Genomic DNA, 72,089 nt, shown 5'->3' with positions numbered 1-72,089 from the left:
TCGGCACAATTTCAGCCTTAAATTGGAGTAGCCCCGCTAGCCTCTTACCATGACTGGACTAGTCCCACTAGCCTCTTAAGTCCCAATCCAATCCACTAGGAATTCATTTGGAAAACCTTGAGTTGGAAAAACAAGTAGGTTTTCAAAAATCCATTTTTATCATTACCAAGCATTTGAAATCATTCGGACTCTTTCAAGTCGAAACTTATTCTTAGTTCAGATTTTAAGGAAACAAAGTTCAAGGTGTGATTCAAAGATACGCAAGGAACAATTCATAAGAATTCTGTATCAGTGATAACAAAGTACTAAATTTGAAGGATTGACATTGGTTTAGGGATCAATAGGATGATCTAAGAAACAGAATATCATTAAACAGGGTTAACCAAGATAATCAAAAGGTTCAATATAATTCATGGCATAATAGGTAACTTGAACAGAAAGGTCAGATTATCAAAGAGTGAAATCAATAGGCTTATCAATAACAGGTTATCAAGAACACGAATACTTCAAATCAATATCAGGGTTTCATAAAACAAGGGTTTCATAAAACAAGGGTTTCATGCTTAAAGAGTTCAATACTCTACATGGTATGAACAACATTCTCTTTATAATCATTTATACAAGTAATCAGAGTTACTTGCCTGGATTTGCTTTCCTGAAGGTTGAACTACTGCCACCTAGTAAATCCTTTCCTTTCCCAGCCTGAATACCCTCATGCTCCGAATCTACAATATAACCAAAAATCTTAATTAGATTCCCAACTCTCGTTCCCGGAACGATCACTCTATACGATAACTCGATTATATCTTTGACTCGAGTATACGAATATAGCTTATACATATAAGCACATAGCACATAGCATATCCCTTTCTCGTAACTTTTATATCCTTATATACTTAAAAATCAAAGCGTATTCGCTTAATCTTAACTATTTCTTAAATCGCACTAACATAACTCCTTTACGACCGTTGCTATCACTTATAGCTCTTAATAGCAAATGATTTAATTTCCTTTTTCTTTTATTCCTTAAGTCGAAACATACATACAAAACACATCCACATATATTCAATTTCAATCTCACACATTCATGCACAACTTATGGAATTTACAAGATTCATTTATTCACTTTAACCTTATCCTTTTTAATCAAAAATCCGAATCATTAAGTGCCAAAATCAACTTCTTTTAATCATCAAAAATTCAAACACAACACTACTTAATCTTTGTCATGCAACCAACTCTCACTTAGCCATTAAATCACTTAAGTTCACCTTTTTACTCCTAAGAACCCCATTCGGGGTTTTCCATAAATCAACATACAAGAATGGATTTTTAACATGCAAGGCAATACATCAGATTTCCTACTTATTTTAGTTCTTAACTAGATCATTCCATTCACTTAAACACGAAATCATGCAACATCTTACTCATTCAACCAACATGCATTCATTTAATCAACAATTAACCCCTTTTTATCTCATTTTTCATTCGGCAAGAGCATGATCTACAACCCAAGGACTAATCAATAGCATGCACAACTTGATCTTCTTTAAAACTAACATGCATTCACTTTTTAGGCCATATAAACTTAGTGTTCATCAAAGTCAATTCACAAAAATCGAATTCCTCTTTTTAATTAACAAAAAGCCGAAGCAAAAATCCACATGCAAACCTTAATTTTTGATTTTCTAAGCAACAATCATTTGCACACATTCTTTTACTCCCTAACACAATCAATGGAATCATTTTATCAAGCACACACTCGATTTTCATCAAAGAAGCAAAACCCTTTTTCAAATCTTCAAGAAATCATAACTTGCAAAGCAAAAAATCAAATGATCACACCATGGAAAATCCACCGGCTCTCCTTTGGATCATGGTCGGTGGTGCTCGAACTTGAGATAGCCCATAACGGATCTCTTCTCGAGTTTATGACCTCCAAACATGCTTGAATTCACTCTCATGGTTATGCATCAAGAAATGGTTTTTCTTGAACACCACCATAGTGATTATCCAACAAAACTTTTACAATTACTTACATGCAAGTAGGAATCGAAGTGTATACCGAAAATAACAACTAATGGTAGTAATATCTTGGTGTTTGAGTGTGTTTTGGTGGTTGCATGCAAGTGAGAGAGGTGAGAGATGAGAGAGCCGAGAGAGAGTGAGAGAGAGGGTTCGAGAGAGAGTGAGGAAAGAAAAAGAAGAGAGAAAAGAGTGAGTGCACGGGAAAGAAAAAGAAAATGGGAGAGGAAGGGGTGATTTATACTCCTCCAAAGCAAGGGCAAAATGGTAATCTAATAATTCCTTTTTGACTCACACATTCTTTCTCTTTTTACTCAAATGCAACAAAATTCAAATATAAAATATATCTCTCTCGGAAAGTCGAGAATTACTGAAAATGACAATTTTAACACGTAGGTCTCGAAATTAGCTTTTTATCCATTACCCATAATAATAATTTGAGCGAACGGTTGATTTTATATGAATTTCGCAAACTTGCTTTAATAAATACATTTTCCACATAAAATCAATTTAAAAATGCAAAGATCAACAATCAAATTCACTCATCATTTTTAAAAAGTCTCTAGGACCATTACGAAGATAAAAGAACAAATCCCATGTTTTTATCTTTCTCGGATGATTTTATAAAAATGCGCGAAGGTTATTTAAACCTTTATTTAAATCACGTAATTCCTTTAAAATTCACAAAATTGACACAGAACACATAGTCATGCATACAGTCAAGCAATCACACATATACAGTCACAGAATGACTCAGGTCTGATCATAGAACTTATCCCTCTTTAATCTTTATCCTCTTTTACGTGTACCGGGTCACGTTCAGCCTGACGGCCCGTGTAACACCCCCAAATCCGGGGTCGGGGATCCGGGTTGTCACGAGTTCCATTACCTTTAATAACACCCAATCTTAATAAACAATCAACTACTCTGTACTGTGACCCCACAATAAACACACACACCACAAGTTATAGTCTCAGAGATAAATATCCAAAAATAATCCAAGTAATTTTATTCCACAATTATAAACCATTACACCTTAAAAGGGTTTCTGAATAAATTTACATTTTCTTTGCCATTATTACAATTCATAAATATACAATAGTTTGGTACATCAACAGTTGAAAGCCTAGCCTATTGGTAGATCCTACCTCAGCTATAGCGGCATCCACGCCTACAGGAAACTGCGGAATATTTCCTATCCGCCTGCGACTCGGGAGATTAGTCTTGTTCATCTTTTCTATCTGTTGTTGTGTGATGAAAGAAGAAAGCAAGGGTGAGCACCAAGCTCACCGAAATAATATGTATAATATTCAACAATATCTGAGCATTCTCATAGTACTCATGAAAGTCTTGGTCAAAAAGAAATGAACCAAGTTGGATAACTTAACGTGACCAAGTCGCAAAATATTCAGTATATATGTATATATACTTTTCAAAATCTTTGAATCCTCTCCCATGCATAATATACATAGAGTTCCAGTTTATAACTGTATAAAAATATCGTTGCAAGGTGATCTCATATATCTAACCTTGTATCAACGTTTATCTGAAAATCTTTGTCAGGCATAAGATAATCATTAACTAGATATAAGTTTAAAAGATGAAGTTATAAGATACTCCAATATACGTATATCTTTTCCAAATACTACTTGAACTACCGCCGTTCAAGTTATAATCAGTTTCAAAAGTTCATCACATAGATGAGACCACAAGATAAGACTTGAATAGATTCAATCTTTGAATTATCATTTGAAAGAATGAAGTTACGAGATACTTCATAAAGTCCCGATATATATATATATATCCATATATATATCTCATACTTTTCCTGAAAACCTCTGTCATGTAAAGTATGAACAAAGTTGCAATATCCAATGATTTGGAAAGGAAAAGAATTTTGGCATAAACCCGATATCTTGCTGATCAGGAAAAGATACCAATAAGTAACCTTTTCTACTAGTAGATGGATGAATCCCCCACCGGTCATCACCCTGGCCACATAAGGACCTTGTGCTGGACCGCCACCCGGCCTCTTATGCGTTGATGGACTGCCACCCAGCCACTTAAACTTTGATAGACCGTACCCCGGCCTGTCGCTTATGCCGACTCAATTAGATGGGCTTACTTTCCGAACGTTGGGTAAGTAATCAATTCATTTGTTTTCTCAAAACAGCAACCACGTTGCGAATGTAAAATGCACCACAGAGCTGGATCCCCCAGGTTTTGAGCGAGTATTTAAATCCCCTTTGAAAGGAAGATCTTAAATATAAAAAAAATGAGTTTTGGGGTCCACTCTAACTTTAAAAATCATTTTGAAGACTCGAAAACATTTTTAAGAATGTTTGGAGTACTGCTGATTTATTAAAATAAATCAGTCCCGATATATTAGAAAATATCTGAATATTATTATTTAAATAATATTCTCATAAAGATAATCCTTATAAAAATAATCGAAGTAGAAGTTTTAAAACTTATACTTGAAATGGATATTAAATAACCAAAGATATACTTATATGAAAGTATTATCTTTATTTGAATAATCGAAAATAAGTTTGATTATCGAAACATTATTCTTTAATAAAATAAAGAATATTATTAAATAATAAGCGGAGTCATAATACCTCGAATGAATACTATAAATAATATTCATTAAATAAAATAAACGGAGTCATACATCCTCCAATGAATATCCAAGTAATATTCAATAAATTATATAAAGGAGTCATAAGTCCTCGAATGAATATTCAAGATAATATTCATTAATAAAATAGAGTTATCAAATAAACCTTATTCGATTAATAGTTGTGAAAACTATAACCATATATATATATTTATATAAAATCTACTCGGGATCCTCGACTCCCGGTTTAGAAAATGTTTTCACCTTTTGATCCCCTCCACTAAGGGTAAACTCAATACCGCTTATCTCTAGCATAGGTATTATGCAATTGTAAGCATTTTAACCAACAGATATATAAATCAAGAATATGAAACAGGCATGCATATATACCATATCACATGCTACAATATATCGCAAGAATTTGCTAATAACAAATATGCAATTATCGCAAGATCATGCATATACACATATACATCACAACAACAGTATAACGGATAGAAAACTTGCCTGAGCGGCTGGGGGTTACAATCGGCTCGGGACGAGTCTGGTAACCTATAAACAACAAGTAAGTTGGAATTAAACCAAAGTCACTTGTAAATCTATACTTTAACCAACTTAGACTCTAACGCTCGTTTTGCGCTCACTGATTCTCTTAAGTCACTCGAGTACCCTCGGCTCCACCATTTTTAATAATTTAACCATTACGAGTTTCAAGGCGATTCTTTCGCGGGTGTCTTACCAACTTCCTAACACACTTACCATAATTGTTTCATACATTAATTAACCCTTTTTGGTCTTTAACCTATGTTTCAAAGTAAGGCGAGGGGAAAAGTTTTGTTCGCGAAACGCCGTTACTTGAAACGGTCGTTTCTCCTAAACCGTATATCGGAATTAAACGAACTACATATCAAAACGAAGCTCGTAACATGAGCTATATAAACATGGCAATGGTCATAATCTAGCAGGGAGTTCTCTGGTCCAAATGTTATGAACAAAAGCAGTCTAAAGTAAATCGGACATTACGACGGCTATGTTTACGCGATTTTCCAAATTTAAACCATTCAAAAACCATCACAATTCAACCTCAACCCATTCATACAACCAAAGTCCATCCTTATCACATCATAACAGCCCCAATCAATTCAATATTAACATTTATACTTATGCCTAAGCTTGAATTTAACTATACTTAAGTTCTTTTAACCAAAACAACAAGATTCACCATTCCATTTCACTACCACTCCAACCCAAACTCTAAACCACAAGCATTAAGCTACTATATCACCATAATAATCAAAATCATCTTATTATACAAATGAATCTAGGGTTTGGAGATGATATACCTTCCTTGAAGTGGTGTGAGTAGCTAGGAAGCCTTAAGAAGCCTTGAGAAGTCTTAGGGATGCTTGGATCTTAAAGGAAAATCAAGAAAAATAAAGTTAAAACCTTGAAATCACTATTCATTGTCTTCTTCATTGATTTATTGGAGAAGATAGAGAATGAATGGGATGCTTAAACTCATAATATAGCCATAACTATGCATAAGGATGACTAGGGAATTATCTTACCAATTTAGGAAGCCTTGAACTTGAATTTTGAAAATTCCTTTCTTTAAAAAGTGGAAAAGCCGAGAGCAAGTTCTTGGTTGAATGAGAGAAATGATTTTGTGTTTTGATGAAAATGATTTGTTTGGCTTGGTTGATTTGGTTTTGTTTTTGTTTTAGTTAATTACCTTTTTAGCCTTGAACTTTGTGTGGTTCTAATTCAACCACATCTCCTTCCTTCCCATGTCATGCTTATGTCATGCTATGATGTCATCTTTCCCTCTTTGTCCTCTTCTCATTGGTTGGGTGACATCATCCTCTCTAATCCCTTTGATTAACTTCCTAATTGTTTGCCTAATGACCGCTGATCTGTTATACGGTTCGCTTAACTTTCGTTTTCGTTTATCGTTTGAGGGATCATACCCGGGATCTTATTACTTAGGTTCCCTTAACCTTTCTCAATATATTATATTCCGTTTATGATCCTCTCTTATAATCCTTTAATTTAAATCCTTTTTATCCTGTTACCTTATACTCAATTCTTTCCATATCTAGTGGATTTCCGGGAAAAATCAAAGTGTTCGGAAATTGGATTCTGACGATCTTTACATACACTTATATACCATATAGAGTACTAATAAAATCTCAGAATATCCATAACGGAACCCCTACATAGTGTGACATGAAGAGTTTCTTATTCAGCATAGTCTGCAAAATCACTATTCATAAGGGTTTCAAAAATTCCAAAAATTGGGGTTATTACAGCCCGACGCTCAGCGTTTCGATTACGCTTCTCATTATCTTTACCAATCAACACGTCACTTACGACGAAATACTTTATTTATTCATTCACTTCATTCAATCACACATAATTCACATTTTATATTCTTTAATTCCATATTAGGACGGGTTCCGTTCTACCTGACGGCCCGACACCACAGCTTAACTTCTAAGCTGACTCTTTAAATTGGAATGTTTTTATCCACGCTCCTAAACTCTAGTATACAGATAAGACAAATAATCATCACTTAGTCACATAATTATAATCACATCACATAACACATACTTTATTCTCTTAATTACGTCATAAAATTCTCAGTCGTCACAATCTACCCTCCTTGAAAGGATTCTGTCCCCAGAATCTAATCTAAGCAAACAGATGGGGATACTTTTCTTTCATTTCGCTTTCTAATTCCCAAGTCGATTCTTCGACTAACGGATTTCTCCACAACACTCTAACTAAAGGTATAACTTTATTTCTAAGCGTCCTTTCTTTTCGATCCAAAATTCGCACTGGTTGTTCCACATAGGACAAATCTGGTTGGATTTCCACTGGTTCCAACTCGATCACATGGCTTGCAGCAGTATTATACTTCTTCAGGAGAGATACATGAAACACATTGTGCAGATGTTGCATTTGCGGCGGTAGCGCCAATTCATACGCCACTTTCCCAACTTGACGCAATACTTCAAATGGTCCAATGTACCTTGGACTCATCTTTCCTTTCTTTCCAAATCGAGTTAAACCTTTCCAAAGAGATATCTTCAACAAGAATTTGTCTCCAGTTTTGAATTGCACATCTTTCCGTTCTTGATTTGCGTACTTTGCCTGTCGGTCTTGAGCTGCAATTAATCTCTTTCGTATCATTTCAACCTTTTCTTTCGTTTGCTGAACTAGCTCTGGGCCAATTAACTTGCGCTCACCAACTTCATCCCAATAAGTAGGGGATCTACACTTTCTTCCATACAACGCTTCATAAGGCGGCATGCCAATACTCGCGTGATAACTATTGTTGTAGAAAAACTCAATTAAGGGCAAATGATCGTCCCAATTTCCTTCGAAATCTATTGCACAGGTTCGCAACATGTCTTCAATCGTCTGAATTGTCCTTTCACTTTGTCCGTCTATCTGCGGATGATATGTCGTACTCATTTTCAATTTCATTCCCAAATGATCATGGAATTGTCGCCAAAATCTCGAATTAAACCTTGGATCTCTATCAGACACGATAGATACAGGAACTCCATGACGCATCACGATCTCATCCAGATACAATTTGACCAACTTCTCTAATGAAAACCTTTCGTTTATCGGCAAGAAATGTGCTGACTTTGTCAACCGATCGATTACCACCCAAATCGCATCGTGATTTGACTTTGTTTTAAGTAATCCTACCATGAAATCCATTGCTATATGTTCCCATTTCCATTCGGGTATGTCCAGTGGCTGAAGTAATTCGCTTGGCCTTTGATGTTCCGCCTTAACTCTTTGGCACGTGAAACATTTACTTATCCATTCGGCAATTTCCTTTTTCATGTTTAGCCACCAATAGTTTTCTTTCAAATCCTGGTACATCTTCGTACTCCCAGGGTGAATTGAAAATCTTGAGTTATGCGCTTCTTGCAAAATCTCGTGCTTTAGTTCCACGACATTAAGTATCCAAATACATGAGTTAACACGGTATATCCCTTTTCCATCCTTTTGAGCTTTAATTTCTTCTCCCGTCAACTTATCCTTTTCGCGATTCATCACTTGCTCTTGACAGCATCAAATCTTTTCCAAAATTTCAGGTTGAAACAGCATTGCATACATAGCCTCACCTCCATATTCTGGAGTCTGCACCTCTATTTCCATCTTGTCAAAGTCCTTGATTAATTCTTTCGATGACATTAACATATTCAACCTTTCCTTTCGACTTAAAGCATCAGCTACCACATTTGCCTTTCCAGGATGATAGCTTATCGCACAATCATAATCTTTGATCATTTCCAACCACCTTCTTTGTCGCATATTCAATTCTTTCTGAGTAAAGATATACTTTAAGCTCTTATGGTCCATATAAATCTCGCACTTTTCCCCGTACAAATAATGCCTCCAAATCTTAAGGGCAAACACAATTGCTGCCAATTCCAAATCATGCGTTGGATACTTTTGCTCGTGCGGCTTGAGTTGCCTTGACGCATATGCTATTACCTTCCCATGTTGCATTAACACGCATCCAAGTCCTTTATATGAAGCATCACTGAATATCAAAAATTCCCCTTTATCATCTGGTAATACCAACACTGGGGCGGTTACTAATCTCTTCTTTAACTCTTGAAAACTTTCCTCACACTTTTCTGTCCAAACAAACTTCTCGTTCTTTCTCGACAACTTTGTCAATGGAACGACAATATTTGAGAAATCTTGCACAAATCTTCTATAGTATCCGGCTAATCCCAGAAAACTTCTAACCTCCGTCGGAATCTTGGGTCTTTCCCAATTCATTACAGCTTCTATCTTGGTTGGGTCCACTTTAATTCCTTCTTTATTAACTACATGACCAAGAAATTGCACTTTCTTTAGCCAAAATTCAAATTTTGAAAACTTCGGATACAGCTTTTCTTTTCACAGAATTTCCAAGGAAATCCTCAAATGCTCCTTATGATCTTCTTCCATTTTTGAGTAAATCAGTATATCGTCGATAAACACAATAACGAACTTATCCAAATATTTCTTGAATACTCTGTTCATAAGATCCATAAATACAGCTGGCGCATTTGTCAAGCCAAATGCCATTACCAAAAACTCATAGTGTCCGTATCTCATTCGGAACGCTGTCTTGGGTATATCTTCTGCTTTGATCTTTAACTGATGATACCCAGATCTTAAATCAATCTTTGAGAAACGCGAAGCTCCTTTCAACTGGTCAAACAAGTCATCGATCCGCGGTAGGGGATACTTATTCTTGATCGTCAACTTATTCAGCTCACGGTAATCGATGCACAATCGCATACTTCCATCCTTTTTCTTTACAAACAACACCGGTGCGCCCCACGGGGATACACTCGGTCGGATCACTCCTTTGTCCAACAACTCTTGCAACTGAGCTGCCAATTCCTTTATTTCGACCGGCGCCATTTGATAGGGAGCTTTCGACACTGGTTCCGTACCAGGAGCCAATCAATCGTAAACTCGATCTCTCAGTCTGGAGGTAGTCCAGGAAATTCATCAGGAAATACATCCGGAAAATCTCTTACTACCGGAATATCCTCGATCTTTACAGATTCTTTCTCCACGTCCACGACATGAGCCAAATAAACTTCGCATCCTTGACGTATTAATCTTCTTGCCTCAATAGCCGTTAGAAATTTCTTCTCTTGCCTCTTTCCTTTAAATATCACTTCCTCACCATCCTTGGTTCTTAACTTCACTTTCTTACTTTTACATTCTATTTGCGCCTCATGGTTTGACAACCAATCCATTCCTAGTATAACCTCAAATTCTCCTAACTTAAAAGGAATTAAGTCAGCAGAAAAGTGCCGACCTTCTATAGACACATCAAAATCAGGACAAATCTTATTAATAAAAACTTTCTCTTGATTTGCTACCTCTATAATCAAATTAGGCTCTAGAGGGTACGCAACACAATTTAACTTATCAAGAATACTTTCAGAGATAAAAGATCTAGTTGCTCCAGAATCCATCAAAACTTTTACTTCTACTGAGTTAATAACAAGCATACCTGTTACCCCGTCCACATCTTGCACCGCATCTTTCATTGTCATGTTAAAGGTTCTAGCTCTGGGTTGAGCTGATGGTGCTGGGAGAGACGACAGTCCAGCAATTCTGAGAACATTAGCCTTCTGCATAGGCTCTTTGCAATTTGTAGCCATATGGCCCACTTTGTCACACTTGAAACAAGCCAAATCAGGCTTCCTTACTCCATTTGAACATTCTGAAGAATAATTCCCCTTCTGGTTGCACTTAAAACATGTTACGTCCAGCTTATTACACCTCCCCGGGTGTCTCTTTCCACAGTTCCTGCATTCTTGCATCTGGGGCCTGCTATCCTTTTCCGGTTGTCCAGCTTTCTGGAAACGGTTCTTCTGAGCTCCATTCCTGGGTCTAAACTTCTGGAACTTTTGGTTCTGACCTCCACCATTCTTCCCAAACTTCCCAAACTTCCCTCTGAACTTTGAGCTTCCTTGCTCTTGCTCAGAGCTTTCAAACTTCCTCTTTCTTCCTTCATTTTCTCTTCGAGCAGCTTCCCGCTCACCTTCCACTATCATTGCTTTCTAAACTAAAGCAGCATAATTCTTAATCTCCAACATTGATATCTGACTCCTAATCCACGGCTTGAGTCCATATTGGAACCTCTTAGCCTTCTTCACTTCCGTATTCACGTACTCGGGTACAAACCTAGACAATTCCGAAAACTTCACCTCATATTCTGCTACCGATATTTCCCCTGTCTAAGATCCAGAAATTTCATCTCCAACTGATCTTGCATATAACTCGGCAAATACTTTTCCAGAAACATCTCGGTGAACTTCTCCCAAGACAAGTCTTTGCCTTCCAACAACGCCTTATAAGACTCCCACCAGAAACTTGCTTCATCTTTCAAATAATAACTTGCATACTGAGCTTTCTTATCATCCTTAACTTCTGCTAACTTAAAGGCTTTTTCCATCTCTCTCAACCACGACTGTGCTTTAATTGGGTTTGGCAAACCTAAGAACTCTGGAGGATGAACAGATTGAAAGTGCTTGAAATTTCCCACTTTAGGGGCCACAGGTTGTTGCAAAAGCTGAGCAAGTCTGCTCATCATAGTGGTTTCTGGGTTTATTTCTGGGTCTTGGGTGGGAATTTCTTCTTCTTGGTGGTCTGGTGAGTTGGCCATTTCTTACAAACCTGATTGAGCAATTATTTAGCAATACGATGGCATGGCATATATATAACAACAGTTTCTAGGAATTCTCTTTTGTTGGTTTTAAGTTTTACCCAATTTCGCACATGCAATCCTTATTACTACATAATTCCTCATATCAGTGTTATTTTATCATGGCAGGGAATAGGGTTTTATGATCTTTAAACATGGTTGTACGAAAACATGGTATTGAGAACAGTTTATAAGTTAATCAAGGTGCACAATGGAAATCAAGACAATAGAATTATTTAAACAAAGGTTACATAGAGAATATTCTGGATATTAAGGTTCTGAAACAAGGTACAATAAATAGCAGGGTTAAACAGAGGAAAAACTGGAAAACATCCCCCTATCTACCCCTAACTTCCAACAACTACTACTACTACTACTACTACACTGGTCTGAAATACAACAAGACAAATGAAAAAGGGATCCCGGCATCTGACCAAGTATCCCAAAGCCTACCGGTGCTGAAAAACAACGACAATCTACGGGCTCAACCAACAGTCCCGTCTAATCATCTAGAATCTCTCTCAACACAACCAATATCCAGCGAATGATCTTATGCAGCCTCCGGGCCTCAGCATCAGCATTACTAGTGGATGGTCCTTCATCCAATCTCCTTCTGGCAACCTGCTCCACCAACTGAATCCTAGCTCTCCACTCCTCCATCACCACTGAAGTCCTCTGCCTAGAGTCTCGAATCAACCTATCTACCAAAGCTCCCAACTCAGGAATGCGGGAGTACACAAAGTCTCGATCCTGGGCTAACTTGCCACTAACACTGAAAGGAACAGTCTTAGGCATCTCCGACTCTGGCTCAGGGGCAGGGGTCTCTGAGTCTGGCCTCAGGGGTGAAATCTGCATGGGGATCTCACTACTCTCAGAAGGGTCCTCCTCTCGGTCTGAAATAACATACACAGGCTCCTCTGGAGAGGGTGGAACAGGGTCCACAGGGGTACCAGTCAAACTAATCTCTGAGTCTGAGTCACTACCACTACTAGGATCCTGAGAGAAAACACAAAACAACAACCAAGAAACAATGTTAGGGTTAAATAAAGCTTCCAGCTAACTCACACCCTAACTCTAGTTTCTGCTTTACCAATCAACAATTTCCTTAGACTATACCTAATAGTTTTACTTAACTCTATATGAGTCAAACTCTCTCGCGATATAGATATATTCCCAAAATACCCCTTTTTAAATCCTAACTTGCCTCAGGGACTAGATCCTGTAGCTCTGATACCAACTTGTGACGCCCTCAATCTCGGGGTTTGGAAATGAGGACTCACACACCTCTAATCTATTAATTAAATATGCATAAACCCCGATTAACTATTAACAGGATCAACAGGATAAAGTATGAGACAAGATCACAACTACCAATCACAAATAATAACTTACAAACCCAAAATATTATTAAATAAAAAATATCGATTGCGGCTGGGAACCGACAGATAACCCATTGTATCTTTATACACTTCTTTCTAGGTGCGAGCTCACATATAAAAACCACTACCTGCTCTGCCAACCAGAAGCCCTCAACACGGTAGGGACCACCAGGTACGCTCTTACGAGCAGTGCGCCTAAGCCTGGCCATCTTCTTGCTTAACTGCCATGGTTAGATTAAGACAAAACAAATGAGTATAAAACTCAGCAAGTAACTGAATAGCAGTTTTACAATATCGAATCACAATAAGCTTTATCAAACTAGGGCATTATACTTTAATTAATCTAGGTGGCAGATTTCCATCTTTTTGGGTTAAGGAAAGGTTTCTGAAGAATAGTATGGGGCTTTCAAGAAACAAGGCTCGAAGCAGGACGAAAGCCGACATTCATCACAAATCATTATAGGATCAAAATAGATCTTTCGATAGAGGAAAGCAACAGTATTCCAAGATATAGAATCAATCATATGATCAACAATTTCAAGAATCAGGGTTCTCGAGCTTTAAGCTCCACAATGACATAATCAACTCTTTTCAAAGCAATATAAACCATTTTCATTTTCAAAAATCAATTTACTGAATAAAGTTTTAGTTCCCTTTTTAAATAATCACTTAGAACCCTTGATTGGATCACTTTATCTTTCCATTTCATTATATATGGGTGATCAGCCCGTATCGACCTCCATTCCGGTCTTTAAGGTACCAATCGGCATAATTTCAGCCTTAAATTGGACTAGCCCCGCTAGCCTTTTACCATGACTGGACTAGTCCCACTAGCCTCTTACGTCCCAATCCAATCCATCAGGAATTCATTTGGAAAACCTTGAGTTGGAAAAACAAGTAGGTTTTCAAATATCCATTTTTATCATTACCAAGCATTTGAAATCATTCGGACTCTTTCAAATCGAAACTCATTCTTAGTTCAGATTTTAAGAAAACAAAGTTTAAGGAGTGATTAAAAGATACGCAAGGAACAATTCATAAGAATTCTGTATCAGGGATAACAAAGTACAAAATTTGAAGGATTGACATTGGCTTAGGGATCAATAGGATGATCAAAGAAACAGAATATCATTAAACAGGGTTAACCAAGATAATCAAAAGGTTCAATATAATTCATGGCATAATAGGTAACTTGAACAGAAAGGTCATATTATCAAAGAGTGAAATCAATAGGCTTATCAATAACAGGTTATCAAGAACAAGGATACTTCAAATCAATATCAGGGTTTCATAAAACAAGGGTTTCATAAAACAAGGGTTTCATAAAACAAGGGTTTCATGCTTAAACAGTTCAATACTCTACATGGTATGAACAACATTTTCTTTATAATCATTTACACATGTAATCAAAGTTACTTGCCTGGATTTGCTTTCCTGAAGGTTGAACTACTGCCACCTAGTAAATCCTTTCCTTTTCTAGCCTGAATACCCTCACGCTCAGAATCTACAATATAACCAAAAATCTTAATTAGATTCCCAACTCTCGTTCCCAGAACAATCACTCTATACGATAACTCGATTATATCTTTGACTCGAGTATACGAATATAGCTTATACATATAAGCACATAGCACATAGCATATCCCTTTCCCGTAACTTTTATATCCTTATATACTTAACAATCAAAGTGTATTCTCTTAATCTTAAATATTTCTTTAATCGCACTAACATAACTCCTTTACGACCATTGTTATCACTTATAGCTCTTAATAGCAAACAATTTAATTTCCTTTTTCTTTTATTCCTTAAGTCGAACCATACATACAAAACACATCAACATATATTCAATTTCAATCTCACACATTCATGCACAACTTATGGAATTTACAAGATTCATTTATTCACTTTAACTTTATCCTTTTTAATCAAAAATCCGAATCATAAACACATTAAGGGCCGAAATCAACTTCTTTTAATCTTCAAAAATTCGAACACAACACTACGTAATCTTTGTCATGCAACCAACTCTCACTTAGCCATTAAATCACTGAAGTTCAACTTTTTACTCCTAAGAACCCCATTCGGGTTTTTCCATAAATCAACATACAAGAATGGATTTTTAACATGCAAGGCAATACATCACATTTCCTACTTATTTTAGTTCTTAACTAGATCATTCCATTCACTTAAACACCAAATCATGCAACACCTTACTCATTCAACCAATATGCATTCATTTAATCAACAATTAACCCTTTTTTATCTCATTTTTCATTCGGCAAGAGCATGATCTACAACCCAAGGACTAATCAATAGCATGCACAACTTGATCTTCTTTAAAACTAACATGCATTCACTTTTTAGGCCATATAAACTTAGTGTTCATCAAAATCAATTCATAAAAATCGAATTCCTCTTTTTAATTAACAAAAAGCCGAAGCTAAAATCCACATGCAAACCTCAATTTTTGATTTTCTAAGCAACAATCATTTGTACACATTCTTTTACTCCCTAACACAATCAATGGAATCATTTTATCAAGCACACACTCGATTTTCATCAAAGAAGCAAAACCCTTTTTCAAATCTTCAAGAAATCATAACATGCAAAGCAAAAAATCAAATGATCACACCATGGAAAATCCACCGGCTCTCCTTTTGATCATCCGGTGGTGGTCGAACTTGAGAGAGCCCATAACGGATCTCTTCTCGAGTTTATGACCTCCAACCATGCTTGAATTCACTCTCATGGTTATGCATCAAGAAATGGTTTTTCTTGAACACCACCATAGTGATCATCCAACAAAACTTTTACAATTACTTACATGCAAGTAGGAATCGAAGTTTATACCAAAAATAACAACTAATGGTAGCAATATCTTGGTGTTTGAGTGTGTTTTGGTGGTTGCATGCAAGTGAGAGAGGTGAGAGATGAGAGAGCCGGGAGAGAGTGAGAGAGAGGGTTCGAGAGAGAGTGAGGAAAGAAAAAGAAGAGAGAAAAGAGTGAGTGCACGGGAAAGAAAAAGAAAATGGGGGAGGAAGGGGTGATTTATACTCCACCAAAGCAAGGGCAAAATGGTTGTCTAATAATTCCTTTTTGACTCACACATTCTTTCTCTTTTTACTCAAATGTAACAAAATTCAAATATAAAATATATCTCTCTCGAAAAGTCGAGAATTACTGAAAATGACAATTTTAACACGTAGGTCTCGAAATTAGCTTTTTATCCATTACTCATAATAAGAATTTGAGCGAACGGTTGATTTTATATGAATTTCGCAAACTTGCTTTAATAAATACATTTTCCACATAAAATCAATTTAAAAATGCAAAGATCAACACTCAAATTCACTCATCATTTTTTAAAAGTCTCTAGGACCATTACAAAGATAACAGAACAAATCCCATATTTTTATCTTTCTCGGATGATTTTATAAAAATGCGCGAAGGTTATTTAAACCTTTATTTAAATCACGTAATTCCTTTAAAATTCACAAAATTAACACAGAACACATAGTCATGCATACAGTCAAGCAATCACACATATACAGTCATAGAACGACTCAGGTCTGATCATAGAACTTATCCCTCTTTAATCTTTATCCTCTTTTACGCGTACCGGGTCACGTTCAGCCTGACGGCCCGACGCTCAGCGTTTCGATTACGCTTCTCATTATCTTTACCAATCAACACGTCACTTTGGACGAAATACTTTATTTATTCATTCACTTCATTCAATCACACATAATTCACATTTTATATTCTTTAATTCCATATTAGGACAGGTTCCATTCTACCTGACGGCCCGACACCACAGCTTAACTTCTAAGCTGACTCTTTGAATTGGAACGTTATTATCCACGCTCCTAAACTCTACTATACAGATAAGACAAATAATCATCAATTAGTCACATAATTATAATCACATCACATAACACATACTTTATTCTCTTAATTACGTCACAAAATTCACAGTCGTCGCAGCAGCCATCTTTGTTTTATAGTTCGAACAATATGCAAGCACAGGAGGGAGTATTGCACACGCAGGAAAGGACCGCAGCGGAATGGCGTGTGCGCGTCACGCACGACACATGCTCCTGGTTTCAACCAATTCGAAGCACTGCCATTTCTTTGTACAAATGATTTTCATTTGTTTTCTTTACTCAATCTGTTACTACCCAGGAGCCCACCATGTGTGATTTACTATCTTCACAATTTGTTTTGCTTTCTCTAGCAACTAAAAATCGCCTGGTTTCTTTGTTTAAATTAGGGCTGTACAAACAAACCGCTCAACCGCATCCAACCGTTGAACCGCTCGCAACCGAACCGCATTTGCGGATAATCGCGAAACGCGGATTGATTGTGGATTTAAATTTTAAAAACCGCTCATTCACGGTTTGGATGCGGTTTTAAATTCTTGAAAATCGCAAAATCGCAACCGCAACCGCAAATCGCAACATATATTTATAATAAAATATATTTCAAAAAATGTAGTTGATATCATAAAAATTAATAAGTATACACATTTATCAACTAATCTTAGGTTAATGTTAAAAATTCGTTCATAAAATTCACAATCATTATAAGATATATAACCAAACAAATGAAAAATATAATCAACATGTAATTTTTGTTATCCTTTTCTTTTTTCTTTTCTCTCGCCTCCACATTTTTGTATGTTTTTAATATATTTACTCCACACGGAGCATTAGTTTATATTTTATTTTTGAATGTAATTTATCACGTAACTTAAACTTCAATTTATTAATATTTCGAAGTTTCTTCTTTGCAAATTATTAATTATTTTAAAATAAGTGGTTGAACCGCAAACCGATCCGCAATAACCGCAAATTCGCAACCGCAAATGACGCGGTTAACCGCAACCGCAAATACGGTTGCGGATGACAATTTTTTAAAACCGCTCTTCGCGGTTTGGGTCGACTTTTACCCCAAAACCGATCCGATCCAAACCGCGTACACCCCTAGTTTAAATAACAAACAAGTCTGCCACTTGTTTTATTTTCTATTGCAGAACACAAAAACAATTCATGTTCACTTTGCTTGTATCCAAGTTGCTAGCCATGCAACTCAATTCTATCATGTACAATCTGATCATTTTTGGCTTCTTTTTCTTTTACATTTGTACATTTCCTTTTGAATTCGAATTAAACACATAAATTTAGTTTATTTTATTAACTTAATTATTTTATAAAACAAACTTAAACATAATTTAAATAAATAAACTATTTTAGATTTATAAAATAAACTTATTTAAAGTTTATAAAATAAATCATTTTAAGTTTATTAAATAAATTATATTACAGTCCATTTAACAAATTTATTTAAGTTAACGATTAAACCTAGAACTAGGCCAATTCCTCGAGGTGTTTAGCTGTACCCTTCTGTATCCTCAAGTCATTTAATTTCCTAATCTCCGGAATTTTGTACCTTAAAATATTTTGCAGTCTCCGCGAGTACAAAAACCACTTAACAGTGTTTCTGAAAATACTATTGTGTTTCCTTTCACGGATCACTAATGTCTAGTGCACGGGTCTAGTTCATATACGACTAGTTCCGCTCTCAGGACTTCGTATTATACCCGTATAAACCACTGTTAAGTCTTTAACCAAATATAACCAACTACACTAGGAATCCTTGACGCCTTCATACTGATCATGATAACTACTTCGAATGAGTCCAACCTTATTCCTTCGATGCCTGAACGTATTAATGAACTTCATATGGATCACGGTTGACGTCTTCTTCATTTCAGCTAACAAAATCTTTTGTGTATATGCCCAATAAACAATTTGTACAGATCCTAGTGGAAAATAGATCATTTCAAAGTCCTTGTCCTATGTTGAGTTATCCAAATCAGTATTGTTGAGTTATACATACAGCTTCAATCTTGCTCAACAATCTCCCCCTATTTGACTGTTACACCTGACGGTCAAATAAAAATGGAGAAGCAACAGTTTGGAGGATAACTCAACTAATCTTATCCAAAAATCTTCAATCAGCTTTCAACTTTCAATCCTGGACTTGGAAATAAAACTATCTTATATCTACCACATCTTTTATATGCATTCAGCTTCAACAGAGAACAAATTCTTCTCTCCCTTATGTAAAGTTGCAGATAGATACGTCTTACAAACACTGTCTTCAATAACCTTCAGATCTTCCCATAAAGCACATAGAAAATATTTTGGAATCTAGAAACAAAACCCAATAATCTCTCCCCCTAAGATGAAGACTCCCTTCCTTAGTACAATAAAGTTAGAAAATCTATCTTCTTAGTTACAGAAAGATTATCAGTCCATAATCTCTTTATAATCTCTCCCCTATAGTTGAGTAATCCTTCAAAATGTATTCAGAGTAGAACCAAGGATCAACCAACCAAGTGAAGAGAATATTTGGTAACCATTTCTCACAGTGTAAGTGTGTGATTTCTGTTAATGATCTTACATTGTGTTTCACTCCACTCTACACTCAAGTGTTTATCAATGAGCCTCACAGTGTGTCACTTCCTCAAAGCTCTAAACATTCTAGTGTGCCTGCGAGAAAATCCATTTCATAAAAAAGTTGATTTCCACCTACAAGAACGGAAACTCTCAGTCAAGAGATTCAGAAATGTTCCTTTTGAGAGGGGAAATGAGGATTCTTTTAAGTGACAGAGTTCCTGATATCCCTCAACTTCCATGAAGAAGTATACCTCATAAACTCGTCAGATAATATCTGAGTCTTTATTTACGAGCTGTAATTTTGACTAAGTCAAAATCATTTCCAGATTTAAATTCTGGGAAGATAACCAATGATCAAAGATATGCCATTAGGGATCAAAAATTTCTTCTAAAGTCTGTGAAGACTTATCAGAGTCTCCAAGATCTTAACGCAAAAGATCAAAGTCCGAGATCGTTTCTCATATCATAGATTACGATCTAAGAATTAAGATCAAGCAACTTCCAGGATCATATGTTCTCACTCAAGATCAGAGATAAAGAATAGAAACTTGATCCAGTATTTCAACCACTGTCATTGACCTTGATATGGTTTGACAACGATTGCTACATCAATACCTTCCTTGTGTGTGTGAATCTCACATGTGCATTGGGAATATTTTAATCAAGGGGTAGTGACTCTTATACAGATACCCTGGATGATAGTTGAATTTTCAATAAATAACATTCTGTTGGAAGAATGCACCTAGTAACTGTTTATATGACCTTTTCAGCTCTATGCCCTTTTGAGAGAATGCAAATGGGCTTACAGATGTCTCAGGTTATAAATATCCAACTTCTTTGTGAGAGACAGAGATGTAGGGTTGACCTTTCCGTTCTTATGTAGTGCTTCTTGGCACTATCTCCCTCATTCTTAACACAACTCCAAAACCAAATGGTAATTATTTCTGATCTCTGAGTTGATATCTCAAGAAAATTAAGTGAATCAGAGCAAAATCGGGAAATTATATCAGATTAAGGAAAAGAAATACTTTTAGAGAAGTGTTTGGTTCTAATGACTTGGGATAGAACCTATGAGGTGTGATAGGCTCATAGTCCGTTCCTAAAACCATTGTGGGTGTTGAAGATCAGAAACATCCGAAGTACAATATCAGAGAATTTAGTGATCAATAACATAGTGATTTTAGAATTAGAGATCTTTTACCTTTACTTACCATAATATGGATTCATGAAGGATGTCTCAGATTGTAACACCCCCAAATCCGGGGTCGGGGATCCGGGTTGTCACGAGTTCCATTTCCCTTAATAACACCCAATCTTAATAAACAATCAACTACTCCGTACTGTGACCCCACAATAAACACACACACCACAAGTTATAGTCTCAGAGATGAATATCCAAAAATAACACGAGTTATTTTATTCCACAATTATATGCCATTACACCTTAAAAGGGTTTCTGAATAAATTTACATTTTCTTTGCCATTATTACAATTCATAATATACATAAGTCTGGTTCATCAATAGTTGAAAGCCTAGCCTATTGGTAATTCCTACCTCAGCTACTGCGGCATCAACGCCTCCAGAAAACTGCGGAACGTTTCCTAACCGCTTGCGAATTGGGAGCTTGGTCCTGTTCATCTTTTCTATCTATTGTTGTGTGACGAAAGAAGAAATCAAGGGTGAGCAACAAGCCCACCGAAATAATATGTATAATCACTACTAGAAATAGTAGATACGACATCGGTGTTTAGACATCGGCACGTAATGCACCCGATGTTAATAGTTTTTTAACATCGGTTTTTAATTAAGCGATGTTAAATAAGAATATTAACATCGGCAATACCTCCCCTTCTGGAAGGGTTGTTCTTCTCAGCTTATACATAATGAAAAGGAGAGAAAAGAATGAATTGAAGAGAATTGTATATATATAAAATATACTACCACAAAATATCTGGCTTGGAATCTACCTCTAAACTATAAATGTTTGTCATAGGAGAACAAAACATATACGTATATATATATATCAACATCAAGTATTATAGCATCGGATTTCACGTGATAGAATATTTACTATTCCGTCCATCATTCCATGGATCCATGCTCTTGCTCGAGCTCATAAACACTCACTTTTGAAACTCCCTCGACATCGAAACTCGAATAAAGGATTTCATTCTAGACATCATTGTTACTAGAATTCTATGCTTGCACTGTAACCTTCCTCGTATAGTAATACGACTCTCTATTCATAAGAGGGAATAAATATATAATATGTAAATACTCCACTAGGTAGTCTATCAACGATAACATATATATCAACATGACCCCTAATGGGACCCCATTAGGGGTACTCAATCTCAACATCCATTACAATACAACTCTCACGGTTGTAATTGGCTCATTATTCAAAGAATCGTTGATGCATTACTATAGTCCACCACGGACCTACTATAGTCATTCGTTTTCCATGAAATCTTCATATCTAACCATACAAAGTCCTTACCTACCTTATCGAATTCTTCTAAGGAGTTAACATAATCACCATTCATAATTCAAGAAGAACACTCCAGATCCTGGCGTACATTCATGACATGAAGCAAATAAAATTGCAGAAGAGTTTCAATCAAAGGAACGATAGCAGGTTAATACCCTTCTTAATCTTATGCCTTCAATAGAAGACTTAACTCAAAGGTTCAGTTTAGCCCTTCTTCAAACATGGTCCTGGATTATCTCAAGATAGTACCTACTAATATAGATAGCCCGCTCATGGCGATTACACGAATTAAACCTTTACCCAACTACTATTACGGTTGAGTATTGCACAGTCATCAGAAGGAATGTCAATCTTTCGAACCGTAATACAACCTTCCCAGCTTCAATCATCATCACTGTATTCCTCTCGCACGAGCGCCTATAATTATCCTCTTACATTTAAAGTGTCGACCACCTCTTTGGCCTTTCCTGATAGTAAAATTTCCTTACAATCAATGTCATTTTAACCACCTCCAACTAAATTTTCTACCTCATTTCAATCACTGCTTATGTGAAAATGCTTTTCTTAAATCCTGGTGAGAGAAAAAAAAATCACCATTTTTCCATAAGTCATTGTCTTAGTCTTTGGATGTGAACATTGTCACAACTGACTCTCGATCATACTTAGGACGTCTCTTATCTTGGGTCCTTCTTGTTTTCACCAATCTCGACCTTCATTGGGTCAACCTATACTTTCTCATAGTTCAACACGTGCCCACCTGGCATTATTATAATTAGCTCATATTTTCTTTATCAAAATTTCTATTCTTGAGAACTTTGAATATTACCTTTTCCCTTGTAAAACCTCTAAGGTCATCCTTAAATTCTTCATCCGGTACTCCCTAGGTTCAGAGCATATCAAGATACTATTTACTATTACTAGAATCATTATCTATAGAGTTCTGAAAACTTTCTCCACTGATCTTTAAAGATTGTTGTTGCCTTAATCCTTCATTCCGTATTACCCAAACTCATAATGTCCCTATTAAGGGTGAAATGCCAACCTTTATGCATTCCTCTATGGTTCATCTCAAGTTATCGAGGTTCCATCCTTAATTCCAACTTTTTTTAAAAATGTACTTGCATCCGTCCATAGATAAATAGTCAACTTTTTTTTATGTCATGTATCCCCGATAAGGGTGTCTTATTCAATCATTCCCACCTCGATAGTCTATACCAAGTTTCACAATAGCATCTTTATTCAAGTTGAGGTCAATCCATATGGCCTCCAAAAGATAAAAATGGTTATCCGCTTTTATTTCCTGATTTGGTAATGATCACATGGATGTTCTGGAAGATATTGGTCGTGTTCAACGTGAACTCCTTCTTAATAAATCCTTATTTACTTTTGTTGTTTATCTCAACAGTCATCTCAATGTTGGGATATCTTTCATACCTGGCGTCTCCCTTTCTGGGTATCATGCCCCCGGTCTTACATTTCACATTTTTGAAGGTCACTCCTTCATCCAATTTTCCTAGTTTCTTACTTCCTTGTCTCCTCAGTCTATCCGCGTCTCATTAATTATCCTTCGAACTATCTCAAGGTTTCCTCGAATCCTCCCAACTTACAGGGGATAAAATATATGTATCTTTGATGCCTTCAACCATCAATTTTAACTCATGGTGAATCACCCTCATCCTGACGATTACATACTTTTCTATTTCTATTGCTACGAGTCTTTCGGGTTTCCTCATACCCAACTCCCTTATCATTCCTCAAACTCTATTGCCTTTATATTCCTTTCCACTTCAGTTTCTTTTTATTTTCCTTTCTCTTATCATTATTTCATGAACCAACACCACATAAGCATTGATTTCAAACATCCCGTCATTCTGGATTCGTGTTCTTCAGACGAACCTTGACGACCTTCACAACCTAGATTCATGATTCATCATACTTGTCCGCCTTTGTTCTGGATCTAAAGCTTTTACACTATCTCTATAACCTTGGGAAGTACTTTCCCAAAAACAATTGACTAAACTTTAATCGTTTTATTATAACCTCTAACCCCATGTCTTTCTTCGCCTTTCACCAGCTCTCTCTTAGGAAGGTAAGTGACAAAACAGTCTTTTGCGCTTCATCAATCATTTAGAATATAAAATCATTCCTCTATTTCCTTTAGCCAGGCTCTTGCCTCGGCTAGGTCAGCTTGTTCCTTGGAGCTCTAAGAGCTTAGCGACTTAAAGGTCCTGAAAGAATTTCCCACCGAATTGTTTCCTCAGAGTGGTGTTTGGGAATAAAAGTATAATTTTTGTTTAGGCAGGTCCATGAATTGCCCCATAGGAGTACCGTCTTGGTGCTCTCTTCCTTGCTCGAGTTCTGTTTTCTCAGTCTAAATATTTCTTCCTGCTCCCCATAATCGGGGCCATCTTATATTTTAAAATCCTCATTTTCCACTTCATTATGTTCTGGGTTCCTTATATCTTAATTGCGACCTCCCCGATTATCACATTCAGGGTTTGCCCCAAATCTTATTCTTCGTGGGGGCATAATGCTTGGAAAATTTTTGAGAATCTCTTTATATTTGTCTTACTTACTTTGCTTAATTCTTTCCCTCGTTCAGTCCTTGCATGATCGTAAATTATGAATTCTCAAGTTCTATAACTTCATGACACTCTTAAGTGTTAATAGTGCAATTAACAATATGAACTTATTCACCACAAACTGATCTGAACTAAAAGGAACGAATATATACATAACCATTTGTTCGAGGGTACAACAACTGAACACATTAAAGATAATTACATCATTTGGCCTGATCGCTTCTATCCCAAAAGTACTACCATAGACAATCATCTAGTCATTTAAAACTAATCATTCATAACTTAGGCTAATCCTCCAAAAATGGTGCTGCATGAAATCCTTGTCAGATTGCTCAGACTCTGCACACTATTATGGATCAAGAAATGCGGGCACGCACGACATCCCTAACCTGCTCCATTAAAGCGGTGATGAGGTCTAAGATAGTTGCAAGTAGAGCTGGATCAATCTGACCCTCAAGATGGCCTCTAGCTGTAACATGGGTGGTAGCCTCAATCCTTTCCATGCTATAAGCTAATCCTACCGGAAGTACCCCGCCCTCAATCCTCGGTGCAGTAAGTCGATCCAACAGATCACTCCTAATATTATGGGTCTCAGACAGGCCACCCAAAGTCATATAATAATCGGCGATAAGAGAAGCCTGGGTGGTAGCATCTAGCAGTCCATGGGGTGCAGGTGGTGCAGACCCAGGAGATCCAAATAGATAACCAAGCACGGTATCAGGTGACAATGGTGCAGGAGATAAAGGTGGCATTTCCTCAGTAGGTGCTGGGCTCTGTACAGGGGAGGGAACAGGAATTGGTGGAACCTCATGGATGTCTACAGGAACCTCTAGAAGAGGGGCTGATACTGGTATAATTGATGCTATGGAAGGTCCCACTTCTTCTGCCCTCATTATCCTCTGTGCCCTTGGTAACTCTTCATCCTCTAGTGCCGCCCTCGCGGCCATTCTAGCTCTGGTAGTCGCCCTGACTACGGTCATCAATTCCTCAGGAGTCCTCTCTTTATTCTCGTCAGGACCCTCCACGAGATCCTCCTCAGCAGCAATCCCTTCTGGGATAACATCCTCAACTGCAATATCCCCAACATGAATCTCATCCGGTCCCTCGCTAGGGTACTCTATCGGATTGACAATTTGATCTCCAACATGCAATAAAACATCCTCATGCTGATGCCCTTGAACCTCAGGGTTCGGTGCCCCGCTGCCCTATATGATAACGAACTATGTTACTATCACGATATTTATAAGGGTTCCCATAAGGGTTTTAACGGTCAGTACTACGTTAGGTAGCCCGACTATGAACTTGGAAAGAGTTCTTATTATCTTAGTGAACTTATTATCTTAACGCCACATCATCTCTGAGGTTTATAACGCTTGGCTCTGATACCATTTCTGTAACACCCCCAAATCCGGGGTCGGGGATCCGGGTTGTCACGAGTTCCATTTCCCTTAATAACACCCAATCTTAATAAACAATCAACTACTCTGTACTATGACCCCACAATAAACACACACACCACAATTTATAGTCTCAGAGATGAATATCCAAAAATAACACGAGTCATTTTATTCCACAATTATATGTCATTACACCTTAAAAGGGTTTCTGAATAAACTTAAATTTTCTTTGCCATTATTAAAATTCATAATATACATAAGTCTGGTTCATCAATAGTTGAAAGCCTAGCCTATTGGTAATTCCTACCTAATCTACTGCAGCATCAACGCCTCCAGAAAACTGCAGAACGTTTCCTAACCACTTGTGAATTGGGAGCTTGGTCCTGTTCATCTTTTCTATCTGTTTTTGTGTGATGAAAGAAGAAAGCAAGGGTAAGAAACAAGCCCACCGAAATAATATGTATAATCACTACTAGAAATAGTAGATACGACATCGGTGTTTAGACATCGGCATGTAATGCACCCGATGTTAATAGTTTTTTTAACATCGGTTTTTAATTAAGCGATGTTGAATAAGAATATTGACATCGGTTTCTTATACTAGCCATTGTCTATGTTTGAAAATAAAAACTGCCAAATATACGTTTTTAACTTTGACATCGGTCATTTTTACAAACCGTTGTCTATGACCAATTTTAAAAAATTTAAATTAACTTATCCCTTTTCCCCCGTTTCAGTGCCAAAATTTCCCCCCTTTTTTATAGAAAAAATTATTTCCCCCCTTTACATATAATTTTTTCCCTCTGACTGAAACTATATCCCATCTTTTGCTCACACCCCCGATTCTCTCTCTCTCTCTCTTAAGATGGAAACTCTCTCTCCCTCTCTGTAAAACCTCAACTTCATCTCAAACCCTCCGACTCTCTCCCTCGTCTCTATGATCTTTCTCTCCTTTCTCACCATTCCTTTTTATAAACCCTAATTTAGAACTAGTACAAAAAATCTCCTCTCTCATCGTTCTCTCCTTTCTCACCACTCCCTCTTACAAACCCTAATTTAAAACTATAAAAATGACACTGAAATTTGACCTAATTAAGCATCAAATCCAGCATCAAATTGGTAAGCTTGATAGCAGCTTTAGAGCTTTAAAGGAGACCTGGGTTTCGTCCGATTAAGTTCCAATTTTAAAATTGTTTTAGTAAATTTTAATTTTATAGATGTCAATATATATAGTTGGTTAATTTATATGTTTACCCCCTCTTTTACCTTCTTTCTCCTTCGTTCTCTTTTTTTATGTTTTACTTTGTCTCTCGATTGTTGCAGGGAACTCTCTTCCATTTGGTTTCGAGAAGGTGTCATATGGCTCTGACAAGTTAGAAAGAATAGGTCTATGCGGGTCAGGTGTTTTAACTTTTTTATGTGTAAATCTGAAAAATTTGTATGTTTATTGGAGATATTGATGCATGATTTATTCACTTGATATTCATAGTGTTGCTTATAAGAGGAAAGAGGCGGTCGAAAGTACTCTTAATATTTACAAGGCTGCTTAGTAAATATGTTTTATATTGTGTATTTGACTTTTTATGTATATGTTTAAATCATTAGTCTTTAGGATCTCTAGTTATTTATAATGTTGTTAATATTGCGACACTAATTATTTTGAGGTCGCAGATGAGGAAGAAGCGTTTCACTTCAAAGAAACGATAATGTAAGTACAATATTTTACCGATGTAGCTGAAATAATATTTCTGTACTTCCTGTTTTTATCTCCATTTTGGTCTGTGTACTAGAGCTACATATATATATAAATTGAAACTAAGAGTAAACTAGAAGTCTATTTCCACATGACTATTAAATCTTTAAAAGGTATAATCCACATGCAATGTGTTTATTAGATTTTTTCATGTCACTTCAATTACTAAACTATAGTTTAATCTTGCATGGTTCAATTTTATATGATCTGTTTGTGGGCTAAGGTCTATGTGCAAGTTTTGTTAGTTATGGAGTCACTGATAGACTTTGCATGTGTTAAATCCTGATTAAGTATAGTACATCATGTTGTTTTTTGTATTATTTGTTAAACATTACTTTGCCTTTTCAGATTCTATAAGTATGTCATGTTTCTTTTATCCAGCACATTCAAAAATATTAGGAATTAGCATATACAAAAAGGGAACCAGTTATGTGGTTTTGTAAAATTTGGTTTGTAGGGGTAAAAATAGCCTCCCCTTTAATGGAGGAATATTTGGTAACTATTAGAGTTAATGATATTGGCAACATGAGATGGATTATAATGCTTGGGTTGTGTTTTTTTTTCTTTTGTCCAATGAAATCTTCATGTTCATAGTTGAGTGATTTTATTCGCAAAAGTGCATGAAAGGCAGAGTCCTTTCGCTTTAGGTGGTTTCTGGAAAGCCTGACTTCAAATTTGTTGCAGATGATGATGTATGTCCACCAGATGATGATGTATGTGCAATCTGCTTTGGTGATTTTAGTGTTCCTTGTAGGACTAATTGTGGCCATTGGTTTTGTGGTACCCCCTTCCCTTCCCTTCCCTTTTCTTTCTTACCCTTGTTTTCATTGCTTGTTTTTTTGTGGATATTTGGTTACACTATTTTTGTAACTTTTTGTTTGGAAATTGATTGCTCTATCAATCTATTAGACTTCATGTTATAGGGTTAGGGTTGGTCATTTCGGGTTGTGTTCGTAAAAGTGTTAATATGTATTGTGTCTATCTTATTCTATAACATAATGCAATTCGATGAATGATGAGAATAAAAAGATGAGCAGAAAGCTTACCGAAATGAAATTTTAAGGAATGAATTAACGCTCTTTTTTTGCTATCATATTTAGGTTTACAAATTTGCATCATGTTATTCTGAGTATTTTCTATCTTCTGTAATCCTATCTTTTTTAGATGTTTTCTTTTTCCTTGACTTGCCCTTTTGTGTCAACTTTGGTTGTTTCTTTTTATATAAAACAACTATTTGTCAGTATTTTTTTTCCATTCTAGATGCTATTATGGATTGATTAACATCAATGGCCTAGAAATCGTCTATAAATGTAACCATGTTTAACAGATTCCTTATATGGTTTTTACTTATGTTTAGTTATATTAAAATACCATAGTTAAACTTGAACCAAGGTGTATAATTTTGGTTTTTCGGCTTGGTGTTTTTTAATGGTTTTGGTTCAATTTCATTTCATTTACTCACCCCTAGTTTGGCCGGCGTGAGCTAACTCATCCAGTTCTACACTCAACTAACCAATGCTTAGGTGGTTGTATCATATATTTATATCACTTTAGAATCTTTTCTGCAGATAAAAAGCATGTAAAATCAGTGTTCTTAAACTTTTTTCTGGCTTAAAAATTTGAAGCATGCCTTTTGTAAACTGTGATATTTTAGCCTGACTTCAAATTTTGAACCTTAAAATGACTCAGAAATTGCACAAGTTTTTACTCCTCTGTTGTTATACTTATGTTCTCAACATTGAAATCTTGTTCTTCATTTCCCTCGATTGTTTTTTCTTTGTGTAAATAAGTGGATCTGACTAGACTTTGTGTTGTAATTTTTTTGTTTCAAGCAGGTTATTTCTAAAATGGGTGGATGCACTGACAATGGGAAAAGGGCAATGGGAAAAGTGCAACAGGCAACAGTATATTGCAGGAGGATGCATTTGTATCTGATGCCGACTCATTTGGTGTTACTCGCACATGTGAGATGCGTACAACTGTCTTAGAAAACGGCCAGACTCTTAATGTTATTGACACGCCTGGTATAGTTTCTTTCTAGTTGTCTAGTTGGACTTCCATAATTCTCTACTACAACAAACAAATAGTTTCCTTTAAGCTTTATTTGATCTAATAAATCTTACGCAATACATATGGCAGGTTTATTTGATTGTTCTACAGAAACATAATCCACTCTTAAAAAGATTGCTAAATATATCAAGATGGATCAGAATGGTATTCATGCAGTTCTTGTTGTTCTTTCGGCCAAGAGTCATTTCTCATAAGGTGAAGAGACAGTCATAAATAGCTTGAGGACTCTGTTGCAACAGGTGAAAACAAGACAAAGTCTCCTGGTGCTACATATATATAAATTGGAACAGGTGGAAATAAGACAAAGTCTCCTGGTGCTCAGTCTTCACTTCATGCACTTGCTCGTTCATGAATGAAAATTGGTCGCATTGGTAATTTTTTTCCTGATAAGCTTATGAACTTGGAAATGAGTAGACTATAGCCATGTAAGGAGTACATAATTGACTTTTTATTTGCCTCTTTTCAGAGGATGTTACTCCAATCCCCACTGATAGCACTCGCAGAAAGGGTGGTTGAAGAGGAAGGAGGTTGTGAGTTCTGGTACAGAAGCACAGAGCAAGTTGCTTTTGGTTTTAGTACTTAAAAATTGTATAGTATGAGTTGGCTAATGGAATGCTTGTATTTTATTTGAATTGTATGTATAGTATGGTATGAGTAATATTTTGGTATTAGAATTGTAATTTGGATGAGTACCTTTATGCTTCTGTTTGAATGTTTTTTGTTGGGATGTTGCATTATTTCGGTTCCCTGTGGCAGAAAATAGTACCAGGATGGCATGCAATTTACAGAATATTAACATCACAATGGTACATGTAAACCGATGTAAAAAAATTTACAAAAGACATCATGTAAAATAATATTAAATGAAAAAGAACTAAAAAAACCGATGTGAAATAGTCATTTGACATCGGTTCTGAAAAGAAACACAATATATTTTAAGTCAAATAACATCGGTTAGAGAAATTGGCTGATGTTAAACAAAAAGATTTAACATCGGTTTCATGAATACAACCATGTCTTATCCATCATTTCAAATCGGAGGCTAACTTAACCGATGTCTGATCAAACATTTCACATCGGGCAACTAATCTAACCGATGTCTGATCTAGCATTTCACATCGGTTTGTTCGAAAGAATTTTAATAAATGGCGTTTAGAGCTTGTAGATTTCATGTTTTAATGGATAAATACCTCATAATATACCCATATTCACCTATAAATACTGTAATATAAGCTGAAATTTGTTGCAAAGACATCACATTTAATCTTAAAACCGATGTATAGCACTGTAATAGACATCGGCTGTTAACCGATGTCAAAGGCTGATGACATTTAACATCACACGCGAAGACATCGGTTCAGATTTTTTTAACATCGGTTCTGAACTGATGTCTGATCCCATATTTCTAGTAGTGAATAATTAACAATATATAAGCATTCTCATAGTACTCATGAAAGTCTTGGTCAAGAAGAAATGAACCAAGCTGATATCTTAACGCGACCAAGTCGCAAAATATTCAGTATATATATATATACATATATACTTTTCAAAATCTCTGAAATCCTCTGACATGTATAATATACACAGAGTTCCAGTTTATAACTGTATGAAAATATCGTTGCAAGGTGATCTCATATATCTAACCTTGTCTCAACGTTTTTCTGAAAATCTTTGACATGCATAAGATAATCATTTACTAGATATAAGTTTAAAAGATGAAGTTACAAGATACTCCAATATACTTATATCTTTCCCGAATACTACTTGAACTACCACTGTTCAAGGTATAATCAGTTTCAAAAGTTCATCACATAGATGAGACTACAAGAAAAGACTTGGATAGATTCAATCTTTGAAATATAATTATAAATAATGAAGTTACGAGATACTTCATTAAGTCCCGATATATATATACACCTATATATATATATATATTTCATACACTCCTTGAAAACCTCTGTTATGAAAATTATAAACAGAGTTGCAATATCCAATGAATTTGGAAAGGAGAAAACCTTGGCATAAACCTGATATCTTGCTGATCAGGCAAAGATACCAATAAGTAACCTTTTCTACTAGTAGATGGACAAATTCTCCACTGGTCATCACCCTGTCCGCAACAGAACCTTATGCTGGACTGCCACTCAGCCACTTACGCATTTGATGGACTCCCACTGAATCACTTACACTTTCATGGACGCCCACTGAGCCCATGTTGCTTATGCCGACTCAAATAGATGAACTTACTTCCCGAAGGATGGGCAAGTAATCAAGATGTTTTCTCAAAACAGCAACCTTGTTGCGAATGTAAAATACACCACTGAGCCGGATCCCTCAGGTTTTGAGCGAGTATTTAAATCCCCTTCGAAAGGAAGATCTTAACTATAAAAATGAGTTTTGGGATCCGCTCTAACTTTTAAAAATCATTTTGAAGACTTGAACACATTTTTAAGAATGTTTGGAGTAATGCTCATTTAATGAAATAAATCAATCCCAATATATTAGAAAATATCTGAATATTATTGTTTAAATAATATTCCCATTAGGATAATCTCTATAAAAATAATTTGAAGTAGAAGTTTTAAAACTCATATTTGAAATGAATATTAAATAACCAAAGATATACTTATATGAAAGTACTATCTTTATTTGAATAATCGAAAATAAGTTTGATTATCAAAACATTATTCTTTAATAAAATAAAGAATATTATTTAGTAAATAATCGGAGTCATAAGTCCTCGAATGAATATTCAAAATAATACTCATTACATAGAATAATCAGAGTCATAAGTCCTCGAATGAATATTCAAAGTAATATTCATTAAATTGAATAAACAGAGTCATAAGTCCTCGAATGGATATTCAAAGTAATATTCATTAAATAGAAATAAAGTTATCGAATAAACTTTATTCGATTAATAGTTTTGAAAACTATATCCATATATATATGAAAATATATATATTATACTCGGGAACATCGATTCCCGGTTTAGAAAAATGTTCACCTTTGGGTCCCCTATACTAAGGGTATACGCAACTACTGCTTATCTCTAGCATAGGTATTATGCAACTTATAAGCAATTGAATCAACACTTAGATATCAAAATTACGAAACAAGCATGCATATATACCATATCAACATGCTCCAATATATCGTAAGATTTGCTAATAACAATCATGCATCTATCTCAAGATAATGCATATACATATATTTACATCACAACAACAGTATAACGGGTAGAAAACTTGCCTGAGTGTTCCTGGATAGACTTAAGCTTAGAGTGGGTCCGATAACCTATGAACAACAACATAAGTCGGAATTCAACCCCGGTCGCTTAAGAAACTAGACTTTAACCAATTGAACACTAACGTTCGCTTATGGTCAATTCTACGCCTAACGAATCACATAAGTCGTTCGAGTACCCTCGGCTCCACCATTTTTAATAAATTAACCATTAAGAATTTTAAGGCGATTCTTTCGCGAGTACCCTACCTACTGCCTAATCCACTTTACATAATTGTTTAATACTCCAATTAGTCATTTAAGGTCCTTAACCAAGGTTTCAAAGTAAGACGAGGGGTAATGGTTCGGTCGCAAAGTGCCGTTACTTAAAACGGTCGTTTCTCCTAAACTGTACATCGGATTCAAACGAACCACATATCAAAACGAAGCTCGTAACATGAACTATCTAATCATGGCAATGGTCAAAACCTAACAGTGAGTTCACGGGTCCTGATGTTAAGAACAAAAACAGTCTAAAGTAAATCGGGCATTACGACGGCTATGTTTACGCGATTACCAAATTTTATACTACTCCAATTCAATCCACAATCAACCCACAATCATTGTTACAACCAAACTTCATCCATAAACTACTACAACAGCCCCAATATCTCAAGGTTTCCACTTTATACTACTTCTCAATCATGAACTAAAAGTTTACTTAAGTTCATTAACTAATTACCAAGATTTACCATTCCAAAAACATCACAAAACCAACCAATCTCTAAATATACAATAACCATGCCTCTCATGAACCATACCAAACATACTAACTCTAATTTATACAAAAGTAGGGCTAGGGTATGAGATTATACCTTCCTTGGTGAGTAAAAGTAACTAGGGAGCTTGGAATCACCCTTGAAAATCCTTACCAAAGCTATATTTAAACAAAAATACAAGATCAAAATTTTAAGTTCTTGAAAAACACTATTCACCAAGAACTTTGATGAATTGATTAGCTATTATAATCATGGAATCTTGAGCTTAAACTTATGGCTCATCTAAGTTATGAATTATGGAAGCTAAAGAAATGAACCTTTTGAATTATGAAGGTGTGTAGCTTATGTTTTGAAAAAAATTCCTTTGCTTTCCATGGAAAAGTCGAGAACTTTCTTGAAGAAAAGGAAGTCAAGTTGTGTTTTTGTGATTTGTTTTGCTTGCCTTGGTTGGTTGCTTTGTTTTGATTAATTACTTTTAACCATGGTGAATTTGGTGTGGCTTAGAATCAACCAACACTTCCTTCCCTTTTTGTCATGCTCATGTCATCCTCTTATGTCATCATCCCACACTTGTCATCTTCTTGTTGGTGAAATGACATCACCCTCCACTAACTCTCTGATTAACTCCTAATCACTAGGCTAATGACCGCTGATATGTTATACGGTTCGCTTAACTTTCGTTCTCGTTTATCATTTGAGGGATCATACTCGGGATCTTATTACTTGGGTTCCCTTAACCTTTCTCAATAAATTATATTCCTTTTATGATCCTCTCTTATAATCCTTGAATTTAAATCCTTTTAATCATGTTACCATTATACTCAATTCTTTCGGTATCTGGTGGATTTTCAGGAAAGATCAAAGTGTTCGGATTTGGATTCTGACGATCTTTACATACACTTATATACCACATAGAGTGCTAATAATATCTCAGAAGATCAATAAAAGAACCCCTACATAGTGTGGTATGAAAAGTTTTCTTATTCAGCAAAATCACTATTCATAAGGGTTTCAAAAATTCCAAAAATTGGGGTTATTACACAGATAATCATGCTTTCTGATTCTTTTGACAGTACTACTCAATCAAATCTCATTAGCTCAAAACAGTTCAAGTTAGTCCAATACAGATCAATACTGTAGAGGAAAAAGAGTGAACATTGTTTCAAACTTATAAGACTTGTATAAGGTAATCAGAGTATAAGAAATATATCAAGATTTAATATCCAGAACAGAGTATAAGCATAGAAAGATCATCAAAGTTACATGCAGGATCAACATTTAAGTCATAAAAACTATTAATTATGCCAAGAGCATATCCAACAAATATGCACCAATTGATTAGTTAAGACAAGACTAAACCAATTAAAACTACTCCTAATATAATTATATCACAACTATCACTAGTTATGCTGCATATTTATTCTAGAAAAAAATAAACAGAGTTATTCTAGTATAAACAGAGAATCAAAGTGACCAAGGAATCTGTTGTCAGAGTTGACTAGGGTCTGAAGCTCAAAAATCATAAAGAATTACTCAGAAACATGATACAATCACAAAAATATAATTAGAGTACTCAAGCTAGTTACACAGGATCTAAACCTATAAATCAGAGTTATGATAGAATCATAAAGGAGATTACAGGATCTGAAATCAGAGTGCAAACAATATGAGATGTGTGTGTGTGCTAAAATAAATATCAATATCATGAGTATTTGCATCAGAGTAAACATATAGCATGTAAACATTCAAACAACTCATATATTGCATCAAAAAATCTAACTTACTTACCACTAACATATAACATGTAAATCTTGTTAATCAGTTAGCTTCACAACAAGTTTACAAACATGGATATATATAATGAATAGATAGGTAAACTTACTTTCCCCCTCAAAGCATCATCATAGGGGTTTTAAAGTTTACCCGCACAAAATTACATTTGTTGATTTCCAATTAATTGGACAAATTCAACATGCCAAGTTCACTAACCAACTTGTTGAAGGCAACTTCATCAAGTGGCTTCGTGAAAATGTCTGCAATTTGGTCCGTTGTGGGAACGTAATGAAGTTCCACAATATCATTCGTTATATTCTCTCGAATAAAATGATACCTTATATCAATATATTTGGTCCTCGAATGCTGAACATGATTATTTGAGATTGCTATGGCACTTGTGTTGTCACAGTAGATAGGAATATTCTTCAAATCAAGTCCATAGTCTCGGAGTTGGTTTTTCATCCAAAGAATTTGAGAGCAGCAGCTTCTAGCAGCAATGCATTCAGCTTCAGCAGTAGATGTAGAAACTGAATGCTGCTTCTTACTAAACCAAGAAACCAATCTTCTCCCAAGAAACTGACAGCTTTCTGAGGTACTCTTCCAATCAATATTACAACCAGCGTAGTCAGAATCTATGTAGCCGATGAGATCAAAGCCTGTATATTTAGGATACTAGATACCTAGATTAGGTGTACCCTTCAGATATCTAAATTTTTTTTTGACGGCTATCATATGAGATTCCTTCAAATCAGCTTGGAACTGAAGCATGTAGCAAATATAATATCTGGACGAATCGCAGTCAGGTAGAGTAATGATCCAATCATGCTTCGATAATAAGTGATTTCCACCTTCTTACCAGACTTGTCTTGATCAAGTTGTGTGGCAATTGCCATCGGAGTTTTAGCAGATGTTGAATCTTCCAATTGATATTTCTTCAGAAGATCTGTGATGTACTTCATTTGACAAATAAAGATACCATCTTATTTCTGACTCACTTGAAGTCCAAGGAAGAAGTTAAACTCACCCACCATACTCATCTCATACCTACTCTGCATAAGCTTAGCAAACCTTGCACAAAGTGCATCATTTGTAGACCCAAATACAATATCATCAACATATACTTGCACAAGTATGGTATCACCTTTATAATTCTTATGAAACACAGTGTTATCTATGACACCTCTAGTGAAACCATTTTTAAGTAGAAATTATATGAGGGTGTCATACCATGTTTTCGGCGCTTGCTTTAGACCGTAAAGAGCCTTGAAGAGAAAATAGACAAAATCTTCAAACTCAGGATCTATGAAACCAGGGGGTTGCTCCACATAGACCTCTTCTTCAAGCTGACCATTCACGAAAGCACTTTTCACATCCATCTGTTATACCTTGAATTTTGAATGTACTGTAAATGCTAGAAACATCCTGATGGCTTCAAGTCTAGCAACCGGTGTAAAGGTTTCATCATAGTCAATCCCTTCTTCTTGAGAATAGCCCTTAGCAACCAGTCTCGCCTTGTTCCTTGTTACAGATCCATCTTCATCAAGCTGATTTCTGAAAACCCATTTTTGTGTCAATCACTGATTTGTCTTTAGGTCTGGATACAAGCTTCCACACTTTCTGTCGTTCAAACTGATTGAGTTCCTCTTACATAGCAATCACCCAATCAGGATCCTCAAGAGATTCATCTACTGCCTTTGGCTCCATTTGAGATAGAAACCCAAAATAGAAACATTCATTTGATGTAGCTCTTCTAGTCTTGACTCCACTGTCAGGATTACTAAGTATTAAGTTCCGAGGGTGGTTTTTACTCCATACTCTATGTGTTGGTAGACTATCCCTTGATGACTCAGCATTTCCAGAATTGTGTTGTGACTGACTACCGGATCCTTGTTCTTCTCCTTGTTCTGCTCCCCTTGAGTTATTTCCAGCTTGATCTCTAGAATTTGAAGCTTGAGGACTAGTCACTGAGATAATGTGACTTGTTCATGACCATTACCTTCAGAATCTGCATCAGAATTATGATTATCAGGATCATTGCCATTTTTATTATTATCTAGAACAACTTCAGGTTCATCTTCTCTATCAGAAAGATCTTCAACATCAAGATTATCACTGTCATCTTCCTTCTGAATACTTGGGAGCTTGGCGTCATCAAATGTTATATTAAGGTTTTGAAAGGAATATGTTCTAAGTCCAATCATGTATAAGGATTTAGGAATAACTTTTATGTAATCTGTTTTGATTTCATTGATATTAATAAAAGACTTGTTTTGTTTTTATTACGGGCTTTATCTATTTAAGTGTTTAAATAAGATATACCATAGTTTAGAGTAAAGCTTTTTATGGATTATGATGAGATCATAATAGTGAGACCTAAAAAGATGATAACTCTAAACTTAAATAGTTCCTGGTCATAGGATTACTAACTGGTAATTAATAATCCGCAAAGATCGGTACATACTATGCTTGCTTCATTATGAAGGATGTCTGTTCTCATAGACATTTGTGTGGTGACACTATAGCTAGTATGTAGGTGCTTATTATAGAATAAGTTCACTGAACATGACTCGCACAGCTGAACAACTGATGGAGTTCACTCACGTATCAGCAGTTGTTCACATAGTGATAGTTGTACAAGTATCCTTAGACTTGAGGTCATCATAGTCATCTTGTGTACACTGAACTATGCTTTGGTTTAGTTCTTAGTCTCCAGGGACAATTATTAGGGCTCTTCTGGGTATAGGAATTTGTACACGAAGATAGTGTATGATCAATAAAGGATCTACCCCTTCCAGTGAAGGAAGCGAATGTTCAAGGCTGATCCACTTATGCTAGTTCAGGAATCTCTGGCCAGAGTGAATGAAATTAGAAAGGAGTTTCTAATTTGCATAGAACTACGCATAGTAAATGGTAAGCAAGTGATTGAATTAGATAGGCTTGACACGAGATCCATGCCTTGTATTTAATCGGGACATTGTAGGGTAGAAGGAGTTTATTGTACGGTAACTATTCACTGAATAGGTTCTTGGTATTCTAAGCAGTGAATTCATATTATCCGGATAGTCGCGATATGCTGAGAAGTATCCCTCACGATGTAGAATAAATGTGATTAATTAATTAATTATATTTAATAAATTAGAGAATTTATATAAATAATGATAAAATAGTTTTATTATTATTTATTTCTACTACCGGCTTAATATTGAACCTATAGGGTCACACCATAAAAAGAGAATGATTTAATGGTGGAGGAATTAATTAATAATGGCTAATAATTATTTATTTATGAAATAAATAATTAATTGGCAAATTTAATAATTGATTAAATGAGATTTAATTGATTATAAATTAATTAAGAAAAGTTCTTAATATTATTAATTAAAGGATTTAATTTTTGGAAATTAAATCAAGAGAGAGAATTATTTCTAAAGTGTTTAGAAAAAGGATTAATGATTAAAAGGTGTTTTAATTATTAATGAGAATAATAAATGGGATAATAATAATAATATTTATGGGAAAATTTTAGCTGAAAATTTTGCCTATAAATACACTATTATAGACCCTAATTTTATTCTAACCCACACAAAACCCAAAAAGTTTGGAAAACCCAATTCTCTCCACCTCCTTCCTCCTCCTTAACATCGTTTTCTTGGTGGATACCGGTGGAGTGCTTCACACTTGAGGAGCAACTGCTAAGGATCTCTGATCATTGTCTCCGAATTATTTTAAAAGGTTAGATTCGATCCCTCGAATTTTTATTCATGATTTATATGCTTTTATTTGGATTTTGTATGTGTAAAAGTGTTTTGCCATGCCCCCGCTGCGTTAAAAATCCAACAATGGTATCAGAGCCAGGTTGTATGCATATAGATCTGTGGTAAAAATTTCAGAATTTTATGTGCTTGTATGAATTAATTATGATTTTTACAAGTTATATCATGGATTAATTTTGTCTGATGAGAAATCGTTTCTCAGAATAATTTTGAATATTGATCTGGGTTCTACAAGTGTTGTAGATCGTCTGGGTATTTTTTTCATAATTTTATGATGTATAGATTTTTTATTATGAATTTTTGAAGTTGTATCATTAATAATTCGTAATTAATTATTCATATATATATTATTTGTAAGTATATATATGTTCTGCTGTATTCTGTGCTGTTGTCTGCTTATTCTGTGATGCACGGAAGACGAGGAACAACTGTCAGGCGCGGAGTTCGAGGCGAGCTGTCAGGCGGCGGCTGAAAAAAAAATCAAAATTATACGGGTGTAACGCATTCCGGGAATGCGTTACACACCTGTGACGCATTCACGGAATGCGTTACACCCTTAAATGGCTTAAAAGGTGTGTAACGCATCACCGGAATGCGTTACAGGGCTTGTAACGCGTTCCTGTAATGCGTTACAGCCCGTCTGTTGATTTTAAAATTGATTTTCTGGGAGTTTCGTAACTCCGTTTTGGGCGTGCAATATACCGTTGGATTCGTTTTTCCGTGACGGATCTAATGGAGTGATCAATTTTAGTTTATATAAAAGTTTTGAACTGTTTATATTCCATGAAGTGTTTTAAAGCTGTTTTTGATCGTTTGAATTGATTTTAAATGCTTCTTGTGATACATAGAGATGTATATTGCTTGTTCTAAGGTGCTAGATGATGTAACATGCCTACCTTGATGTTTATTCATGTTGATATATGTGATATATGCTTAGTTTATCATGCGATGATAGATTTAGGTGAACTTAAATAAACATAAGGCGTTTATTAGACAACCTAGTATAGTGAAATTGTTTCATAACCTTAATAATAATATTATGAATACAATCATGAGATTCTTGTGTTTATGAAACACGTAATTGAATATGAATTTTCGATATGAGAGAAAGGATGATTCTGTCAACAACAGATTTCTATCTGTAAGAAAGGGTTATTAACTGACGCCTCTTGACAATGCTCCACCCGATCTGGGAATCATCTGATTATTGATTATTGATTTGAAATATTTAATTTAAAAGGAAGAATCTCTTTATAATATGATTATGATTGTAACGTAATATAATCCCTCTAAAATTAAATAATATCAAGTAGTAATTGGCCAATGACACAACGGGCTTGTGTCGGTCATAGCCTTCCAACATGGTAGAAAGTAGTTCTTATTTTTGAATCATTATCGTTTCGTGCCACAGCCGAGGGCTTTGATTTCGAAATAAGAAATACTTGTCTATTACTTAGAGATGTGTACATTGAATAAGAATCTAAAGGTCGTTACGTGCCACAGCCGTGGGCCTTTGGGGACTGATTCAATTGTACGGAATGTTGGGTTAGACTTGACTTAGAATATTGAGTTTGTTGTGCCACAGCCGTGACTCAATTATTCAAGAGGCTAAAGTTTGATTAGGGAATAACATTAGATGTAATTGACAACAGTTGTCTGCCTATTGAACATTGCATGGCGGTTCGTGCTACAGCCGGGGTTGTGTAATGGAATGTAGGATCCCTATTCCCACTAGCATTATGAATGCTTAATTTTTCATGTAGGGGGTTGAATAAATTAGGAAAACTAGTGGGAGCCACTTATGAATAAAGACCCGATTCATATAGTGTTTTGAAATGAAATCGAATATTTGCTAAGTGTTGTTATGTGTTTATCATTTACAGATTTACTTTGTACGTTATATCTTCTGCACTATAACTCAGGAGCATACTAGATGCTCACAAATTGACTGGTCCTAATTATGCTGACTGGCTTCAAAACTTAAGAATTGTTCTCAGGATTGAGAAGCTGGAATACGTGATTGACTCACCTAAGCCTACTGAACCTGCTAGTGATGCACATAATGATGAACATGTTGTGTATCGTAGGTGGATAGATGATGCAAATGTTGCTCAATGCATCATGCTAGCTTCCATGAATATTGAGCTACAGAAGCAACATGAGCATATGGATGCTCACACTATCCTCATGCATCTACAAGAGTTGTATGATGTGGCGGGGAGGACAGCTCGATATGAGATATCGAAGGAGCTATTGGGTTGTAGGATGTCTGAGGGATCATCTGTGAATGACCATGTACTTAAGATGATCAATTTGATTGAACGTCTTGGACAACTTGGTTTTGTCATGGATGGGGAGCTGGGCCAAGACCTGGTCTTGCAATCGCTTCCAAGTTCGTTCTCGCAGTTTGTTGTGAACTTTCACATGAATAAGTTGGATGTCAGCCTGCCTGAACTCCACAACATGTTGAAGACTGCGGAATCGAATTTTCCCCCTAAGAAGAGTTCTGTTCTTCTAATTGGTGAAGGTTCCAATCCTAAGAAAAGGAAGAGGAACCCTTCCAAGAAGAAGAAAGTAGGTGAGAAAACGCCGGTTCCACCAAAAGCTGAAGACCCCAAGAGCAAAGTTGTTTGCTTTCACTGTAACAAGGTGGGGCACTGGAAGAGGAACTGCAAGGTTTACCTTGCAGAATTAAAGAAGAAGAAGGGTAGTGAGACTACCGCTTCTGATTCAGGTATGTTCATGATAGAAATGAATATGTCATTAAATCAAATTTCTACTTGGGTATTAGATACCGCCTGTGGTTCTCAAATCTGCAATTTATTACAGGGACCAAGGAGAAGTAGGACTCTTGAGGAAGAGGAGGTGATTCTACTGATGGAAATGGAGCAAGAGTTGCTGCTGAAGATGTAGAATCATTTCATAGGCCTACGGGCAAGACTATTGTTTGAAATAATTGTTATTTTGTTCCCTCAATTGTGAGGAATATTATTCCCATGTTAGACTTGGCTGGATTTTCATTTATTATTGAGAATAATGAATGTTCTATTCTTAGAGATAATATTCTTTATGGACGTGGTGCTTTAAATAATGGTCTGTATGTATGTGACATAATTTATTTCAGATTGAACAAACTAATAAAAGAAAAGGGATGATGAAAATCTCACTTTATAGTGGCATTGCAGTCTCCATTTAGTAGACATGGAGAGAGGGCTGCAAATTTGCTTGGAATGGTACACACAGATGTATGTGGACCAATGTCTACGCAAGCCATGGGTGGATTTTCATACTTCATTACTTTCATAGATGATAGATCTGGATTCGGATATGTTTTTGATGAAACACAAGTCTGAGGCCTTTGAAAAGTTCAAAGAGTATAAGTATGAAGTGGAGAAACAACCAAACATAGTATTATAACTCTTCGATCAGATCGAGGTGGTAAATACTTTAATGGAGTGTTTCTAGATTATCTCAAAGTAAATGGTATAGTCTCCCAGTGGACTCCTCCAGATTAGTATCTGAAAGGAGAAATCGAACTTTGTTAGACATAGTTCGGTCCATGATGAGCTATGCAAATCTTCCAGTATTCCTATGGGGTTATGCATTGGAAACCTCAGCATATTTACTGAATAAGGTGCCTTCCAAAATCTGTTCCTCAAACTTCGTATGAGATATGGAAAGAAAGGAAACCGAGTCTTAAACACGTTAAGATTTGGGGATGTCCAGCTTATGTCAAGAAAGTTGACCCAGATAAGCTGGAATATCGATCCGGAAAATGTAGTTTTGTGGGATATCCTAAAGAGACTTTAGGGTATTACTTTTGCACCGATCATCGGGTGTTTGGCTCCAGACATGCTACCTTCTTGGAAAAGGAGTTTATCCTTGAAGGAAACAGTGGGAGCAAAATTGAACTTGATGAAGTTCAAGAAGCACAAACTACTACAGATCGAGTGGAAATACCTGTTCTGACTGAACAACCTTTTGTGGAACAGCCCATTCATAGGTAAGGGAGAGTGTCTCGCCAACCTGAGAGGTAATATGGCCTTGTCATTGAGAATGACAATGAGTTGTCGATCATTAATGATGACGACCCTGTGACCTATAATGAGGCTATGAGTAGTGTTGACTCATAGAAATGGCATAGTGCCATGAAATCCAGAATGGAATCTATGTATACGGTATACAAAAGATAGATTATAGAAGATGGCCAGGTGGAGACCTTTAAGGCCAGGCTTTTGGTAAAAGGATTCAAACAAAGGTAATGGATTGATTTTGATGAAACCTTTTACCTGTAGCCCTGTTAAAATCAGTTCGGATTTTGCTTGCGAATGCTGCTTACTACGACTATGTGATCTGGAAAATAGCCAGATGGTTTTCTTTCCAAGGGAAATGAAAACCTAGTATGTAAGCTGCTGCGAACCATATGTGGTTTAAAGCAAGCTTCTCGAAAGATGGAACATTTGTTTTAATGAGACAATCAAAGAGTTTGATTTTATCAAAAAACGTAGATGAACCATGCGTCTACAAAAGGCTTAGTGGGAGCGCGGTAACATTTCTTGTATTGTATTGAATTAGAGTTGACACACATAACAACATAGCAGACCCACTCACAAAGCTACTTTATGAAAGTCACTTTGATCGTCATAAAGACAAGATGGGTATTAGATACCAAAGTGATTGGCTTTAGTACACGTGGGAGATTGAAAGGAATATGTCCTAAGTCCAATCATGTATAAGGATTTAGGAATAACTTTTATGTAATCTGTTTTGATTTCATTGATATTAATAAAAGACTTGTTTTGTTTTTATTACGGGCTTTATCTATTTAAGTGTTTAAATAAGATATACCATAGTTTAGAGTAAAGCTTTTTATGGATTATGATGAGATCATAATAGTGAGACCTAAAAAGATGATAACTCTAAACTTAAATAGTTCCTGGTCATAGGATTACTAACTGGTAATTAATAATCCGCAAAGATCGGTACATACTATGTTTGCTTCATTATGAAGGATGTCTGTTCTCATAGACATTTGTGTGGTGACACTATAGCTAGTATGTAGGTGCTTATTATAGAATAAGTTCACTGAACATGACTCGCACAGCTGAACAACTGATGGAGTTCACTCACGTGTTAGCAGTTGTTCATATAGTGATAGTTGTACAAGTATCCTTAAACTTGAGGTCATCATAGTCATCTTGTGTACACTGAACTATGCTTTGGTTTAGTTCTTAGTCTCCAGGGACAATTATTAGGGCTCTTCTGGGTATAGGAATTTGTACACGAAGATAGTGTATGATCAATAAAGGATCTACCCCTTCCAGTGAAGGAAGCGAATGTTCAAGGCTGATCCACTTATGCTAGTTCAGGAATCTCTAGCCAGAGTGAATGAAATTAGAAAGGAGTTTCTAATTTGCGTAGAACTACGCATAGTAAATGGTAAGCAAGTGATTGAATTAGATAGGCTTGACACGAGATCCATGCCTTGTATTTAATCGGGACATTGTAGGGTAGAAGGAGTTTATTGTACGGTAACTATTCACTGAATAGGTTCTTGGTATTCTAAGCAGTGAATTCATATTATCCGGATAGTCGCGATATGCTGAGAAGTATCCCTCACGATGTAGAATAAATGTGATTAATTAATTAATTATATTTAATAAATTAGAGAATTTATATAAATAATGATAAAATAGTTTTATTATTATTTATTTCTACTACCGGCTTAATATTGAACCTATAGGGTCACACCATAAAAAGAGAATGATTTAATGGTGGAGGAATTAATTAATAATGGCTAATAATTATTTATTTATGAAATAAATAATTAATTGGCAAATTTAATAATTGATTAAATGAGATTTAATTGATTATAAATTAATTAAGAAAAGTTCTTAATATTATTAATTAAAGGATTTAATTTTTGGAAATTAAATCAAGAGAGAGAATTATTTCTAAAGTGTTTAGAAAAAGGATTAATGATTAAAAGGAGTTTTAATTATTAATGAGAATAATAAATGGGATAATAATAATAATATTTATGGGAAAATTTCAGCTGAAAAATTTTGCCTATAAATACACTATTATAGACCCTAATTTTATTCTAACCCACACAAAACCCAAAAAGTTTGGAAAACCCAATTCTCTCCACCTCCTTCCTCCTCCTTAACATCGTTTTCTTGGTGGATACCGGTGGAGTGCTTCACACTTGAGGAGCAACTGCTAAGGATCTCTGATCGTTGTCTCCGAATTATTTTAAAAGGTTAGATTCGATCCCTCGAATTTTTATTCACGATTTATATGCTTTTATTTGGATTTTGTATGTGTAAAAGTATTTTTCCATGCCCCCGCTGCGTTAAAAATCCAACAGGTTTTCCATAAGCTTTTGATCACTAATCACATAAACCCTGTAAGCCTTTGACTCCAGAGAATAGCCCAGAAAGATACCTTTTTCGGCTTTAGCATCAAACTTGCCAAGATGCTCATCGTCCTTAAGCACAAAGCACTTTCCTCCAAATATGTGAAAGTATTTCACTAATGGTTTCTTGTTGGTCACTAACTCGTAAGGGATCTTCCCATACATCTTGTTGATTAGGGTTCTGTTTTGAGTATAGCATGCAGTGTTAACTGCTTCAGCCCAGAAGTAGGTAGGAAGATTGGCTTCATTAAGCATAGGTCTTGCAGCTTCAACCAATGTTCGATTCTTCCTCTCAACCACTCAATTTTGTTGTGGTGTCGGTGCTAAAAACTGTCTTGAGATGCGCTTCTCGACATAGAAATCATTCAGCTTTGCATTTCTGAATTTTGTTCCATTATCTGATCTGATTGTTCACATAGGCACTCCATCTTCTAACTCAATCTTGTTGATGTGATCAATAATCATATCAGGTGCTTCATTCTTTGAATGTAAGAATAACACCCACGTGTATCTGGAATAGTCATCAACAATCACTAAGCCATATTTCTTTCTTGACATAGATATGATGTTGACAGGACCAAACAAATCCATGTGAAGGAGTTGTAGTGGTTCAGAGATGTCAGTCATTGTCTTCTTCTTGTGTGATGCCGTCTTTGACTTTCCCTTCTCACATGCCTCACAAAGTCCATCAGGACTGAATTCCATCTAGGGAAATCCTCTCACCAATTCCCTCTTAACCAAAGAATTCATGGTCTTGAAGTTCAAGTGGAAGAGCTTCTTATACCATAACCAACTTTCATCTGGAGAAGCTTTACTGTAAAAGCACATTACATGACCATCTGCAGAGTTCCAGTCAGCTACAAACAAATCACCCTTTCTAACTCCATTTAGAGTCAGCTTCTCATTCTTCTGATTAGAGATCAAACACTTCTCCTTCTTGAACAAAACTTCGCATCCTTTGTCACAGAACTGACTGATACTGAGGAGATTATGCATAAAACCTTCAACTAGAGAGATTTCTTCAATGATGACATTGCCAATTTCCAAACAGCCATATCCCGTAGTATAACCTTTACCATCATCTCCAAAAGTGACCACTGGGCCAGCTTTCTCAACCACCTTTGATAGAAGGGCTCTATCTCCAGCCATATGCCTTGAACATCCACTGTCCAGAATCCATATGACCTTCTTCTGCTTAATGCCCTGAAAATAAAGATGATTAAGTTTTCTTTGGTACCCAAACTAAGTTGGGTCCAGAAGACTTAGAAGCATTTGAATATATAACATTTCTCTTAAAGAAATTGACACTTTCCTAGCTTTAGGAGGGCTTACAGTATTTAATCTACCAGTGTTCTTACTAGCATGCTTATCATGATCATGAGATGTATTATGTGAGTGTGTGGGATCAAGATAAGTGTGCATGAAAGATACTATATATGGCATGCAAAAAGATTTATCACACTTAGAAACTTTAGGCATGTTAGGCATGTTATGCACATAAGCATTCTTAACATTGTCTACTTTAACCTTTCTACAAGCATGAGTAAGGTGACCAGCAGAACCACGGTTATTACATAACTTCCTAGGGCCATTAGTTCCGATCCTGCCATTTCTACTTCTATTCTTCTTATTCTTGGAAGTAAAACCTAGTCCGATAAAAGATAAGTCAGAGTCACTAGCAACAGATATAGGTTTCTTTGCCTTTTGTCTCCTTGAGAGATCGAGATCCTCAATAAGCATCTCATGATAAATATAAAGATTATCTTCATCAAAGGGCTTAATAGTAGCTTTCTTAAACATAGGCTTCTTACCTTCCTTAAGAACATGAGGTGTACCAAGGGGATTAACAACTTTCTCTACAGGGTCATTTTCAACTACTCATTTCTTAGAAGCTTTTCTAAGTTCATCGTAGTCTAGACCTATCCCAACCTTTCCACCTACTACTTCATCAGATATGAGCTTCTTAGCAAGATTTGCAGAATCAGTAAAAGCATGCAATTTAGTTTGTAATTCTGCATTCTTGCTCCTTAGCTCTTCCTCTGTCTCAACGTGCTTAGTAATCTTAAGCTCTAAATATTTATTGGCTTGCTTAAGATTCTCAACACTAACCCTATCTAGAACTAAAGTATCATTTTCATCTTTATCTTTCTTTAGTTCTACTTTAAGGTCTTCGATATCAAGTAGAGTACATCTTAGTGTAGTAATAACGTTTCTATACACTTCTTTTACAACATCATGTTTTTCAATGTATTTCTTATTATTGCATCGTGCCTTATGTTAAGTGGCATTTATATCCACTTAGAATGCTTCATAAAGGCTTGAATTGGTGTTTTGTACTCAAGTTATTTGTGTTTTTGATGTGTTTTATACTGCTTTTGCATTTCAGGAATAGTTGGAGGAAGGATGAGGTTAAGCGTTGTTTTGATGCTAAATTAGTGTTGGGAAGGTGCATTCGATGTTCGTGTGTTGATCGCCATAAAAAACCAGCAAATAAAACAAAGCGGTTCATTTTTTCCAGAAGGTCAGCGTACCCACGCTGTGATAGCGCGCGCTCGCACCAAAATAGCAGGAGGACAGGGCGTCCGCGCTGGGAGAGCGCGCGGCCACGCCATGCCGAATTTTGAGAATCCTGTTGCAAGTAGAAGATGAATTTTCTGGGCTTCTGGATTGATTGGGCTGCTAAATAAATACTCTCTAAAGACGTTCTTAACAATGGAGACTTAGAAGAAGACGATGAGAAGACCTAGGAGCATAAATACAACAAAGGAGAAGAAAAGCTTATTTATACTTATGATTCTTTAATTGAGTTGTAATCTTGGATACTAGTTTTCTTGTTTGTTGAACCTATTACTCTTTTTAACGTACTTTGATTATTATTCAGTTTATAAGGACTTAGTTTATTATACCATGCTTTCATCGGAACCCACGGTGATGATGAGTTTAGGTATGGGCTAATCGTTATCGTGGGGTTCTAACGGATTTACTTATGGATTTCAATAGTTAATTTGGTTCAATACCTTAGTGTGTGGTCATTGTATGATATCCTAGTATTGGTTGTGCTTATTTGTCTTATGAGCGTCACGAACTTATAAGATAGCGTGTTAATCTCTATTGAAGTGAAAATGAATGTAGGGGTTTAGAACTTGCCATGCTAGCATAGGTTCATGTATTTGATATGCATGATTCGTAGGTAATTTTAACCATCTTACTTGCCCTATGTAATCATCATAGATAACTTGCACATTAAACCGTTATGTTGTCAAATTCTATAGACATATAGGGTCTCACTATAATTGGTGTCTATTCCGCTTCTATCTCTTTTGTGGATGTCTGTTAGTAGGGTATTCGTACAACAAAAGTTGGCGTTTACTAGTTTCGTGTTATCTGATTAGTGTCATCACCATTGCATGCTAAGGTTAAGAACAAAAAAGTTATTGAATGGAGTATTTAATGAAGTTAGAATCCTATGTTTGTGTTATATAAGTAAATCAACCTTAATTCTCTTAGCTAATAATAGTTAGTATAATCTCGTAGTTATGAACAATCTCAACTTGTTATCATCTTAGCATTGAATAATAACCATACCATTGTTGCATAAGTGCATAAATTGAATTTAACTTAAAAGAGTCTCTGTGAGAATGAACTAGAAATAATTCTATATTACTTGTGAACGCGTATATTTGCGTGTAATTTAGCGCATGTTTTTTTCCTAACAAGTTTTTGGCACCGCTGATGGGAACTCGTGGTTTACTTATAGTTTATGTGCTTGACATCAGTGGTCATTAAAGTTCACTTACTCGGATATTTTACTTACTTGTTTGTTTGTTGCTTTTTCAGGTACTCCAGAAAACGTGTATGCTAACGCGTTCTCGATCTCGAAAAAGAACACTGGATAAAGCAGAGGAAATAGTAAAAGAAGTTCTTGTTGAGTAAAAAGTTGAAGAGGAAGCTCTTATTCTAATAGGAGAACCGGAAGCAAATCTGAAAACTTTGATGGATTACTCTCAACCAAAGATCAATGATATTCAGTCTAGCATTGTCAAACCAGCCATCACAGCTAACACTTTTGAAATCAAGGCTAGCACAATTCAGATGGTGCAGAACTCGGTTCAGTTTGGGGTTCTCCGATGGAAGGTCCTAACGTGCATTTTAGAGATTTTATCGAGATCTGCGACACTTTCAAATTCAACAATGTGTCTGAAGATGCTATTAAGCTAAGGCTTTTCCCATTCTTTCTGAGGGACAAAGCTAAGTGTTGGTTGCATTCTCTACCACCAGGCTCTATCACTAAATGGGAAGATCTTGCTCATAAGTTTCTTACTAAGTTCTTTCCTATGGCGAAGACTGCTGCAATCAGGAATGCTTTTAGTCAATTTGCGCAGCAATCTAGAGAGTCTTTGCGTGAAGCTTGGGATCATTATAAGGAGATGCTTAGAAAGTGTTCTCATCATGGGATGCCTGACTGGATGATTATCAACTGCTTTTATAATGGTTTGGGAGCACAATATAGTGTTAGTCGCTAAACACGAGCTAAAATTCATGCAAGTATACGCGTTTGCAAGTAATATAGAATTATTTTTAGTTCGTTCCCACAGGGACTGGCTTAGATTAACTTTATGATTTATGCACTTATGCAACAATGATATGGCTATTATTCAATGCTAAGACGAATATCAAATTAGTTTTTGATTATACTACGATTAATAATTGAGAATTATACTAGAGAACATTAACTAAAGAGAGTAAAGAGAGTTGAATAATATATGACGCAAACATGGGATTCTAACTTCATTAAGTACTTCATTCAATAGCCTTTTCGTTCTTAACCTTAGCATGTAATGGTGATGACATAAATCAGATAACACGAAACTGATAAATGCCAACTTTCGTTGTACGAGTACCATACTACTAGACATCCACAAAAGAGATAGAAGCTGAGTAGTCACCAATTATATTGAGACCCTATATGTCTATAGAATTTGACAACATAATGGTTTAATGCACAAGTTATCTATCGTGATTACATAGGGAAAGTAAGATGGTTAAAATTACCTACGAATCATGCATAACAATAACACATGAACCTATGCTAGCATGGCAAGTTCTAAATCCTTAAATTCACTTTCACTTCATTAAGAATTAACACACTATCTTATAAGTTCGCGACGCTCATAAGACGAATAAGCACAACCAATACTAGGTTATCATACAATCACCACACACTAAGGCATCGAAACAAATTAACTAAAGAAATCCATAAATAAATCCACTAGAACCCCACGAACGATTAGCCCATAATCAGATTCATCATCAACGTGGGTTCCGATGAAAGCATGGTATAACAAACGTAGTCTTTATAAATAAATAATAAACAAAGTACGAAACACAAGTAAATGTTCAAGAATAAGAAAACTAGCATCCAATATTACAACTTAAACAAAGAATCACAAGAATAAACTAGTTCTTATTAGCCTTGGTTGAATTGTGCTCTCCGGTCTTCTTTACTCCTTTTCCTTAGCTTTTGTTACGTCTCTTTTTATAAAAAACATCTTTATTTATATATATATATATATATGATGTAGAATAGATCAGGGCTTCAAACTCTCAAAATCTTAATAGAAACAGAATTTTGTTACGCCGACCTGGCGCGGCCGCGCGCTTAACCAGTGCGGGCGCGCAGTCCTTCTGCATAAAATTCTGACTTCTTCTTTCTCCTTGCTGATTTGAGCCGGTCTTTTCACGAGCCTTTATTCCAATACCATCCAAACACCAAATTAGCAATACAACCATGCTAATTTACCTGATTACCTGGAAAATACCTGTAATGCAAAAACACCACAAAAACACGTAAAAACACCAACAACTTCAGTACAAATACACTAATTCAAAACTTTACGGAGCGTAATAAAGTGTCTTAAATGCCACTCAACATACCCCCAAACTTGAATCAATGCTTGTCCTCAAGCATAAACAGACTCGGAGAACATGAAATAAAAATGCATGAATGCAACTAAATGAATGCAACTAAATGAATGCAATGATCCCCAATTGAATAACTAAACCAATCAACAAGCAACATCTCAACAAATGCAGTTATTCACATAAAAATTTATCAAACCCCACAAATCAACCTACAAACCAGAGACGTGCGTGTGTGCAACTGCTTACAGATATACTATCGTAACTAGATCAATAATCATGACTCACTACTCATCAAAGCAATTGCAAGGTTATAAATAGAATAAAAGCTAGACTCCAAATAATTTATAACACTTCAATTCTTATTTTGGAGTTTTATATGGATTTATGCTTTTATTCACAACAAAACAACACAAGTATGCTTATTTTACCGTGCAATGAGTGAGGTCCACAAAAGACTTATACAATAGCACCCATGTAACGAGTTTTAGGTTAGCGGATCCCAGACTATAAAAGCCTTAGGTCACTAGGCATAAAGTCCCCTAAGAACTTAATAACTTGAGTACTAAAGAGTACTAAAGAGCCCACTCGTGATCAATTATACATAACACTTATTTTTTATTTTTTTTCTTCTTTTTCACAAATTTCTGAATGAGTGTATTTCGCTCCATCTCACTCAACCCTAGACTACTCATATAAATATGAGCTGACTACTAGCCATTTGACACCTAGCCACAATAACTAGCAATAAAATCCAATTTCTCCAATTTTTAAAAATCCATGTTATTCTATTATTAAGAGAATATCCTAAATTCCAAATATAAATAAGCGATTAAACCTCGACAAACAAACAAACCATGACCATGATCCAGCACTCAAGCAACCTATAAGACTTAGTAAATACAATTATCTCTAGTATGCAAATCAATTCGACAAGACTTAACATCAATAATACGACATCACTATAGTAGCATCAATATCACAAGTCAATCGGAAAAATCATCTAAGGGATCATGTTATAATGCAAATGCATGAAACTATATGAAGAAACTATCATTAAAACTACCAAAATAAAATAAAATAAAACTACATGCAAAATATGCAACTATATGCACTAAACTATCATGAATATGCAAACTATATGCGACTCACACAAAACATATTCCTTCAACTACTTCCCCCAAACTTAAAATATTCACTGTCCTCAGTGAAGGTAATAGTAAGGAATCAGACATACCTACTCGGAATCAGGATCATTACCCTCAATGGGTGGAGTTTCAGGCGTGTCTGGAGGTGGATACACGGAGTCCTCACCAAATACTGGCCACTAGATGTCAACACATGTGGCTCTGAATACAGTCCCTAGTGCCTGGGTGAGATCACGTGCAAACCAACTATGGATGTTATGCATCCCATCCATCATCCTCGCTAGACGCCTATACTGCATCGTGCTCAAACCAACTCCAACATCAGCTCCTGCCTCCTCTTGCTCCTGCTGAGATGGACCTAGCCTCCTCACCTAGCTGAGATCTCCACGCAGTCCTTCTCGTCTGAGTGGCCCCAACAGCTAGCCTCCCACCAGGTAGATGGTCAAAAGTGTATCCAAGCCCCTTCAAATCAGGCTTGCCTCCATCCCATTCTTGCATCGTAGCTAAAGTGGTGTTCTCAATCAGAGCACTTGGAATCTGTAGCTGCTCGTGTGTTGGCCAATGAACACCAACTGGCACGCACAGCTTCATCACAACGGACGCATAGGGTATAGAACCCGTAGTACCTTCTCTTGAGAACCTCAAAATACCCTGATAAATAACCATCCCCAAATCCATATAGTCCCCCTAGAGAATACCCCACAACAGACGAGCACGCTCCACAGTAATCTCATGCACATGAGACGATGGCATGATGTCAGCACAAATAAATAAATTCCAAGCACGTGCAAACCTGTTCATGCACGAGGCAGGGAACATGGAATAATTAGTCGTGCCCCTCTTGACCTTCCAATGAGTCTCATGCACCCACAAAGTAGCCACAATCAGATCCAGATCAAAGTCCTCCGGAGACTTATCATTCCAGGTGTCCTGCTCGGGCTTCCTCGCGGGCTGCTCAATCACCCTCCTTATCGCATCATCACTATACTCCACATTCATCCCCTAACTATAGTGAAACCATTCTTCTCCACCTTTGCATTAGCATAGAACTCTCGAACCACACTCATGGGCACAACAGCGAGTGCCTCATAAAAAGGAACCCAACCCATCTCCAACAACTTACCATCTTTTCCCGATGGCAGAAAACCTCGCTCCTTCGCTATAGGCTTTAAGAGAAGCCTCGTGTACTCCGCTTCAGCCTCGGGAGTTGAAAACATCAGCCTCACACCACCTGCACTCAAAGAATCAGTGGTGTTGTTGCTTACTTGAGTTCTTTGTCTCTTGGGTGCCATTGGGATTGAATAAGAGAGAATAAAAGTTAAGTGTTTGAGAGATAATTGTGTTTGAGAATTTGTGAAGTGGTGGAGAAGTTTGTAAATAAGTGTATGTATATATAAGAGGTGAGAAGAGAATTAGATATGGAATAGAAGTGGGAATTGATTATAGGAATAGTGGGAATAATGGGTTTGATTTGGAGAGGGAAATTTGGGATGTGGAAGAGTAAAAATCGGGTAGAAATTGATTATCTATTAAAAACCCCGATTTTCTCTTCATAAACTGCTGTTTATTTTTTTCTGAATCGGGACCCCAGCGCGGCCACGTGCTAGACCAGTGTGGACGCGCTCACCTTCTGCCAAATCGGCGCGGGCGCGCGCTAGATCAGCGCGGGTGTGCTTGGTTTCTGGAATTCCAGCGCAGTCGTGCGCTAGATCAGCGGGGGCGCGCTCAGCTTCTGAAGTTGGCACTGAAATTTTCTGTTTTTCTGTTTTTTTTTTGTTTTTTTCTCTTTTCTTCTTACTTCCTCTACCTACTAATGTACAACAAACTTGGGTTGCCTCTCAAGAAGTGCTTGTTTTATGTCGTTAGCTTGAAGTAGAAATGCGAGATCAAACAGACAATAAAATGGCAATAACCACCTCACGGTTTACCGTGTCACCACAGTAATGCTTCAACCTCTGACCATTTACCTTGAATATTTGGCCCGGATCATTCTCAAAAATCTCCACCGCTCCATGTGAAAACACAGTTTTGTGAACAAATGGCCCTGACCATCTTGACTTCAACTTCCCAGGAAAAAGACAGAGACGAGAGTTAAACAACATAATTTGTTGCCCCGACACTAATGATTTGAGTACTAGACCCCTATCGTGCCACCTCTTGACTTTCTCCTTATACATTTTATTGTTTTCATAAGCTTGAAGTCGAAACTCTTCGAGTTCATTCAATTGAATCATCCTCTTCTTTCCAGCTGCATCCAAGTCCAGATTCAACTTCTTCAAAGCCCAATACGCTTTATGCTCTAGCTCCACCGACAAATGACACCCCTTCCCATAAACTAACTGAAACAGCGACATTCCCAATGGAGTCGTGTATGCTGTTCTATACACCCAAACAGCTTTGTCAAGCTTCAAAGACCAATCTTTCCTGGATGGACACACAACCTTCTCTAAAATACGCTTGATCTCTCTGTTGGATACCTCAGCTTGACCATTTGTTTGAGGATGATAAGTTGTGGTAATGTGATGATTCACATTATTCCTTTGCATCATAGCAGTGAACTTGCGATTGCAAAAATGTGACCCCTCATCACTGATTATTACTCTTAGAGTTCCAAATCTTGTGAATATCTGTTTGTGTAGAAAATTAAGCACTACTTTCGTATCGTTCATTGGAAATGCCTTAACTTCAACCCATTTCGACGCATGATCAACCGCTAACAAGATATAATGATTGTTACAAGATGAGACAAATGACCCCATAAAGTCAATTCCCCAAACATCGAAGACTTAACCTCGAGAAGCACATTAAAAGGCATCTCATCCCTCTTGGACATATTACCCACACGTTGACATCGATCACATTTTAAAACAAACTGATGAGCATCTTTAGACAAGGTCGGCCAAAAGAAACCTGCTTGAAGAATACGAGATGCTGTCTTTTCTCCACCATAATGTCCTCCATAAGCCGCTGAGTGGCAATCTCGCAAGATCCCCCCCCCCCTCCGTTTCGCTGTAAGGAATACATCTCCTGATGATTTGGTCAGCTCCTTGTCGAAAAAGATATGGCTCATCCCACATATACCACTTCACTTCATGCAGAATCTTCTTTCGGTGAGCATATGTCAAGTCGGGAGGCATGATATTACTCATAAGGTAGTACACAATGTCTGCAAACTGTGGTTCTTCCTCTTGCACTCCAAACAGCTACTCATCGGGAAAAGACTCATTGATTAATGTCTTATCTAGTGAAGTTGCACTTGGATCCTCTAAACGTGAGAGATGATCAACGACTTGATTTTCAGTCCCTTTTATGTCCTTGATCTCTAATTCAAATTCTTGAAGCAAAAGAACCCATCTGATCAATCTAGGCTTTGAGTCTTTTTATGAGACGAGATATCGAATTGCAGCGTGATCAGTGAAAACTGTCACCTTTGTCCCAAGCAGATAAGATCGAAATTTCTCCAAACCATAGACAATAGGCAAAAGTTCTTTCTCCATAGTAGTATAATTCAGTTAAGCACCATTAAGAGTCTTACTAGCATAGTAGACTACATGAAATATGTTGTTCTTTCTCTGCCCAAGAACTGCTCCAACTTCATAATCACTTGCATCGCACATCATCTCAAAAGGTTCACTCCAATCTGGTGCAGTTATGACATGTGCCTTGATTAAACTCTTCTTTAAGAACTCAAAAGCAGTCACACACTCGTCATCAAACTAAACGGGACATCCTTCTCCAAAAGATTACACAAAGGTTTAGAAATTTTTGAGAAGTCCTTGATGAACCGCCTGTAAAAGCCCGCATAACCAAGAAAACTGTGAACTCCCTGAACAGAAATTGGTGGGGAAAGATTTTTGATGACCCCCGCTTTGGCTTTGTCCACCTCAAGACCCTTACTAGAGATCTTGTGCCCAAGAATAATGCCCTTTCGCACCATAAAGTGACATTTCTCCCAATTGAGAACCAAATTGGTCTCAGCACACCTCTTGAGAACGTCGCCTAGATTCTGCAAGCACTCATCAAATGAGTCACCAAATACAGAAAAATCGTCCATGAACACATCCATATTCTGACCAATCATATCAGAGAAGATAGCCATCATGCATCTCTGAAATGTGGCTGGTGCTCCACATAGTCCAAAAGAAACTCTCTGAAAGGCGAAAGTACCAAATGGACAAGTAAAGGTAGTCTTCTCCTGATATTTTGGAGCAATGCAAATTTGATTATAACCAGAATAACCATCCAGTAGACAGTAGTACTCATTCCCAGCCAGTCTGTCAAGCATCTGATCAATAAACGGCAGAGGGAAGATATCTTTTCTTGTGGCCTTGTTCAGCTTCCTGTAATTCCATGTGACTGTTCGTGTAGGAATAAGCTCATTCTTCTCATTTGCAATGACTGTGATACCTCTTTTCTTAGGCACACACTAAACTGGGCTCACCAATGAACTGTCATAAATAGGATAGATGATCCCTGCATCGAGCCACTTAAGAATTTCCTTCTTCACAACCTCTTTTATGATTAGATTTAGCCTTCTTTGTTTCTCAACAGTAGGCTTGCTTCCTTCCTCTAGCAGAATTTTGTGCGTACAATATGAAGGGATGATTCCCTTGATATCTGCTATAGTCCAGCCAATTGCCGATTTGAATTCTCTAAGAATTCTCAAAAAAATCTCCTCATCGCTACCTGAAAGGTCAGATGCAATAATAACAGGTAAAATAGATGCATACCTCAAATGTTCAGGTAAAGGCTTAAGTTCAAGAGTAGGAGCTTCCTCAATAGATGGTTTGAGGCGCTTAGGATCTTTGTTCAACTCCTCCATTCCCAAAGATTCAAAAGGCATATCAATCTTCCTCTTCCAGGGAGAAGCATTCAGAAATTGCAAATGTTCATCCCCTTCATTATCTTCACTCTCGGAATTCCCCAACAAGGCCTTCTCTAAGGCATCAGACCTTAGCAATTGATCAAGTTCTGAAGTAACCACAGAATCAACCAACTCCACTTTTAAGCACTCCTCATTTTACGTAGGGAACTTCATGGCATTGAACACATTAAAAGTTACATCCTGATCCATCACTCGCATGTTGAGCTCACCCTTCTGCACATCAATCAAGGTTCGACCAGTAGCCAAGAAAGGTCTTCCCAAGATTATGGGAATATTCTTATCCTCCTCGAAATGAAGAATTACAAAATTAGCAGGGAAGATGAGTTTATCCACCTTGACCAAGACATCCTCCACAATACCCCGCGAATATGTAATAGAACGGTCGGCTAACTGCAAAGTCATATAAGTAGGCTTTGGATCAGGCAAGTTCAACTTCTTGAAGATTGACAAGGGCATCTGATTGATGCTAGCTCCCAAGTCACATAGACACTTGTCAAATGACACATTTTCAATAGTGCATGGAATAGTGAAGCTTCCGGATCTTTAAGCTTCGGAGGCAACTTCTGTTGCAGCACAATACTGCATTCCTCTGTGAGAGCAACGGTCTCTAAGTTATCAAGCTTCACCTTTCTAGAGAGAATACCTTTCATAAACTTCGCATAACTCGGCATTTGTTCAAGAGCTTCAGCGAAAGGTATGTTGATGTGAAGTTTCTTGAACACCTCCAGAAACTTCTCAAACTGCTTATCCAGCTTTTTCTTAAGCAACCTCTTAGAAAAAGGAGGTGGAGGATATATCTATTTCTCCCCTGTATTACCATCAGGAGGAGTGTGCTCAACAGTAGTCTTCATTGGTTCCACTTCTGCTTTCTTCTGCAATTCTTCTTTTTCAGCTTCAACTTCAGATTATGGAGTCTTAGCTTTTTCAGGATTCGCAACCTTACCAGACCTCAATGTAATTGCCTTAACATGCTTTTTAGCTTCCTTCTTTCCTGGCACTTCAGTATCTCTTGAGAGCGTGCCAGGTTGATGATTCAATAATGCATTAGAAATTTGCCCAATCTGATTCTCCAAGGTCTTGAATGATACAACTTGGCTCTTGCACATGAGCCTCAACTCCTCCAATTCAGATTTTTCATTAGCTTGCGGTAGCTGCTGAAGTTGAAGTTGTTGCTTTGGGGCATATTGCGGTTGCTAAAAACCAGGAGGGTTATACTGCCTTGTTGTGTATGGCTGATAAGATTGTTGCACCGCATTCTGATTATTACTCTAGCTGAAGTTAAAATGATTGCGGTTATTTGGATGATAAGTGTTGGAGCTTGTTGTTGTGATCTCTGAAAGTTGCTCACAAATTGAGCTGATTCGCTAGAAATAGCACACTGCTCTATTTCATGCACCCCTGCACAAAGCTCACAAACACTAGAAGTTTGATTAACTCCATAATTCGCCAAAGAGTCCACTTTCATCGTCAATGCTTTAAGTTGGGCAGCTATAGCAGTTGCTGCATCCAACTCCATAATTCCTGCTACCTTGCCCTAAGTTAGCCTCTGAGAAGGTTTCTGGTATTAATTAGCAGCCATCAGTTCGATCAATTCATAAGTTTCATTGTAGCTCTTAACCTACAAGGCTCCTCCTGATACTGCATGTAGCATGGGTCTAGACTGAGTGCCCAAACCATTGTAGAAACAGTTTATAATGATCCAATTAGGCATGCCATGGTATGGGCACTTCCTTAGCATCTCCTTATATCGATCCCAAGCCTCACACAGAGATTCTCCAGTTTGCTGAGCAAACTGAGTAAGAGCTTTCCTGATTGCAGCAGTCTTCGCCATATGAAAGAATTTAGTGAGAAACTTTTGAGCAAGATCTTCCCATGTAGTGATAGACCCTGGTGGTAGAGAATGTAACCAGCACTTCGCTTTATCCCTCAGAGAGAATGGGAAGAGTCGAAGAGTGATAGCATCTTCAGTTACCCCATTGAACTTGAAAGTGTCGCAGATCTCGATTAAATCCCTGATGTGCATGTTGGGGTCTTCTGTAGGAGAACCCCCAAACTGAACTGAGTTTTGTATCATCTGAATCATGCTCGACTTGATCTCGAAAATGTTAGCCGAGATGGCTGGTCTGATGATACTCGACTGAATATCATCGATCTTAGGCTGAGAATAGTCCATCAAAGCCTTAGGATTTTCTGCTTGATCTCCCATCACTACTAGAGCTGGTTCCTCGAATTTCTCTTCTTCTGCTACTTTCTCTTCATCCTCAAAAACTTCCCTTTGAATGAATACAGCTTCTTCCTCGGCTTGATCCAGAGTTCTCTTACGAGCCTGCGAACGCATATGCATACACGCTCGCTAGAGTACCTGAAATATGACAAAGAAAAAGAGTAGGTAAGTAACAATTTCCAAGTCAATGAACTTTAACAATCACTGATTACAAACACATAAACTAAAAGTTAACACCGTGTCCCCGACAACGGTGCCAAAAACCTATATCCGCTAAACACGCGCTAAAATTCACGCAAGTATTCGCGTTTACAAGTAAAATAGAATTATTTCTAGTTCGTTCCCACATGGACTGGCCTAGATTAACTTTGTAATTTATGCACTTATGCAACAATGATATGGTTATTATTCAATGCTAAGACGAATAACAAATTGGGTTTTGATTATACTACGATTAACTATTAAGAATTATACTAGAGAACATTAACTAAAGAGAGTAAAGAGAGTTAAATAATATATGACACAAATATGGGATTCTAACTTCATTAAGTACTTCATTCAATAGCCTTTTCATTCTTAACCTTAGCATGTAATGGTAATGACACTAATCAGATTACACAAAACTGATAAACGCCAACTTTCGTTGTACGAGTACCATACTACCAGACATCCACAAAAGAGATAGAAGCTGAATCGACACCAATTATATTGAGACCCTATATGTCTATAGAATTTGACAACATAACGGTTTAATGCACAAGTTATCTATCATGATTTCATAGGGCAAGTAAGATGGTTAAAATTACCTACGAAACAAGCATAACAATAACACATGAACCTACACTAGCATGACAAGTTCTAAATCCTTAAATTCATTTTTGCTTTATTAAGAATTAACACACTATCTTATAAGTTCGCGACACTCATAAGACGAATAAGCATAACCAATACTAGGTTATCATAAAATCATCACACACTAAGGCATCAAAATAAATTAACTAAGGAAATCCATAATTAAATCCGCTGGAACCCCACTGATAATGATTATCCCATAATCGGACTCATCATTAACGTGGGTTCCGATGAAAGCATGGTATAATAAATGTAGTCTTTATAAACAAATAATAAACAAAGTACAAAACACAAGTAAAGTTTTAAGAATAAGAAAACTAGCATCCAACGTTACAACTTAAACAAAGAATCACAAGAATAAACTAGATCTTCTTTGCCTTGGTTGAATTGTGCTCTCCGGTCTTCTTTACACCTTTTCCTTAGCTTTTGTTACGTCTCTTCTTATGAAAAAGATCTTTATTTATATATATATATATATATATATATATATATGTTGAAGAATTCACCAGGGCTTCAAACTCTCAAAATACTAATAGAAAAAGAATTCCGCTACCCCGACCTGGCGCGGCCGCACGCTTGACCAGCGCGGGCGTGCTGAGTTTCTGCTCTTTGGGCGCGGCCGCGCGCTTGTCCAGCGCGGGCGTGCCATCCTTCTACATAAAATTCTGACTTCTTCTTTCTCCTTGCTGATTTGAGCCGGTCTTTGCATGAGCTTTTATTCCAACACCATCTAAACACCAAATTAGCACTACAACCATGGTAATTTACCTGATTACCTGGAAACTGCCTGCAATGCAAAAACACTAAAAAACACGTAAAAACACCAACAACTTGAGTACAAATACACCAATTTAAAGCTTTACAGAGCGTAATAAAGTATCATAAATGCCATTCAACATCTAGACCCATGCTCGATGCAGCATCATGTCGAGCCTTATGGGCCAAGAGCTACGATGAAGCTTATGAGCTGATTGAACTGTTGGCTGCCAATAAATACCAGAACTTGTTGGGAATATGTTGTGAACTTGATGATTTCATTAACAAAATACCTTAGTAGATTCAACTTAGTGAATTATGTAGCACTCGACGGATAATCAAATATAGTCCCGACGGATAACTCAATATAGTCCCGACGGATGATGATTTGACATCCATCGAATGAGTAGCTTATGTAACTATAAGTCATGTAGCACATTTCTGTAAACACCTTTGTATAGACTCTGCAGTAGCATATAAGTCATGTTGACTTAAAATAGATATACAGAATAGGTTGATTAATTGTAAATAGATGATGTCTTGTAATTCTGCATAAATAAAATGAGGTCAAGTGCCAATTAGCTACCCGACGGATGATCAACAAAGCTACCTGATGGATGATCAACAAGGCAATCCGACGGATGATCATGTACCTGACGGATGATCATGTACCCGACGGATGATCAATTCAAACATCTGTTGACAGTGACAACACATTCACATGCGTCGAGTGTTTGCAAAAGGAATGTGGCAGCATATTCAACTACGTTTTGAGAACAAAGAAGCATTGCCATTTCCATGCTATTATGAATATATTCCAAGATGCTGGAATAGAGTAGTGATACAGCATAGTATTAGACTTGATAGGTTTTGTTTTATTATCTTGTCTTATTACTGTGTAATCTTGGTGATATATAAACCAAGAAGTAGCAAGTAGAACAATCACAAGACTAAGCAATACATTTCTCAGAGAAATAATTGCAAGTTGTATCCTTTAGCATTTCTCTGTAAGTTTAGTTGTTCTTATTTGTAAGTAGCTGTGAGCTATTCAAGCTTCACAGGGTTCTCTCAATATATATATATGTATATATATATCTGGTGGATACATTCAAATCCACCAGAAAGTTTTAAAGACTTGTGTTTTTAATTACTTTATGTTTTGATTCATTTTAACTTACCATTCCGCACTTTGCAAATCAAAACATTCATATATATATTTTGAGTTAGAACATTTTATAATTCAGAAAAAGTTTCAAGAATTCCATTCAACCTCCCTTCTGTAATTCTTGTTGCATTATTAGGGATTAACAATTGGTATCAGAGCAAGCTCTTAAAGAACAAAGAGTTTAAAGATCACAACATACAACAAGATCAACAAGAAGGATGTTGGAGTCAAGATTCCTTTTCTGGAAAAAGATAATTACCATCACTGGAAGGTAAAGAGGCATCTTCATTTACTTTCTCAAGATGAGGCCTATGTATATTGCATAGAGAGAGGCCCTCATGTACCAATGAGAGCTGCAACTGGAAATGAGCCATCAGTTCCCAAGCCAAGGAATGAATGGTCAGATCCTGATATTGAACAAGTCAGGAAAGACAAGAAGGCCATGAATATTCTGTTCAATGGAGTTGATGGTGACATGTTTGACAACATCATCAATTGCAAAACTGCCAAGGAGGTTTGGGATACAATTCAGATTATCTGTGATGGCACTGAACAATTTAGGGAAAATAAGAAGCAGCTGCTAATTCAGCAATATGAGCACTTTCATTGTGAAGATAGTGAGTCTCTCACTGACATTTTTAGTAGATTTCAAAAACTACTAAATGCTCTGAAGTTGTATGCAAGAGTCTATCAGACAAAAGACTCCAATCGTAAGTTCCTTAGATCTCTTCCAAAGGAATGGAAACCAATGACAGTCTCATTGAGAAACTCTAAAAATTATAAGGAGTTTACTTTGGAGAGACTGTGTGGCATCCTGAAAACTTATGAGCTTGAAATAGAGCAAGATGAGAGGATGGAGAAAGGAAAGAATAAAAGAGGATCCATCGCACTGGTTGCTGAGTTAGAGAAAGAGAAGGAAATGAAGATAGAAGTTGTTGAGTCTACTTCAAAGGTCTGTGAAAACAAGGGCAAGGGGCTGGTAGCAGAAAATGAAGATTCTTTGATCCAAGATGATATGAATGACATTGATGAACATCTATCATTTCTTTCTAGAAGATTTGCCAAGCTCAAGTTCAAGAAGAACTTTAGAGCAGCTAAGCCAAATAGAAACATGGTTGATAAATCAAAATTCAGATGTTTCAAATGTGGCTTGGCAGGGCACTTTGCCAGTGAGTGTAGAAAGTCAGATTCCAGCAAGAAGAAGTTTGAGCATGTGGATTATAAACAGTAATATTTTGAGTTGCTCAAACAAAAGGAAAGGGCTTTCATTACACAAGAAAATGATTGGGCAGCAGATGGTCTGGATGAGGATGAGGATGTCAGCTATGTCAATCTAGCCCTAATGGCCAAATCTGATGAAACAGAGACAAGTTCTTCAAGTAATCAGGTAATCACCACTAATCTTGCACATTTATCTCAAGCTGAGTGTAATGATGCAATAAATGACATGTCTACAGAATTATATCATTTGCGTGTTACACTTAAGTCTCTCACTAAGGAAAATGCTAAAATCAAATAAAACAATTTGTTTTTAAGTGAGAGAAATAATGTGCTAGAGTCTCAGTTTATTGAATTTGAAAAATTGAGAATTGAGTGTAAGATTGCTAAGGATGAATTAACTGAGTCCTTGAAGAAAAAAGAGATTTTGAAGAAGTAGCTTGAATGAGAACATGAGGTGATTAAGGCATGGAAAACATCTAGAGATGTTCATGCTCAAATCACCAAAGTTGAAGGAATTGAGTCCTTTTGTGATGCAGCTTGGAAGAAGAATAAGGAGAAGCTGAAATCCAATTTGGTTGAAGGATTGCTAACAGATGTAGACTCGGCGGATGATGAGAGTCATCCGTCGGATAACCAAAAGGATTATCCGTCGAGTGACATAAATCCTCATCCATCGGCTGTGGGCAAACCTTTAAGTAAAGTCAAACTTGCCAAGTTAAATGAAAAATATGGATCAGTTTCCAAAAACTTCATTTCAGGAGAATCTAGTCAAGTGAAGAAGGAGAAGAAAGTGAATGTTGGTCATTTGTGTATCAAGCAATTGAGTGACAGACTAGAAAAGATTGAGGTTAAAACAGAGGCTAAAATGAAAAACAATAGAAATGGGAAAGTAGGGATTAACAAACATAGCAACTACACACCTGATAAATATGCTCCTAGAAAAATATATGTTAAGTGTGGTAGTGCTAATCATTTGTCTGTTAATTGCAAACTTGCCATGCCTACTCCTATATGTGTACCCTCCCCTTTTCCAAACATGAATGACATGCCTTCTATGCCTATGAATGCTATGTCTACACAGAATATGAATGCACAATTTGCTAATATGCCATTTGCACCTAATCCTTATTATGTTGCATTTAGTATGCCTCAAATGCCATTTAGCATGCCCTACTGGAATAACATGTTTGCTAATAGCATGCCATTTCCTGTTAATCAAAATGTGCATGATAATTTCGTTTTAATGAATGGTTTCAAAGGTCCAACTAAGATGACTAAAGATGAATCTGATATCCCCAAATCAAATGAGATCAAACCTAAGAAACAGAAGAAGAAAGCTAACAAGGCGGGACCCAAGGAAACTTGGGTACCAAAATCAACTTGATTTGATTATAATGTGTGCAGGGTAATAAAAAGAATCTGTGGTATTTGGATAGTGGTTGTTCAAGACACATGACTGGTGATTTTACCCTACTCACAAAGTTCTAGGAGAGAGCTGGCCCAAGTATTACTTTTGGAGATGACAGCAAGGGTTATACTGTGGGATATGGCTTGATTTGAAAAGAAAATGTCATCACTGGAGAGGTTGCCTTAGTGGATGGTCGCAAGCACAATTTGTTGAGTATCAGCCAGCTTTGTGATAAAGGCAATTCAGTAACCTTCAACTCAGAAGCCTGTGTTGTGACTAACAAAAGGAGCAACAAAGTGGTTCTCACTGGAGTGTGAAAAGGAAATGTGTACCTAGCTGACTTCAACTCATCAAATGTAGAATCTGTTACTTGCCTTCTTAGTAAAGCAAGTCAAGATGAAAGTTGGCTATGGCATAATAAGCTATCTCATCTAAACTTCAAGACCATGAATGAACTGGTAAATAAAGAACTGGTTAGAGGTATTCCTCAAGTGGAGTTTTCTAGGGATGGACTGTGTGATGCTTGCCAAAAGGGCAAACAAATCAAAGTTCTCTTGGACATATTTCCTTAAGTTTAAAGATGAGTCTAGTGAAATCATTATCAATCACATAAGGCAAGTCAACAATCATCCTGATTTCAAAGTTAGAAGAATCAGGAATGACAATGGAACTGAGTTCAAGAACTCTATCATGAGAGCATTTTATGAAGAAAATGGGATTTTGCATGAGTTTTCAGCAGCAAGAACTCCACAACAAAATGGAGTAGTAAAAAGAAAGAACAGGTCACTTATTGAAGCTGCAAGGACAATGCTTGAAGAATCAAAGTTACCAACATATTTCTGGGCTGAAGCTGTAAATACTACCTGCTACACTCAGAATATTTCTCTAGTTAATCAAGCAAAATGCATGACTCCCTACCAATTGTTCAAGAACAAGAAGCCAACTCTAAATTTTCTTTATGTCTTTGGCTGCAAATGCTATATCTTGAGAAATCAAACTGATCAGAATGGGAAGTTTGATGCTAAAGCAGATGAAGGAATTTTTGTTGGATATGTTGTTGGTAAAGCATACAGAGTCTACAATATGAGAACCAACATTGTTGTGGAATCAATACATGTTGTGTTTGATGATAAAAATATTGAAGGACTACAAGATGGAGATTACCATGAGAGCCTCAAATTTGACAATATGGAGATGGTTAGTGATGACAGTGATGATGAATGTGATCAAGAAACAGTATCAAAGGATAATGCAGAAAATCTACTACCAATGAAGCACAAAATTTAACATTTGTTGAGTTGCAAAATGCTTCATCCGTCGGGAGACAATCTGCTTTATCCGTCAGGAGACAACCAGCTTCATCCGTCGGCACTCAAAATTCACCATCCGTCGGGTCATCAAAAGAAGCTGAAAGTCAGAATAGATCACTTACAGAAAGTTCTCCTTTCTCAAATCAAAGATCCATAAACTCAGGGGGAGTTTCTAATAATCAAAACTCAATCACACATCAAGACAACCATGAGGCCTCTTCATCTAGAGCTAATCTACCTCAACAAAGGAAATGGACAAAGGATCACCCCTATGAGCTCATCATTGGTGATGTATCTTCTAGAGTTCAAACAAGGAGAGCAACTCAATAAGAATGTCTATATAGCAGCTTCCTATCTAAGGAAGAACTAAAGAAGGTAGAAGAAGCTTTGTTGGATCCTGATTGGATTTTAGCTATGCAGGAGGAGCTAAACCAATTTGAAAGCAATAAAGTATGGAAGCTGGTACCCAAGCCTAAAGGAAAGAATCCAATAGACACCAAATGGGTATTCAGAAACAAGATGGATGAAAATGGCATAGTAGTCAGGAACAAAGCTAGATTGGTTGCGAAGGGCTATTGTCAACAAGAAGGAATAGATTTTGATGAAGCCTTTTCTCCTGTTACAAGATTTGAAGCCATCAGAATCTTCCTAGCCTATGCAGCCCATGCCAATTTCAAGGTCTATCAAATGGATGTCAAAAGTGCCTTTCTGAATGGAGTTTTAGAGGAGGGAGTCTATGTCAGTCACCCTCCTGGTTTTGAAGATCCAAATTTTCCATAATATGTCTACTATCTTTTGAAAGAACTTTATGGACTGAAGCAAGCACCTAGAGCCTAGTATGACACTTTGTCAAAGTTTCTCATAGAAAATCATTTCACAAGAGGTATTGTTGACAAAACTTTATTATTTAGAAATGTTAATGGCTCTAGTATACTTGTTCAAATTTATGTATATGAAATTATTTTTGGCTCTACAGATGAGAAACTTTGCAAAAAGTTTGCCAAATTGATGCAAAGTAAGTATGAAATGAGCATGATGGGAGAACTAACTTACTTTCTTGGTTTGCAAGTTAAGCAAGCTAGTGTTGGAATATTTATTAGTCAAACTAAATACATTTATGATCTGTTAAAGAAGTTTGATCTAATGGATTGCACATCTGCAAAAACTCCCATGACCACTGCAACTAAGCTTGAATTAAACACTACTGAAAAGTCTGTGGATATTTCAAGTTATAGGGGCATGGTTGGCTCACTTCTGTACTTAACAGCTAGTAGGCCATATATAATATTTGCTACCTGTCTCTATGCTAGATTTCAGGCTGATCCTAGAGAATCTCACTTCGTAGCTATTAAGAGAATTTTCAGATATCTCAAGGGAACACCAAAACTTGGCATTTGATACCCTAGAGATTCTGGTTTCGATCTAACTGGTTATTCAAATGCAGATTATGATGGTTGTAGAATTGATAGAAAAAGTACAACAGGAACCTGTCAATTTCTAGGAAACAAGCTTGTGTCCTGGTTCAGTAAAAAGCAAAATTCAGTTTCTACTTCTACAGCTGGAGCTGAATATATTGCTACTGACAATTGTTGTGCACAAATTTTATGGATAAAAACCAATTGCTAGACTATGGTCTGCAAGTGGAAAGAATTCCTATTTTTTGTGATAACACAAGTGCAATTGCCATCACTGAAAATCCAGTACAGCATTCAAGAACAAAGCACATAGACATCAAGTACCACTTCATAAGGGAACATGTAATTAATGTTACTGTGGAACTACATTTTGTTCCAAGTGAAAAACAACTTGCAGATATATTTACCAAGCCACTGGATGAATCCACCTTTTTAAGGTTGGTAAGTGAGTTAGGTATACTTAATTACTCTTGAATCTTTTCAGATATTTTGCAAGTTGTAAAGCATCCATAAATTTAATTGATTTTTCAGTGTTGGATGAAATTTTGACTAAGTCAAAATTTACATCCTGACGGATGATCATTATCCATCGAGTTTGATCATCTGTCGGAATGCAATTTGTTAATAAAATCAATTATTTTTCTGGAATATTTTATACCTCGACTGATAACTGTTTATCCTCATCCGTCGAATTGTCTAAATCCTAGCCGTTAATTTTCTGAACATTATCCATCGAGTGTACTTATAGTGTGTAAGCATAACACGACGGATAATTGATGAAATTTTTACAGTTTATTTTTAAACGGCTATTTTAGGCAATTCTTATTGGTGACTTTATTTACTTTATTATTTTTGCCAGTTATTTTTGAGATAGTATAAAAGCATAATTCATTTTCATTGCTTTTCTTTTATCATTCTCAAATCATCTGCTCTAACTTCTCTCTTTCTCAAAAGCAATTATCATCTCTCTCTCTGCAATTTTCACTCTCTAACAATGGCACCAGTCGTCAAGATCATGTCTCAAACTGGATTTATCTATGAGAAGAACAACTCCACGGCTTTAGTGAATAAGGGGATTCAGCAGTCTGGCGACTACCATAAAATGATGGATTTTGTGAAGAACTTTAAACTCAACTATGCCATGCTGGAATCAGCCACCATTTACTGTGAGGTTGTTGAAGAAATGTGGACGACTGCAATATACAACTCAACTGATAAGACTATCACCTTCACCATTAAAGGTAAGGAATTCTGTGTTAATAGTGATATTATTAAAGCATGCTTCAAGTTTCCTGATAATACTGTCATTACTCCACACACAGACACTGATATTGTTAATATGCTTAATTCCATGGGCTATGCACTCTCTACTTCTAAATTAAGTGAAATTAGGAGGTTGGGTCTTAGGAAGGAATGGAGTTATCTGTGTGATGTAGTCACTAAAGTATTTTCTGGTAAAGTTAGCAATTTTGATTCAGTTAATATCTCTATGCTTAACATGCTTTACATGTTAGTAACTTATAAATTTTTCAACTTTAGTGATCTAGTCATGTTTGAGTTGGGATTTAAGTTAGGGGAACTAAATAAGAGGGGCAAGAATGTTTATTATGCTAGATTTTTAATGATGCTTGCTAACCACCTCTCTGAAGATATTGTACTTGAGAACCCAATCAACAAGTTAGATTATTGGGTTCAAGAAAGGAGAATCATTACAGATTTGAACAGGGCAAACCGTCACAGAGAGGTGCCACTCTTTTATTTTCCAGTTATGGAGGCACCTCGGGTAAGTGAGGTAATTTCAACTGTCTCTACTCTTCTAGCCTTACAAACTTCTTTGCATTCTAGTGTAGCTATGGCAACTGTGTCTTTGACCCAATAGTTTCCTACCCAAGCTACCAAATCCAAAATTTCAAAAACAAAGACAAAGAAAGCCCCCTCTGGTGTCTCTCAAAAGATGCCAGTTGTAAAATCCACCAAACCAAAAGAGGGGAGTGTGAAGGTGGGTAAGAAAGGTGAGGGACAGGGTGAACATCAAAGAAACCCTAAGCATAAGGTTGGAGAGATGAGTGTTTCCCAGCCTAGCCACACTGCAGTTTCCCAACAAACTGCAGTGCTTAATAAGGACATTAGCTTATTACTTGTTTCATCCTCCCAAAAGGATGTTACCATTGAAACAAGCTCTCAGCCAAGAACACATGCCAAAAGGGTAAGGGACACAAGCTCACCCCAAACTTACACTAGAAAGAAGAAATCAAAGACACTTGGGGATGCACAGGATTCACACACTGTGCAAACTGGTGCTAAAGACACAGTCACTGCACCTTCTCAAAGTCAGGTTGATGTGGCTCCAATAAATGTGGAGTCACAGCCAAAATCTCTAATTATGGAAGTACCTGAAACACCAAATTCTCCCACACACTCTTTGGATGTTGACATGATAAACACATCACTTCCAAATTCTCCATCTTTAACTCTCATGGAGAAGCCAAAAATCCAAGCAAGTGAGCATCATCTTCTAGATGATTTGTTGGCTCACTTGCCATTTCTTTCTGAAACCATTGAGACATCTGTGCCAAAATTTTCATCAATCTTCACAGAGTCCACAATAGTTTCCACTTCAAACTCATTCATTTCTACTCACTCGATGGATATTATTCATCCGTCGAGTAGTGATTATATCCCGACGGATAAGCTTAACAGCAGTTATCCGTTAGATAGTCAAACTGGTAACCCGACGGATATTCCTTATCTGTCGAGTATCTCTACACAACTTTAATTTTCATCAATTATTACAAGTGCAAAAGACTTAGTAGTAGTGCAATCACTCCTAGGATTGAGGGAAGGGAGTGAAATGAGTGAGATTCTGGGTTGCTCCCAGGAAAAGAGAGAGAAAAAGAGTGATCCAATGCAGTCCATTTCTTCAGAACTGGAAAAAGTGAGTATGAGGAGTCCCGCCTTAGATGGTGAAGGTGAGGGTGTGAGGGTAGGGAGACAAGGTGAGACCTTGATGCAACAAAAGAGAGATCATGAGAGAAATACAGGTATAGGAATGATAATGATGGAAACCATTACAAGTGAGTCAATGAATGTCAATGATGCAGAAAGGGAAAGGCTATTTCAGCAAGAATATCAAGCTGTTATAGATTCTATTTCCCTAGATACTGAGACATTTACTCACCCTATTACAGCTTACCAAACTCTAGCTGTATAGGGCAATGAGGAGGCTGAAAGATTGCTGAACTTGGTGCATACTACACAATCTTTACAAAGAGCAAAGGATGCAATCAGTGTTATGCCTTCCAACATTGGCAGTGATTTTGAACTGGATGAAACTTCTTTTGGGGATGCTGGTGGGGATGATGCGGAAGATAGCATGAGCATAGGGGGAGATACAGATATTCCTGCCTGGATGCTAACAAAAGAATGCTCCTACTCACATCTCTAATCAACACTATTCAAGCTAATTTATGACACCCAAGCAGCCATTCAAGCATCTTCAAATGCCAGCACAAAGAAGCTACTCACAGCACATCTTGAAGCACTTCGCTGCATAAAATTCAAGCTCTCCAACACAGTCAGAGTGTGGATGCAATCAAGCAAGAAATTTCTGAAGTAAAGCAGGATGTCATAGAAAGGTTGGATGCTAGACTTCCTGCTACCACCATGGTTGAAATAGTTCAAAAACTAAGGAAGGAGGCTGATCTCAATAGGAAAGTTGAGGCCATGGACTCAAGATTATTTGTTGTAGAGAAGTCAATGGCCAAGATACTTAACAATCAACAAACTTAGA

General features: G+C 36.6%; 2 non-coding genes across 2 annotated transcripts; one reads left to right on the top strand and one right to left on the bottom strand.

Annotated features, from left to right (window-relative positions):
* Nucleotides 1–50,345: 50,345 nt before the first annotated feature.
* LOC141715844 (small nucleolar RNA R71) lies at nt 50,346–50,452 on the bottom strand. The gene has a single exon (XR_012572591.1). It is a non-coding gene; the product is annotated as a small nucleolar RNA R71 (small nucleolar RNA).
* A 9,205-nt stretch (nt 50,453–59,657) lies between these two features.
* LOC141716388 (small nucleolar RNA R71) lies at nt 59,658–59,764 on the top strand. The gene has a single exon (XR_012573100.1). It is a non-coding gene; the product is annotated as a small nucleolar RNA R71 (small nucleolar RNA).
* Nucleotides 59,765–72,089: the final 12,325 nt, after the last annotated feature.

This window comes from Apium graveolens, chromosome 3, assembly GCF_009905375.1.
Source record: "Apium graveolens cultivar Ventura chromosome 3, ASM990537v1, whole genome shotgun sequence".
Taxonomy (NCBI): Eukaryota; Viridiplantae; Streptophyta; class Magnoliopsida; order Apiales; family Apiaceae; genus Apium; species Apium graveolens.
Note: the sequence above shows the minus strand (reverse complement) of the source record. Positions and strands in the feature narration are given on the sequence as shown.